Here is a 68988-nt window from a genome sequence, read left to right as displayed (position 1 = left end):
TGATCTTTATCCGTATTAAAATTTAAAAAGCAATAAAAATCAATACGGGGATCTTAATTGCAAAATAAGCGAAGCTTTCGAAGGCTTACAATATTGGGATATTTTAAAAGCGATCAATGAACTTTTGGAGAATTTGAGATATTTAAAAATTAATCAAATTAACTTAGAAATTAATTATAAACTTTTTTTTTTGATCACAGTATTGTCAAAATGTCTCTTTTGTCGATTTTTTTTTTGCTTGGGGAAAAAAAGTAACTTACCTGATTTTAAGACGTAGATTAAAGAAGTAAAGATTCTGATGTCTTCAAGTTATGATTTTAAAGTTTAATATAGATTATATAACTTTGATAGCTTAAGTCAATGCTGAGTGTAGTAATTTAAAAATAAGTAATATTTAGCAATATTACTAAATTCCTCATCTTCACAGTACATCTTACTTCTTACTAATATAAATGCGAACGTTTGGATGGACGGATGGATGTTGAAGGTATCCCCAGAACGGCTGCATGGATCTCGTTGAAAGGATAGAACATAGTCTGGAAGAACACATATGTAGGTTACTAATTAAGTTTTTCTTTTAATTCCGCTCGGACTGAGCCGCAGGCAACAGCCAGTAATCAAATAATTAAAAGAGTTTACATTATTCCATTCGGACAAATGTATACTTTTTAATATTGTTATCCCCAATAAAAGTTCAAGAACGTAAATTTGTTCGGTAGTCTTAAGTGCAATAACATTAAATAAGGCTCAGAAATTCACTACAAGAGACGCGCACAATAACCTCAAAATGAAAACCATCAAATTTTACCGCTGTTAAAGCCCGTAAATATTATTTGATGTTTTATTTACTTTAGCAAAAAAAAATATTGTTTACAAATAAAAACAAAATACGAGTATATAGGATGTTTATACATGGCATTTGCTCCAACAATCTAGATCTGACAATTGACCTATAGACAGAGAAAAAAACAACTTTTGTATGGAAGTGCTACCATTTTTGCTGTGCTGTGCTGGAATTTGCTACCATACTTAGTTACTATATTTATTTTGGTGTAATTCCAAAAAATATACATAAACATGTACCATACTATTATATATAACTAAATCTCTTCTAAATCTTTAAAAAAATGTAATCAAGTACTCGATTTTGTCTTTGTGGACTTTAAACTTAAGTTAACCTAAACTAATTACCATTCATGCCAAAACGTTAAATGAAATAATACAGAAAAATCAAATGAAATCATCTTTCTTTTCAACAAAGAATCTTGTGTTCTTAAGACAGAAAACTATATCTATTTGTTTTCAATCTATCATTGTTAAAACGTCTCGATAGATTAAAAATGCATTCGTTTCTTTGAATAAACAATAAACAATCCAGGTCATAGCATGATCTAGTTTGGGACAATAGCTATGGACAATTTATCGTCTAATCTCTCGCAAATGAATCACAATCAGGGATTTGGCCCGGGGGCGTATATGCGATTGTCACGGACTAACGGAAGGAATATCGTCCCACTAATCTGCATACGTACGTGGCGTTTCGCGACCTGAATCCCAATCATCATCTCGTCACAATGAATTAAGGCACACAAAGCGATTCGGCAATGTTATTTTCCACGAGGACAGAACAGTGCACTGTTGCTTGAACGCACTCTTATTGTCACACTCTACTGTCTCAGTTATGTGTACTAATAATAGCATCACTGTTGTGTCTGTTTTGTCTGCCCTCGTGTGAAACTAAAACAACACACGATTCGCATACACTCGTATGTTCCGTGTTTATGTTATCCTGGTACCTTGCACAGGCGATGATATTTTTGTTTTAGTATTGTAATATTGATATTTATTTTTGTTTTAAAAGTCGACTTCTTTATCAGTAATCTGTAAGTCTAACCTATTTTTCCTGTGTTTATTATGTATATTAAACAAAGGGAAAAACAATTCTGAATTTCGCAGATGCGCACAATCAATCAAAGCCCGAAATTCGATACAAGTTGTGAACTTCGCGCCAATTTTGCGGCCATTACCTCTTTGCCTCGACCAACAGATTATTTCTAGCGTTCGAAATTTAAATTGACCACTTAATGAGGTTAATGTTTAGGAGAAACTTTTTCGTTTTTAAAATAAAGATAATAAATATATCTTTCAAAAATATAAAATACTTAGCTTGGACCCGTTTTCCTATGACACCAACAACGCCAGTGAAAATGGAACATAGTTATAGAAATAGTTAGTGGAAAAGGCTCTTTCTCTTTATTATAATACACAATGTAACTTTCTTATAAAATAGTACGACTAGTAGATATTAACTTTTTATATGTGTATAAGACCTTATACTATTAGATTTTTGACTTATATTATCTTTGAATAATCTTATATGTTTATTCGTTCTAGAAAAATCTAATGTAAAAGTAATTAAAGCACTATCGTCTTGTAATAATATAATATATATAAAAAATCAATTGCTGTCCGTTAGTCTCGCTAAAACTCGAGAACGTCTGAACGGATTTATTTTATCTTGGTCTTGAAATGTTCGTAGAGGTCTAGGGAAGGTTTAAAAAGTGATAAAAATGATTGCCGGGAACTAATTAAGTTTTTTTTTTCATCCCATACGGACGGAGTCGGGAGCGACAGCTTGCGACGTATAAAAATTCAGGGAGCATCCGAGGTTGTGGTGCTTTGTAACCGATCAACGATTTATACGAGACGTTTGTTTGAGGAAAATACGTGAATAATTTAATACTACAAGACGCATCTGACCACAACACACTGATAATCTGCAATTCCGCATTCGATATAGTGAATAAATATATTCATTGTCTCACAGAAAAAAAAATCAACTAATACTGTCTCGCTTTCTTCTTTTTTAGGGTTCCGTTCCTCATAAGAAAAAAACAGAACGCTTATAGGATCTCTTTGTTGTCCGGCCGTCGAAAACACGTGAAGGTATCAAGCTGGAATTTATTTTATTATAAGGTGTAAGAAACTTGTAAGTGGCTACCTAAATTCGCCAAAATGGCGAAGCGATGGCAACCCAACAATTACAGATGCGTTTATAAACAGTAAAGCTAAACAAAAATCGTACAATCTTTTTTTTACATTTTATATTATAGTATCTAGTAGCAATTTTTTTAATCTTTTTTTAATACGGTGTGGATCATTTCTGAGCGGTCTTTGTGTCGTTTGTTTTCTATACATTTTTTAAACTTGTGTGGAGACGGTCGCGTTGTAAGATTTATTAAACATCGTTGCTGTCTCGACGACTTAAGATATTTTCCTATATATATATTTTCTTACTAACAACAATTCGTTTAATCGACACGAACATGTGTCGAGCGGTCTCAGAACTTTTTCAATATACCGATGCGAAAAGTTATACGAAACAAAACAAGCTAACGTACTATGAGTACAAAGTTATAAGAATAACAAAAATTTGTATTTCGAATAGAGATTTTATACGTTGCCAGTTTTCCTATATTATAAAACTAAAATAGGTCGTTTAATTTTAATTATTTGATCCTTAAAAGGCGAAATATAATAACAGAAAAACTATTCGAACACAAGCTTGCCACCGCGATTTTGTCCGTGCTTAATTTAATAAAAAAATTTCCAATGATTCCTATACCCAATTTCAGTGGAATCCGTTGAGCCGTTTTTAAGGTATGTACGTAATAACAAACATCCATCAAACATCTAAACATTCGCATTTATAATATAAGTAAGATTTAAAAACCTAAAAAAGAAAATTAAAATAAAAGTATTTACAAGTAGCAGACTCTGTCTATAAATAGACTACTTTAAGTTCTAAGTAACCGTCTAGATATCTAACTAGTATGCTTAAAACGACCCCTGAACTTTCCCCTGCTCGTAAATGCATATCCATACGGCCGGCAGGGTAAACATTAGCTTTGTCTTAATTACATGCAGCGAGAACGCTCTCCACTTTACTTGAACGTAGGCGAGAAACTCAGAGAATAAATTCTAACCTATATCTTCTGTCTTCTATGTAAGTATATAGATTAAATAAATAATTAAGTAAATAAAACTTCTTTATTGCCATTACACAGTAATTACAAAAATATATATATGACGACAATGGGCTTCAGGCTCACAGTGTACCGCATGACATGGCCATGAGCAGCTGGTTTTCAGCCTGTTCCGGTGGGCCACGTTATGCTCGTTCAGAGGTGGCCATCAGCTCGTTTACAACCACTAGAAATTGAGTAAAAGAAATAAAACAACAGCAAACAACTAAACAAACAAAAAAAAGTAATCACAACTCGTAGCAACTAACTAGAGATAGTGGAGAAATAAAAAGAAAATATAGTTAATTTTAAATAAGAAAAGAGCACATTAGCTGTATATTAAACAGGTTATAAGTTCGATTGCCTAAGCAATAACTTCTCCTTAAGATATTTTTTAAAGAATTGAGCATATAATTTATTTTATTTATTATAGATTAAGTTATAGAAATTAACATTTTTAGTATAACTTTATAACTGCATGAGAAGACGAATGCATGTGAGATGTCTTTTGTTTTATATTTTAATTTAACTCAATGTCAAATGCATTTAACACATAAAAAAAAACAAGTGAAATCTTGCCTTAAGAATAGTTTATTGGACAAACAAAAGAATACAATACTAAATAGTATTCAATAAAAATTAAATTTGGAAGACCAAAGTAAACAAGACCAATGTGTCTTGAAACAAAACAAAACTGTTATTTAGACGAAAATACATTTTACCGGAATTATGGGTATATTTTTTTGTTCAAAAACCTTTTATGTTACAAATACCTTGACAGTGAAGGGCGGATGTGTTGGACCTTGTCACCAGAGAAACGTTTTTATTTGTAATGTAAGGAAACTATCGTTATTTATCTATGTACCGCAACAATACATAAATATATACTAGTAGCTGCTCGTCACTTCGTCCGCACGGAATAAAAAAATAGCTTAAGTTACCCGAGGATAGTGCAGCTTCCCAACAGTGAAAGAATTTTTCAAATCGGTTCACTTGTTCGTAGTGCATGCAAACAAACAATACAATCTTAACTCTTTTTTTTAATAACTAGAGGAATTAAAAAAAAAAAACTTAATTAGTAGCCTCAGTGTTCTTTTACAAAATGTTCTATATGTATGCCAAACTTCTAGATCCGTTGAGCCGTTCTGCAGATACCTTCCAACACACATCCATACATCTAAACAATCGCGTTTGTAATATTAGTAAGAAGTAAAATTGACACACTTTAAGTAAACATGTCTTGAACCCGTAATACCCGTTCCCAATGCGATAATTAACAAAGCTACCGTCCGCTGAGGTTCTCTAGGGAGACCTCAACCTTAATTACCCTTAAAGTGTTTAAGACTCAAACCCTCTATGTTGGTCAATCAATAAAAAACTTTGTAATTCAGAAATCTTTTCTTAATCCTCTATTGTATTTTCTTTAATCTTAATTTATAGTACGGCAAAAAGTGGTTGATCGTTAAGAGCAAATGATTATCGTCTAATCTATGAACTAAGTTGTTACAGATTATTTTATAATAGTCTCAAGAAGATATAAACAAGCTATAGTACCTGATTTATATAATAGTGGTACAGTTTTTGTATACTTCAAGTCGTTTTTAAACAAACATCTCAAGTATTTTCTTCAGAAATTGTTCAAAAAGCAATAATCCCTGTTGTTTTATCAATAAATTGAACTTATCTCTTTTATAAGTTTCCTTTGCCGAGATTAATGATGTTTTTTCGTCTGGATTGTTATCAAATATTCGGCTGTAGATAATCTTTTCATTTAAATTTAAATATTTTACACAAAATAAAAAATGTTTTGTAATTATTTGTGAATTTTCGATGCCAAATTAAATTATTCAAACTTTCGTGAGACATTATACTAAACTGATATATAAACACGGCTAAACACTCACGTATATACGGTCGGTGCCGCCACCGGACGTATATACGTGAGTGTTTAGCCGGGTTCATATATCAGCCAAATTAAATGTACGAGATATCAAATATATAACTTTCTCTGTTAAGCTAACTCGACATTTTTAGGTTAGGTATAACCTAAAAGTATGCAACTGTTCAAGCAAATTGTTAGATTCTTTAATATCGTATTTAATAGCGGTTTTATTTATGTGAAAATACTAAGATTGACTATATCTCATACTATGTCGCATATGCTCTTCAATATTAATCCTGATAGAAGCAATTTTCCTTATCAATACCCTATTATTACCCAATCTCAAATTGAGGATCACATTCAATGGCTTCGTTAACAAACGTGCCTTACTTGCCTTCCAATTAATTTGAAAAAGAATAATAACATACAATGAAAAACCTTTCTGATCGTGACTATATTTCTTAAGAAATCTACTTATTATTAACTTAGATTGTTTACGCTGTAATTTCAGATATAAGCATTTGGATTTAAAAAAATCTTTTAGTATTTGACATGTCAATTATTAAGAAAGGTACACAGATTATGTAATATCACGCAATGATATTTAGGACCAAACAGAAAACATCGGATGTTTCTCGTGCTGCTCATTTTCTATATAAATAGCATTGAGTTTTTTTTTTTTTTTAAAGTGGGTGTAGTCAAGTGGAATTGCGACGTAGTCGTAGTTGCTTTGTAGTAACTTTTGTGGAGAGTGTACTGTTAGTAAGCAAATCCGGAAATGAGTCAGTGTCACTCAACACTAGCCTTACTAAAATGTCGACGTTTGTGTCCCCTCACTATTTTTTTTAATAACAGAAGGGGGCAAACGTGCAGCGGGAACACCGAGGTGTTCAACGACGCCTATGGACATCAGCAATACCAGAGGAACCGCAGATGCGTTGCCGGCCTTTGAGGTGGTGATAAGCTCGCTTCTTGAAGGACCCTAAGTCGTAGCGTTTTGGAAATACCGCCGAGGACAGACCAAAACTCATTCAATTCATTCTGACAACTAGACTTTTTAACGAAAGCACGTCATTCGCGCCAAAGGATTGTAATTAATAATGTCTAAAAGTACCTACAACGTTGGTGCTTAAACTGCGAAGTACAATGACGAAACCGTTGTACTCAAGAAAAACTGTCACTCCTTTAGTTCTCCGTGAGAAAACTGTGATTACGTTAAGGTAATATTAACCATATTTATAATTAACATGTAGTTTCAAAGATTAGTAAAATAATGCATAAACATGCAAGTACCTTACCCTAGGTATGGCTTATTTCTTTTGTGGTTATTTGTTTGTCAGTAAAATCTTGTAAAGGTATGTTATATGCGCCATAAATTTTAAAACATCGTATGTCGTAAAATCGGAGTTTATCCCGCCTTTAGGAATATTTTTCTCGCATCTACTTTTGTCGTAAGGAAGCTGACATATTCACATTTTATTACAAGCTATTCCGTACTTATTACTTGTGTGTAATGCTCCTATACCTATGTACGTGAGAGTCAAAATGGCGGGTGTACAATAATTAATAAAATTGTACCTAGTACCAAAAAAATGTACCAAAAGTATACTATTTAGTACCTCTCTTTAAAAATTCGTACCTTCTTCAATACGATATTGTAACAAAGGTACAGTTTTATTCGCTAGGGTACACCCGCCATTTTGATTCTCACCTATGTACATGAAATAACGAACTGTGTCATTTTTCCTAATGTGATCTGACCTTAATATTTCTAACTTGATCCGGTTTTCAAATATGTGATTGTTTTTGTAGGTGGCGCTTTTGCCCGCATACAGGGGCTTGTCACATTACATGCATATGTCACATTCTCTGTTTGATTTCTGGGTCTTGTTTGACACGGAATGTCCTATGCGGGTTGTTAACATTCTTTATATCTTCGGTTCTAGAAAGTATATTTTTGTTGTATAGTCCGACAAATATATCTGCCCGTTAAGTTATCGTATTAAATTTAATCAGCAAATATAAAATATTAATTAAGAATAGAAAATTGCATAACAGAAAAAAAACATTAAATCAACAGTACAAGGGTCTTGTGACAGTTTTTTGTCATTTACATGGGGACGCTAGTGAGCTGTCGTAATTTAGTTTAGACTTATTCCCAGCGGACCAGATACTTTTTTCGTTCTATTGCTATATATACTGATGATGATGATGATAGCTATTTACTAACAATATAGATACTAATTTGCTAACATTTAAAATTCTAGACTTGTAATTTGATAGCCACAATGGTAAACAAGCGGCCAGCCATTTATGTTTTCTTGAAACCATTTCAACTAAGCTTTAGGTTTGTTGGTTTACAATGGTCGGTTGGCGGGAGTTGAACCCATAACCGGGGAATCGGTGGTCGTTGAGAATCGGAGTTTAGCGTTTCTTAAATTGTAATATTGGTATTTAGGATCAAATAAAACACATATTTTATTCAACATGTCTAATCAGCCATGATAAATACACGCTGTTATGTTCGTAGTATATAAAGAATTGTTATAGAGGTTAAATAATATGCAAAATTCCCTGTACGTTACTCAACAACATATAAGTCAACATAGTATAGTATAGTAGTTATTACTTATATTATGAACATTGACATTTGAAAAAAAAATTAACTATTTGCTGTAGCTTCGCTTTGAAAAACACGCAAAATGGTTTAAAAAAAATCCTGTAACTGGAAAAAACACACATTTCCTGAGGCGTGTTGCACGAAATTAGTCTCAAATTTCTAACTTACAATTAACACGGGATAGAGAATCCTATAATAAAATAAGTTATATTTGAATTGAGTTGTTATTCATAAGCTGTCAAAGCTCATAATATAAATGATATGCTTATATACTTGGAGTATTAGTATATAGTATACACGTACAAATGAGATAAGGTAAATAAAGCTCATATACAACTAAATTCGTTTCTAATAGATTATATTGTTATTTAAACAGTGCAGAATATTAGAGTAAGAATAATACTAAGCTTTGTCATATTATAATTATTACATAGTTTTCGAATATTATTTTTCTTTATAAAATACTCAAAACAATTAAAAATTAATTTTGATTATAATGGAAGAAAATACAATTAAACGAATAAAAAAAAACGAAAGCATTATATTTAATATAATTAATATTATTAGAAATAAATTTCAGGTAAACTTGTATTATTTTAATTACGAAATCAATTTAAATTATTTATGTGAAAATATACAAATTACAAATCCCAAATTGGCGGGGATTTTAACAAATTCTAATTACGAAGTAACAAAAAACCATACAGAATAGAGAACCTCCTTTTTGAAGTCTGTTAAAAAAAGAAATCATTTTAAAAATAGAACACTTTATAAACAAGATAGATTTAGAAGAGTATATATATTTAAAAGTTTCACTATTAGGATAGGATATATATAATTGACTACCTATCTAAATACAGGTTTATACAAATTCAGGATTAAGTCGAGGGAGTTAAGGCAAAAATCAATTCAGTCTATACATTCTAATAGATGTTTTCTAAAAGAAAGGTATATCAGATTAAATACAAGATATAAATATAATTAGTATGGGGCAATGACCCATCCTATCGATGCGATGTTTTTTTTTTCAATTTTCAAACACTGGCAGACAAGAATCATGTGTATTAAAAAAACTGTAGATTAGGCAAGACTAGGCCGATTAGATGGAAATTAAAAATATATTGTAGAATTATTCAATCTTTTTCCAAGGAAATGTTGCCAGGAATTAGGCTAATGATTCATAACAAAGGAATTATTCATGTAAGCTACTGACAATGGATTTAAAACGTCGATATATGGCCATTAAGTTTTTAGAAAAAAAAAAGGTAATTTGCCGATTCACAAAACCATAGAAACTGTTTTAACTTATTCACGAATTTTGCTTGCATTTTATTTGTAAATAGTTTTAAACGACTATTTATAACTTCAGTTAGCCACAATCGTGTAATACCTATGTTTTAGGTGTCATGCAACGTACATCGTATTCATATGTCTGCATCGATAGGTTGGTCTCCTCTTATATCTATAAAATTCAACCTACTAAAAAGCGAAATATTTCATGTTAGTAAATTTTATATTTGTAATCATAGTTACAATTTATTGATTATATTAAAGCTTTTATAGGCATATTGATAATAACTACTATTACCACGACAAATGAATCATTTCAAACTGTCACACTAAAGTCTATGACAAATCCATCCCTTAGTGCAGATTTCTTATTATAATTACTAAATCAACGTATATTTAACCTAAAGAAAAAGGGCTTTTAGAGACGTTTTGTTGTAATTTACAATACAAATTGACATTTCGAAAATCTACTCTCGATTAGACGACAAACTTGTATGAAACTTTAAATTTATAGGTTAAATATCTGCGTTAGTTACACTAAGGGACTTCCTTATGTAACGCTGAGTATGACAATTTTACTTAGGTAAACAAAGAGGAAGTAATGTATCTTTCCATTACCAATTGCTTTCTACATTAAATTTATGAGAATTAATTGTTTACTAAAATTGACAATCTATGTGAATCTATATTTAAAAAAAAAACTAGCTTACTTTACAAAAGTATATAAAACATTATAATACAATCAAATATAAAACCTTTAACGAAATACTAGAACGCATTTTTTTATTATACATTAAATAAAAAACTAAAATCAACATGGCATCGTCAAAAACACAATCTATTATCTATATGCTACATTACTTATTAATATTTAAAGGCCTTTATATAGACATTATATAAATATATGTACTTCACATACAAACTGGCCTAAATATTGAATAGTACTAAAATTAAAAAGAAATAAATATTTTTTTAAGTTTATATGACTGTCAAAGGAATGTTCGACTTTTGAGCAAACACTGGGAAATAACTCAATTCCAATTCAGTCGGATTAACTATGGTTTTCTGAGCCCATAATTCCCTTTTAAAATATATTGTCTTTTGTCAAAGATGAAAAACTGGGATGACTATATATTTTATAAAGAGAATTTGTTGTCAGAAACCCACTGTAAGATACTTTTCTTTTATACTATGCGTTTCAAATAAAAACATGCTCGTCAAAGACCTCAATCTGTAAATCTAGAAAATAACACATTTTAATTCTGATATTTCTGCCTATTTATTAAGATTTGACAGATGTGACGTCACAATATGGCGTAGGTACACTTTTTTGCAACTTAATGCAACAGTTAATTCAATTAACGTTAATAACTGAAGATCTACGTCACCTTGAATCTATCTAATATAATCTTTTTCTTCAAAAAAATCAAGTTTGTCTATAAAAGGTTATAGACAAAAAAATACCCTTCAATATAGGTAACCTCATTATTTTGATATGTCAAATGTACTACAGAGAAAATCTACAAATTTGTTGGTTATCTATTTTATTAATTGCATATTAATTAATTGTTACAACCCTAAATATGTGAATTGACTTTGTATTTAATAGGTTATATAAAGTTCGTCTTAATAAACATCAAAAAAACTATTCCAAATGTCTATGGTTTTATTGTTTATGTATCAGTTCTAAAACTTATTAACGACTTACATTGTAATTTACCGTGGGTTTCTGAAAACAAAATCTCAGTTTAAAATATATTGTTATTTATTTTTTGTCAAAGATGACATGGAATTACAAATCAAGTTAAAACAGCAACGGCCGTGTAAGTTGACACAAACGCGGTCAGTAGGTCACTATTTGAGAATAAATTTAAGGGATGCAGTAAAATAAAATATTTCACTCATGACATGGATTTTTTATTTTATACAGAGATTTCGGTCTCAGAAACTCACGAGATAAATAGAACATTTTTATAGGATACATAGTTTTAGTTGTATATAGTTTTAAAGATATTTCTAATTGAGTAACCATAGATATAAAACCTATAGATTTAATCCAAAGAACAAAAGACGATAAAGAAGGCCTCTGAAGGCCATTTATTAGGTAATTTTTCTCAGTGTTACCAATTATAAAAAGACAATTCAAAAATCGAATCTAGAATAGTTAAAGTTAAAACATCTATGTTAACCCTTAATTCGATGGTGTCCAATGTGACGAACAACTAATTAAAAAAATCTACTGAACTAGTTTAGAGAAAATTACGTAAATATGACTTTACTAAAATAAAAACAGTTTTTTGCTATAAAAATTTTCGTCGAATTAAAGGTTAATATTTAACTTTATTTATCGAGATATCGCGAAAATTTAAAAGCTTTTACTATTAGATTTATGACACAGTGTTAACGTCGATTCAATTACAAATATGATATTTGTAACAATGAACAATTGTAACCGGGATAATTCCCCAGTCGAAACTTTTTTTAAATACATCGTTGCATCTAATTTTATAACAGAATAAGGAGGCTATATATTTTTATACATTCAACAGTGAAAACAGAGATAAACATGTTTACGAAACACAGAGATATGTAAATTTCGATGTTCAGATTACAAGTTCACAACATTATTTTAAATTCCATACTCAGTTTTTTTTAATCTTATTGTACGAATCGTGTTTTGACAGAAAATTTTGTCGATTTTTTTTTAAAGTTATGTTAAGATAGTTTGAGTGCATTCAAGTGAAGAAATTATCTCTTTGTTGGTAAATTGGCAACTCCACATCTGGGGATAGTTCATCCGAATCCTCGCCATTTTCTCGTAACGGTAGTTCTTCTAAAGCCCTCACTAACAATAAAAAAGAACTTTATTAAGTGATATAAAAGATTTTATGAGAATTTATAAAAAAAATGCATTTAAAAACGATAAAAAAAACAAACTACTCACAACAAAATGCATAAATGGAAACCATGCGTCGTCACGAACAGTCTTCAAAGGACCGCCCATTGGAGATAATTTGCTTATAAGTAATAGCGTAAATTAAGGGATAATGGATATTTGGTAAATTAGCTTTTTTTTTCTTAAATTAATGAAGCTGTAGGTTTGTGGGTGTTTGGCCAATCAGTTGTGGGCGTTGGACGGTCCTTGGTCAGTGTTGGTTCCTGCAGAGAACGGGACAAACAACATCAAGCGAATTATAGGTTACATGCGTGGACACACGTGATTGTTAGTCACATGCCCATGTCCTTGGATAGTTTTTTCTAACCTCTAATGGTTAGTTTATTTTTTTTTTAACTTTTTACGGCTGTAGTCACACGTTCTTACTTGCGTGTACGTATAAAAACACAACTGTCAAATGATTTTTATACGCACAAAGGTTAACTGTGTAACTGGCCAATAAGAATGATTTTGTTTTAATCTATCCAAAGACACGTGTTGCAAAATGTAAAAAAAACACGCAAAAATTTAATAAAACCATTGAAAATGCAGTGATTTTAATTAACACTAACAAAGCTAGAATATGTCTTTAAAAATATCGAGCGACAAAATACACAATCACGTTCTTATTAAGAGCAAAGATTAATTAATTAAAAAAAAAAACAGGAGCAAGCATTATACGTAATCCATATTCTAACATAAACACAATTAGCCTGATGTATTAACGAGAAACATGCAACACATTTAAAAGAATAAAAGATTGAAATACAGCTCGAAATTGCATCGAATGAATTTAAAAAGTAAAAAAATATATGAAGACTGATTACCGAAAGTTTCTGAGACCAAAATCTTAATATAAAACATATCGTCATCCTTGTCATTGTCTTTGTCAAAAACAGAGATGACGACATATTTGAAACGGTGATTTTGGTATAAAAATTCACGGAAAATCATTTTTTTTTATTGAACTATTATGAATCTTAAAATATAATAATGAAATAAACATGAGAAGTGATTTTATTTACTCGAATTAAATAAAAAACATGCGAATAATTCTCATAAATGTGTGCATAGTAAATTATCGTGGATAATTGCCGCAAATTTTTTTTCGGAGGAAATTCGCGTAATGCCAATTAATCTTGATTTGGTATAAAATGACACACTTTTAAGTAAATGGAACATGTATAAACTAAGTGCGACATGATATGATATTTAAACTACGAGTTACTAAGTTTACTACGAATTTTAATACATCAGACGTAAAGTTAAATATGTATTAATTATGTTTGATGTCTCACCGGCAATAATTTTGCTCATTTCTGTAACCTGCTTCGCCAGGATCTGATTCATCTGTAGCAAATGTTCGCGTTGCCTCTTCTCCTCGCCGTCAGGACTCTAACAGCGTTGTAAAGCACACATATGTATCACTGCTGATATTTACAGCCAACATTCCAAGCGACTATTGTCCGATGAACAATTTGTAGATACAATATTATAGTCTTAAAATCTTTGGATTTTTAATTTTATTCATATTTAAGACTTTCTTTCTTAGTAACATAAACATAACTAACCTAATTCTGTTTTTAGTAAATTCAAAAGAACTTTTTTAATGAAATTATTCAAACTTTCGTGAGACATTATACTAAACTGATATATAAAAACGGCTAAACATTCACATATATTCGTCATTCACTCATCCTGCTGAAGGGCCCCTGATGGGCTCGAAACTAGTCGGTGCCGCCACCGGACGAATATACGTGAGTTTTAGCCGTTTTTATATATCAGTTTAACGTTTGTAATTTTTTTTTAATTATATAGTAAATTTTGTTTTAAAAGAAATGCAGATTACGATCACTATTTTTGACTTAAAAATACTTCTAATTCAAAGTGGATTCTTATTTTTTGTTATTTACAAAAATGTACTTGAAGTACAAGGAACTTTAACGAAGTTCAGTTTGAGATAAAAGCTATAAAATTGTATCAACAAACAGCAGTACACTAAGTAAATATGTACTTTATTAAATATATTTTATTCTATAACAAGGAGATGGTAAAAGTGATGAACATGCGTTGAAACAAGAAAAGCGATTTCTAACTAATACAAAATGCGATGACACTACTAGAAATTTAAGTGTGAGCAAAGACATTGGAAAATGTCTAATGATTAATTGTTTATTACATATTACAACAATGAGTTACATAAAACGAATAGAAAATCACAATATGATTGAAAAAAACATCGAATTAGAATCGTGTATAAATATTTTGTAACATCAACTTTGCAGTCTATCAACCACAAGTAAAATGAGAGAGAATTTTGGCTGTGGTAAAATATTTTAATTATAATAAATTAAGAAGAAAATAACAAAAGAAAATGTTTGTTAAATTAAGTGTAAGTATGAAGTAAAATGGTAAAGTTATTTTCGAAGGGTTATTTTAGCAAAAGAATAGAAAAAACAAGACTATTATTGTTAATAAAATTTAGATTTTATTAAAGTTCAAATTAGAATACATATGAATAGTTTATTTAATTGTTAAATAAGATTTTTATAGGACAGATGACACATATTTGATACTAACCTTTGCAGTTTCCGCTGAAGAATCGGTTAGCATCTTCTTGATTGACTCAACTTTCTCTAGACGTTTTTGTTGTTCCTCCGGAGAAAGTTCTGGAGGCTAGAAGTAGAAATGTTAAATTTAATATTTTAGGAATAAAATTTTACTAATTTATTATTTCTTTTACTTTTTATAGAAAAATAGATAAATGCGTACTTAATACTCAGAATGCAAAATGAATAACCTAAAAATTAATTAAGCACTTTAGGCTACATACAAACAAACAAATCACATTACATAGTCATGAGTAATCAGTATTATTTTCATACAATTTATTTTAATTTTAAATTTATATTACTTATGTTTTGACGTACCTTTTCTGGTATATACCGCTCCGGTATAAGTATCTTCTGTGGCGCTGCGAGCAGCTGGTCTATGGATTGCTCGGCGCGGCGAGGTAACGCGGACCTTACCACGTCTGGTGCAGCACCGCGCAGTGCACGCTCCATGTCCGCGTCATCCAGTGAGCGGCTGCCCTAAGGTTAAAATATCTCTTCAGTTTCATGCTCGCCTGGTACTTCAGTTTTCATAGCCGTGAAGATAACGAATCGGACACTTTTTAAGCCACGTTAAAAGAAAGAAATAAAAACTCGCATCTGAGTGATGAACGCTATAAAAATTACTCTTGTTTTTTTTAAATCTAGTGCTCAAAAATTAAGTTTTTTAAAAAATGCCATATGAATAAACACTTGGATATGCGTTTGATTTATTTAAACGCGTTTTAACGCCTCGTAAAAAACGTCCTAATACTCTTCACATTTATGTTATCCTAGTAGCCTGGTACTTCACACTGCTTGTCGATGGAAACTAGCAGATAAGCTCTTAATGGGTTCTGCTTCCCTGGTACTTTAATCGTCATGCTTGAGAACATTACTAAAGTTAAATTCAATAGAACTGAGAAATTATAACAAAAATAACTTTTTTTTAATACTTACATCTTGATTATACACGTCTTTAGGCATTTCATTCAAGGTCTTCGCACTGAGATGATGAGGGGCGGTGTAATGACGCCTCTTCTCCTTTGGCACTTGTCTTCTATGCAAAGATCCGTTCTTATGTCCATCGGAAACCTCAGTTATGATCTGCTTGGCAGCTTCGCTTTTAAATATGGGTGATAATTCTATATTAGATCGAGTTAGACTCATAATACTGCTCGTCTTTGATAATGGATCGTTTGTCAAAGTCCTGGAACTATCAGTCGGGCTGTTTAAGTATTGTGTTGATAATGAAATGGTCCTATCGTAGGCGGATCTTTCGTAACTCTTGTTGTAACTGCTGCTCATAGAAGAAACGTCCCGAGAATAATCGTAGTTTGAAAGGGAAGGACTTGAAGGGAATTTGGGACTGAGTTCCATATTTTTCTCAGTATATCGTAAGTAATTTGGTGGGTCGGTGTTTTGTGGTTTGTTATAATATTCATCGTATTTGTAATCTGTGCGCGGTACAGAGGAAGCCCGGGTGTAGTTTGTTGGCTGTATAAGTTCCTCTTCTAAGAACTGGTCGATGTTGGCCGTTATGTTGGCACTCGGCCATTCGGACATCGGCTGCAGCGATCTCTCTCTGTCCCTCTGACGCCTCTCGCTCTCGCGTTTCACGATACGAACCGTTTTTATTTCTTGCTTTTCTACATTCGATAAGTTACCTGGAAATAAAAAAGTTTTTATTTATTATTTAATTGTTTATTTTTTAAAATGTAAAAATGCCGGTTACTACAAAACCTTTCATTTCCAGATCTGGTCTATACATCATTGACTAATTTTCGTCCTCTTATTTTACTAGATCTTACTAATATTATAATTGCGAATGATTGGATGGATGGACGTTTATTAGAAGGTATCTTCAGAACAGCAGCATGGATCTCGATGTCATTTTGCATAGATGTAGAACATAGTATTAAAGAATACATAGGCTACTAATTAGTTTTGTTTTTAAATCCTGTGCGGACTAAGTTGCGGGCAACTGCTAGTAATGTTATAAAGTACTCACTGAAAGCATTATGCTGCATATCATCACTGTTGAGAGGCAAAGTGAGTGGCAGGTCTGCGCCGAGCGGCCGCGTGTCCACGTACAACGGCGCACGCTCTTGTTCCACTCTATGCTCGTACTGATGTTCAGGTCTGTGTTCGTACTGATGTTCGGGTCTGTGTTCGTACTGACGTTCGGGTCTGTGTTCGTACTGACGTTCGGGTCTGTGTTCGTACTGACGTTCGAGTCTGTGTTCTAGTTCGCGCTCGAATTCGTGATTATGTTCGCGCTGTCCGGGCGCGCGCAGTGTCCTCGCCCAGTCGTACTCTGACTGTCCGTGGTCTATCGTATGACCAGTATCTAAATTCGTTTCCTGCCAGCATGTTATTGGTCGACGTTTACCTGAAATATTATATTTATCTTCTTTTAAAAAAAACTAAAGAACGATATTCTGGAATACTTTAACAGTTACGAGTTAATAATGGCAGATTAACAAACTAAATCTCGTCAAATTGAGATCTAAAGAGCTTACAACCAAAAATTTCTACCTTTCATTATTTATTGGCGAAATCTTTCTACAAGAATAAAACATTGAATATTCTAGAAACTTGCATAAGTAAATCATTATCAATAGATAAGGTGAACAGTTTTCCTCTTGTCTACCTTATTCGATGGCAATAAAGTGTATATTGACCTGGCATGGAGTCGTGCGTGGTCTGCAAGACGCGCGACTGCTGCGTCAGATGACGCACTGCTCGGGACAGCTCCTGTCTCTGACGCTGCAGAGCTGACACTAGTTGCTGCACGCGAGACACCTCTGAAAATAATATATTCAAAGTTTCATTAATGGTCGTGCTAATTGGGTTTCTGAGGCCAAATTACCCGTTTAAAACTTATTTTCATCTCTGTTTCATCCTAGGAAGCTAGAAACATACCGTCTTCGAGTAGCGCGGTGGGATGTGCGGCATGCGCGGGCGCGTGCTGCGGCGCGTTCGCACGTCGAGCTTGTAGCGCACGTCGCAGCTGCTGCAGTTCTCGCTCCAACCGCGCGTTGTCCGCTACCGTCTGCTCCAATTTCTAACACAAACACAATTTTATACTATAATATATAAAAAAAACCATTGGTTACTTCTATTTCGTGCGATTTGACACGTCTCCATCGCTTTTTTGTTTTTTAAAGAAGGTAAGCGACGGGAACATCGGAGACATCCGCAATATTAGAGGAACTGCAGTAAACAAGCAAGATATTCACTTATTTCAAAAGGAAGTTCCCAATGAGCAGTCCACTTGATAGAACTAATGGTCTTTTAGACACACATAGACAGCAAATGAGTGAAAAAAATTTGCCCATCTCGATCATGGACAATGGATAAAAACATTTATATTTTTCCATAGTTTTGCAATAAAATATTGTGCGTTACCTTTGATGACACAATAGGCTCAAAGAATAAATAGAACACTATTGTTCTTTTATAAACAAATGACTAAAAAAAATATTTTCTATGAATCACAGTTATATAAATAATAAATATAAATAAGTGCATGGTATAGATGAAAACCTTATAAACCTTAGAATTGTGCGCGAGCAGAGCGTGCACTCGCGTCAGCTCCGCCTCCAGCCCGCCCCCCGCACCCGCACCCGCACCCGCGCTCGCCCCGCGTGGCGCGCTGGCCAGCTTGCTGCGTACACCTGGATACAAGTACGAATATTTTTTTATATCAATTTCTTCTGAAATTTACCAATATTAGTTTAACTTTTCCTTTTACTGCTATCGTACACTTAACTATAGCCTTGTCACCCCTAACTTAGTGTAGGCTCTGAGCCCCTCAGTGGAGACGTATAGTGAGCTGATGATGATGACCCAACTTTTAATTAGTAGGGGCATTCTGCAGCACATTTTATCATTTAAATAATTACAAAATTCATGCAAAGATTAGCATTTTAAGTAATAAGATACATTTTACAATCGTTTGTGATTTTTTTTATCAAATCAAAAACTCAATTAAAATAAAAATTTACCGGTGAGTAAAGTATCAATGGTGTCTTTATCGGTCTTCAAGCCCTGCAGTATTGCCGCCTCGTCTGCCAACTCCTGCTCCAAAGCCCACAGCTCAGCGACCCTTGAACGAGCTGCGTCCGTCTCCAGGGACTTCCCAGCGGCCGCACTTTCCAACCATCTTAAAAATATACTTGTATTATAGATATTGTATAGATTACTTTTTAATTTACATCAATCATAATTCTTACCTCTGTTGCTCCAGCGCGTGTTCAGCAAGCACCTTCTGGCGTAACCGTTGGTTCCTCTCCAGTCGTTCGATAGTGGAGCCAGGTCTATTGTAGAGAGAGCCAAGCTTCACCATGTTGTCGACCAGCTGCACCAGAGGCTTGCTCTTCTCATACTGATGCTCTAAGTCCATTAGCTGCTTCTTCAGCTGCTCCAGACGTTGCAGACTCTCCTCACGCTCTAATGCTTTGAGAGAGCTAAGACAATCCTGTAAAATGTCATATATTAAGCAAATTAAAACAAAGTAAGTGAGGTTATTGGCCTAGCATACAAATGGTTGTAGCCAAGATAAAGACAGCGAAATAATCACCGTTATAAGATATTAAAAAGGAAAAGAAATATAACAACCACAAAAATAAAGAAAAAAAAACTTCACGTGTAAAAGCAAAATAAAACAAAAAATGCACCTCTATGCTACTTATTTGTGCACAGCATTGTTCTATAGAACGATGAGTAGCCGTGTGCCGTCGTCTCAATTGTATGAGAAGCAATACCAATTCTTCATGAGTCCGTCCCAACAATTCTCCAGCTGTGGGCGTTTCAGGTAACTCTTGCCCACTCGACGTATATTGCTAATTGAATGAACACAAAAAGCATAATGACAAACAGAACATAATAAACATTGCAAAATCAAAACAAAAACAAGCAACAGATATTTTTTTCTATGAATTAAATAGATTTACATACCAAATCATCATTATCGTTTCTTCGAATGCGTGGGCTGACTGCGCTTATCGGTTGTTGTAATGTCCGTGAAGGTGATCGTGTTAAAGCCCATGTGTCTTGTCCAGTATTTAAAGTATTCAACTGAAAAAAGTAACATTAATATAAACTTGAAGAAGTTTCAAAAGACGTGGGTTTCTGAGACCAAAACTCCCGTAAATTAAAACATATTTATCTTTTGGTCTCAGAAACTCCACTGTAAGCCCACTCAGATATTTTTTTTTGTAAACTTACATTTTGTTGCGAGGCTGAAAGCTGTTGTGTAGTATAATTATCATTTGATTGCTTTTCCTCGACCCACCGCACACGAGGGCTGACCGCGCGGACAGGTATGTTAGCATCTCTATTGCTTCGTCCGATCGAAGTGTTGCTTCCGAGGAAAGCTTTCTTTGACAATGTTTGTTGAGGTGTATTATTATTTATAGTCGATTCCAAATTCGTGCCGGGCATTGTCGTTGAAGCTAAAATAATGCAGATCTTATAGGAATTTGATATTACGCGTAATAAAATGTGTAATTTGTCTTGAGAGACCTGGTATAAACATGATAAAGTGTACAAAGGTTGCGTATTAGTACATTATTTCCACTTTTGTATCTATTTACAGTTGGACATCATGTTAATACTGCATGCTAAATAATCTCACTTTACACCTTATCTTGTTTTAAACCCTTATAAACAAATATTAAACTTTAAAAATGTAATCACATAAAAATGCCAAAATATTTACAATTCGTTTAAATGACTTGCTTTGCTAATAATTGTAATAGGAATGTAACTTACATAGTGTACCTTATGGGACCTTATAATGTTATAGGATATCGTCTTTGCTTGACATGTCTGTCCCGGTGTCCGTGTGAACTGTGCCCACAACCACATTTGCCCCGACACAATGCGCCCCTCCCGCCCGACCTTTCATTAAACCACTAGACATTAAATCCCATTGTCTTAAGTTTTCTCTATCAATCTCAAACTTTTTTCTTGTATTTTTATTATCTGTAATACATTTTTGACTTTCCTTTTCTGGCTGTAAACTTGAATCAGAGGAACCGATCGCTAATTGTTCATACACTCCTTCATCAGATTGTTCGTTGCATTGCTCAGAATCTTCGGCTAAACTTACGTAAACATCATTGTCATCAACTTTTTCCTCTTCTTCTGAATACATACATTTTGTACCTAAATTTACATCTTTACGTCGTTGCAACTGTTCTTGTATATTGCAATTTACGTATGTTACGTTTCGATTTAGTTTGCTTGGTGAAAATTTCTTAATACGTTTAATACTATGCATACAACATGCATCTGATCCTAAACGATTAGGTTCCGTTTCCACTTGCACCGTATCCAAGTCGTCCATAGATCGAGCGTGTCTGTGTGAGACTCGTCTTAAATTATCTCTCCACAGAGAATCTTCATCCCAATGTTTCTCTCCTTGGCATAAAACATTTTCGTATGCACCAGTATCCGCTTCCGCATCATAATAAACAGTATTAGATGAATTTCCACTGCAGTGTGACGACATACTAGCTGACGATAATTGTATTGAACTTGCATTCATAGAGGCATTATTTAGGATACTGAGATCTGTTGATTGACTATCATCAATCCTTTTCTGACTAGAGCTCTTACAACCTAGACTTGATATTAAATTCATTGACTCAGGAATCTTAGAACTTTTACCACCGGTAGATTCGTATATATTTTTCATATCAATATCAGAGTCTTTGTCAGCTGCACTCAAAAATTCTACCGAAACGCTTCTCGCCGTCGATGCTAATTCAAAAGAATGGTCAGACATCAGAACATGATTATTACGAATTGGATTATGTATATGTGATATTTCATTTTTCTTATGTAAAGGACCTCTTCGTCTTTGATTATTAAGTTTACGGTGAAGGTTAGTATTTTTCAAGAAATGAGAAGTAGGTAATACATTAATATGCTCTTGCGAAGAAAGATCAGAATAATAGTAAGGTGCACTGTGTTCTGTAGAACTTTCCCTACTGTGAAAGCCTGTGGTTGTTGAAGAAGCATTTGTGTCAATTTCAGGTTTAGGTGCCAATTTTTCATTTTCGAATTCCTTTATTTTATTTGCTGTAGAATTTTTATTTAAGTTTTTTCTTATTAAAGTCCCTTCATCAGTGTCCTTGCAATAAAATGATATTGGAGATTTAGTGATGCCAACAGAACTACAAGAACTTTGTGATCCGACGTAACCAGATACATGTTGTTCAAGAATTCTGTATTGAATACCAATATTTTCTTTATCATCTGCAGTATTACCGTTCTTCACAGGCGTACTGGAACTACGTTGGTGTGCTATTGTGAATGACTGCGTTGGTAGGGCATCATCACTATGAACTAGATCATCGCGTGTTGGATCTCTGACAAAGCTTGTATTCTCATAACTATTCTCACTAACATTGTTAGAATAGGGTTGTAAATTTTCTAAATATTTATCAAGGTCAGCATTTAAAATTACATCATGGTTTTGGTAGAGTTGTGATGAAGTTAACTCAAACAGTGAATCGTCGGAAAGTGGTCGTCTTTTAATCATATTTTCTATGTGTCTATGCCCACTTGTATTATTTAAATCCATCATCGAATCACTTCCAAGACTTGTTACTTCAGAGGAGATATTTGAAGGTGCTATATCGAATTTGCTGCTTATATCAGATTCCAAGGACAATCTTGACGACCCCCTATCAGCAAAGATATATGCAGAGTCATTTTCTAATCCACAACAAGGATTTTGTTCGAAGATTAAATTATTATGTAAAGTGGAAGGTCCTTCTTTAAAATTTTGTTTTTCATTTACTAAACTTGCTCTACTGTTACGTATCTTTTCTCCTCTTGTAAGAGTATCGTGTATTGAAGTACGGCTACCGTAAATCATTAATGAAGTTGTTTTTCTTTTAGCATTAATTTTCTTCTGGTTTTCACTAGTCAACATTTTCAAAATGGAACTGTCCTGTGGTATATCCGATTTATCCAATTTATCTAAAATGTATTTGGATAACGCTTCACCGGAAAGTTCTTCGCAAGGCGGTGATGAACTTGGGATTGGTGGTGGATATACTTCACTGTCAGAGCTATCTTGTCTATGTAGTGTAGTTTTACTATCACTAAGATAGTATGATGCCGGTCTGAAAGTGTCTGAAATGCTCATTCTATTAAACGGCGTATCGAGGGAAAAGTCTCTTGACGATTCATCATCTGCATCAGAACAATCAGATCTTTCTTTCGTTTTGTCGCCTTTGGAAACTCTTTTTAGTGTTTGTTGCTTTGTATCAGCAAAGTTTGATGCCGTGTCTGAAATCGATTTATCTCTAAGAGTAACACTTTCTAATTCATTTTCTTCAATTGTACCATTTTTTACTTCCATATAAACAGGCTCCACTTTACCGTTGTTCACACAAACAATTTCATATGTTTGCATATCATCTTCCTCGTTGCCTAAAGTCATTTCAACGTACGGATTATCTTCGTAATGTTGAGGCATAGTGTCATCAAACACGCTTAGATTCTGAAGTATTGTTTTATGAGGAGGCTCTAATGTCGAAGTCTTACGTGGACTCATAGGAAGATAATGTTCCTCACCTATAGGACGGATGGGAGGTGTATCAGATTTTTCAGTTGCCTGTTCTTCAATATTAGTTCCTTCGTCTTTTCTTAACACCACATCCTCATTTTGATTATCGTTATCGGACGCTAATAAAACTTCATCTAAATCGTTATCTGTGTATTCAATATGTGTTTCTGATTCTGATTCACTGTCATGTGTTTCATAGCCACTATTGTTATCAACTTCAGTTGTGTTTTCAGTGCACTCTGTCTCACAATTCTGAACATCGTTTTCGTCCTTAGCTATGATGCAGTCAACATTATTTGTGAGAGGACAATTAATGTTTTCGTAAGTGTTTTCCTCATTTTTATCTATGTTAACTTCAGTAAGAACTTTTGAAGTTGGCTGAGCGACGAAGGGCGCATGTGTATCTGGTCGCATTACAATGGGGCTTATGTTCATTTTATGGGACCTTCCTGCCTGCGTATCTCTCGGTATTTGCAGATCAGTGCCCGTTGTTTCCTCTGAGGTACAAAATTTTTAATTTTACTTAATCGATTCAAACTAACATTTTTGTATTTGATTCAATATTCCACGTTAGTAGTATACTGTCCTAAATATTGTGAGGTTAGAAATAGATAGACTACTTAATTAGAAACCACCGCTAATATAATGTTTATAACCCATCACCGATAATATACCAATATTAAATCTTGTTAGTGACATAGTCCCAGCAGGCAGGAAGGTACCTTTCCGCAAAGCAAAGTCATTATAAACTACTTCTAAATTTTTATACTATGAGGATTAAAAATAAATTTATGTTACTTTCTATGGCATTTTTACATTTTATAAACACTTTTTTAAATTATTCCTCGAACTGATGATCGCTTGATTACAATTTTTGATATAGAAACATGTATAATTAATATTATTATAACTTGTTACGTTACGAAATTACTTCACCACTATATTTAACTACATAAAAAGGAGTTTTATAATTCAAAAATAAATATCAAAGATAACCCTGAAAAAAATAGTTACCTTTGTTCATGCATGAATTAATTTGTTTGAAATATAACAAACCATGCTTTTATGGCATAATTTCAAATTGAAAAAGAACATTTTTGAAATAAACTATAGTAATCTGTTACTCATGCTACGAAAAATCTACTATAAACTCTTGAAAGATTAACTTCATACCTTCGTCATCTGAAGAATAACTGTTGTATGAAGCATTTGTGTATGTTTTGGGCTTAAACTGGTCGGATCTCAATGACTGCCTGCTATGATTGAGAGATCGAGCAAGAGAAATTGTTGCTGGTGTACTTTTTCTTGTCAAAGGACTTTGCAACATCCTTTGCTTCCATTCGAGAAGTCGTTTCATAGATTCCTCGCGCTGTAAAGGAAAAAATATAGATATGAATTGTCGTATCGACAATATCCGATACAAAGATTGGAACACCGTGCATTCATTTATACCAATTTATAGGTCAATTAGCTAGAAATACATAAGGCCACTTTATAATACGTGGTATACAAAATACCTGTTGTATTTTCTTTTCGCCTTCTTTCTCTGTTGTCGAAGGTAAACGCGCACTTGCGGACCTCATGAACCCATCCGCGGTGGGATCAAATCTATTAACGTCCTTTACATAACCACTTACATTGGAACTGTCACTCATAACGCTGCCACTTCTGTTCAGATAATCCTTTTGACTTTCTTTTTCTTTCAACGTCCAATTAGAATTCAAACCTTCGATATCACTATACTTTGAATTATAACTTACATTATCACGACTGCTTCTATTGATTCCAGTGTCAGGTTCATAATTATTATTGGTAATCTGTGAATAGGCCGAACTCAGCTGTTTCTCAGCTAATCCACTAGCATATTTGGCTAATGGAATTTGAATGTTGCGCGACCCCATAGCCTGTTGCTGCAAATATTGAGCGGACTGTCGCATTTTTTCCGCGTAGCTTTCCTCTGAATAATACCTGTCGGAACTTGGGTCGTAGTATGAATTGATATCAAGGCTAGACTTAGGTCGCTGTGGCTGACGAGGAGGATCAGTAACTGTCCTAGCCGGGACCGTTTTATTTAAGACCTCATTTTTAGATTCGTATTCAAGAAAATCTGCGCTGTGAGGTCTCGGCATTGGAGGCTGGATTCCGCTTGCCTGCATCTTCTTTCTTCTTAGAACTGCCGGTCCGCTAAAAGTCTTCTCTTGTGTCTAAAACATGTTTATTCTAAATAAACTTGTTTAAAAATAAAACTTTAAAGTAGAAGTATAATACTTACATAATTGGAAACTTGATCTTGTGATTGCTTGTGACTAGATATGCTGACATTATCTCGCCCTTGATGTTGCTTAGGTGATTTTGCGTAAGTTTTTCCGTATTCATTTTCATTTGCATAAATATCTTCGTAATCTTCAACTCTTTCCTTGTTGTATGCTGCCGAGGCTGCTCGTCCATAAGCGTCAGGCGTTCTTCTTTCTATTAATCTTTCATTTACACTGCTACCAGATCTACTAGGTCTGTTAAGTTCCCCATATACATCTTTATTATAAGTATTACATGTGTTAGGTGTAGATTCAGTGCGCGATTCTGGATAGTTTTCATTATATCCAGCGATTTGTCGATTTTCTTCTGTCATTGATTGACTATTCTTCATTTGGGATTCTCTATCCCTAGGTGTTTCAATTTGTTCAGCATCTTGCAAGAACGGATTCCTTTGCATTCGTTGTTCATATATGTTAGGGTCATTAACTCTTGGATCTTGGATAGGTTGCTGTTGGGGTTGTTGATTTCTATTCCTATTATCAAAATAAGGAGATTGTGGATTAGATCGATACATGGACGATGAACCGTATTGGTTACTTTCGAGTCTTTCCGTTATTGTATTTGTCAATGGCAAAGAAAGGTTATGAGTATCGTATGATCGTTTTGTTTGGTACTGAGTTTGCTGCTGAACCGGTGGTGATTGTGGGGAGCGTGTGTATGCAGCATCTTGATTTGGGCTGCTTGGGTAATTAGTATGATCCTGATAGCGAGTGTTGTTAGTGCCTTGGCTGTAATGTGATGCTGGCTTTTTAAGTAAATCATAGTTAGGGTCGTACCTGTAATTTATTAATCGTTAATACATTTTATTTATGCATTATAAATTAAATGAATCACAGTTAATTTGATATTATAAAGAGGGCTTACATATCCGGACTGGGTGAATTGTAGCCGTCGTTAGATCTTCTTGGTTTAGGCGGGGCATTTGCATACGTAGGACCTGCATCTTCATCGTCCTGAGAAAGTAGATAAAGGTTTAATATACGAGAAAAAAACAACTAAAAAATTTACCTTTATAACGTGTACGTAATGGCATAAAAATTAGTTGTCTGGCCATAGTTACTATGGCTGCCGTTACGTCCAGTAATAACAAAACTGTCCTTGGACACGCTCTGACGAACTAATTGTCTACCACCCGTACCGTTGTAAATTCACATCGAATACCAATACTTACTTCATTTTTAGCAGCCATACGATCGCTTTGCTTCTGTGGTTGATCACTGGAACAAAGTTTTATTTATTATTGCAAAACAAAAAACTCAAATCAGTAATAAGAGATTTTAAGTGTGCAAATTTGGTAAATAACCAGTAAAATTTCTTCTAGACTAAAAGATTAAACTTACATGTAATTTTGCATAAGAGCAGCCATTGTCAATGCCTTTACCCATTTCGTCATAGCCTCCTGATCCAAAGCAGCCAATATATACGTCCTCATATTTGCGTGTTCCAATTTAAATGCAAATTTTCTCATAACTTTGTCCTCGGCAGTGCAAGCAGACACTTTATACGAAGGAAGCAGAACAGAACCTAATAATTTTTCTTCGTCGTGACCTGAAACAATTTATACAATTGCAATAAATCATATTTCACCAGTATTTTAGTCATTAATTTTGTTTTAACGTATTTTTAAATTAATATGGTTCTTCCGTGTACATTCTATTTCTAGTCAGATACGTGATAAAGTATTTTGTGTGTAATAAATGAAAAAAATACTCACTTTTATAATAGAATAAGCAGTACTCAGACAAGACGAACCATCGTTTTCTCCAAACTTTAAGGCCATCCGAACCTTGCTTGTACAAAATTCCTGCCATCGCAACAGGGGCGGAAGGAATCCTTTGCGCGATCGGAGATCGTAGCGCTTGGTTACCACTGCTGCTTCTTCGACTATCAGAAGACGGTGATTTTACACTAGGAGTACTCGATTCACTGGATTTCATTGGTGAAACTACGCCAACATTATTTCTTTGCGTTTGGTTATTATAATCGGAAGGCGGAGATTGACTCTTGGCTTTGTCATCTTCTGGTTTTCTATATCTTTCCGCTTCACGAAAATCAGACGGCTGATTAGTCTGCCATTGTGCATCGTGGTATTGTCTCATTTGTTTGTCAGATTCGCGCATTTCATTGTTCTTGGAATATCCCTCCATATCTTTTTGTAGTTCATAATCTTTAAAGTCATTTTTACTGCTGTATCGATCTAAATCTCTGTAAGAACTATCTGAATATATACTATTCTGTAAATTAGGTGGCGGTTGTATTCCATGTATCTGTTGCAGAAGCAGTTGCCGTTCGGCGAATTTTTGTTGCTGATGCATCTGAGCTTGATTTTGATAATGTAGCTGTTGTTGCATTTTCATTTGTTGTATTTCATTGTACTGTTTTCTCAACAGTTCTGTGTTACTCTGTGGTCCTATTCTACTCGAATAAGGTAGATACGGTTTTGAACCGTACTGGTTTGCGTTAGGTCTGTAAGTTGGTTGATGGTTTTGGTATATTTGATTGGTATCTTTCGGTGGGTTACGTTTCAAATAATCTTGATAGACTTCAGCGTTGTATCCTTTAGGTATGTTGTGAAGTATATCATGATTGACATTTTGGTCTGTGTGAATTTCAATCCTCTCTTGTCCTGGTGGAGACTGAGGATAATTATAGTTATCATTTGCGCCGTAATGCCTCGCGTATTCACGATTATGTCCAGTGCCGTATAATTCGTGTCGATTTTCTAAAAGAGGTGATCTTGCGTTCATGTTCGATTGATATTGACTCTGTAAGAGTTGGTGCATGACACCATTTGGTTGTATTTGATTGGTTTGAGTGGCAACATGTGTTGGAATCTGAGTGTGTTGCGACGAATATATCTGATCAGGATGGACATGGTGTGCCATGAGATGTTGTTGTGTGAGTGGTTGTTGCGTCGCCGGCACTGTCTTCTTGTTCTCCATCGGGAACTGGGACTGGGATATAGGTGGATCAAGCCTGAAACAAAAAATGTTACATTGTTACTAAGGACTGTTAGAAAGAAAATCCGCACTGTGCCGGTGTGGCGCAACACTAGTCTTACTAAAACGTCGACGTTCATGTCCCTTCACTAATCATTCTGACACTTGACTTTGTAACAAAAGCGCACCATTCGCGCCAAAGGATTCTAACTAATCATGTCTAAAACAACATCATAGAAATTGCAGATGCATTGCTATAAAGTATTGAAACGATAGTTTATTCACCAGTAGATTGTGACATAATTTACTTATAGCGAGGTATTGCGTGTCGAAGTGCACACGCAAGCGAAGCGGTTCGAATTGCTCAATCTGAGTCGCGTTATCGTCACCCCCGTGATAAGGTGCGTGATCTGAGAACTTTAACGCAGTTACTATGAGTTAACACGTAATGTGCGTATTAGATTCCCATCACAAAACTCATTTCATGTTGATAATCTGATGCTAACTATAACTAAATTATGTTAAATGGAGTGTTTATAATAATTAATTTTTTATTAGGATCGTGTATTAATGCTTCCAGTTTATTGACCATATTTTTCTTATACCTTTATAATTTTTATTATCGGTTAACTTACCGAGTCAATTGTTATTTATAAAAATATACAGCAAAAAAATCTTGAAAGTATGGCGACAAGCAATCGCTGTCTACCCCAGTTAAGATAAAAAATATAATACTTTTAGATATCTTATTCCAATAATTGAGCATTATTTGCGTTAAATTACTTTAACACCTTACTAGCTCAATTGGGGTCTGATTAAACCCTTCAGTTGCCTTAACAATAACAACGACATAAAAAACGGTCTAACCGTGGTTAATTGTTCCCACGCATATCAATTGTAAGGCTTAGGACCCCGTGAGAACTACTTAACGTACAAACATAGGGAAAGGTGACAGGGTGACCACAAATTGTTGATGAATGATATCAACTTTAAACTTCTATCCTTACTTATGTCTTTTTTATGATTGGGATTTCTTTCTTTTTCTTTGGAATATTCTGGTAAATATTTTTATTTGCCTGATCTGATCTATTTGGAGAAAACTGAACAACATTTTAAGTCACTTATAAACATACTAGCTGTCGCCCGCGACTCCGTTCGGGCAGTATTAAAAAAATCTTTATAAGTAGCCTATGTATTCTTCCGGACTATGCTCTACATACGTGCCAAATTTTAGCGAGATTCATTCAGTCGTTCCGGAGATACCTTTAAACAAACATACATCCATCTAAACATTCGCTTTTATAATATTAGTAAGATATAATCGTCGTCAAATAACCGATTATTTACCATCTCTGTCCACGACAATTAGTATAATGTTACAGTTTATATTATCATAGTTTACCAGTGTTTTTAAAATACTTGTGATCCGAAAAGAGGTACGAACGTTTTGCATGTCATTGACCTCGAACCATAAGCTATTCTGTAGGCTGGTTGAAACCGTAAAAAATGTTCGAAACTTGACTTCAAGGTCAATTTTTTAAACCGTAGGTTGAAGTTAATAATCTCATTAACCTGAAATGTGACTAACTGTTTGTTAAGACGATTAAATATATTTCAGTTAAGGTTTAGATTTCTATAAATATTAGATTAACAACAAGCTATAATCTATTATAGATTATGCCTTAGATGGTTAATATGTATTTATTCCATAGACAATTAAAAAAGAAACATTTTAAATATTACAAGGAAGTAAAAATCGACAAAATCATTTATAAATGTTGTCGACACCTGCACTGAAAATATAAGAAAGTTAAATTTTTAAAAATGTTGTCTACCCCTGTTCAATTGTCAGTCAATACGTAGCTAAAGCTCCCTGCTGTGCCTAATGAGTGGCATCAATCAACGACTCTGCGACAACTACGGATGCATTCTAATTATCTCTATTTCTGAGACCTTTAGACTAGTAAATTTTAGTAAAATGAACGCGTCCGAAGAATACGTGTTAAAACTATTAGTTGCAGTTTTAACATCACGCTAATGCTGTGTTTGTAAGTATCATAGCTCTTTCTAGGACTTATGTAGACTGAAACTAGGCTTAGAATGAATCTAGATTGTTCCGTGCTATTTATTTTTATTTGGATATGTACAGGGTTTAGGACGGGTTTTACCAAAACAAAGAAATAATTAATTAAGAGCTGTCGCCCACGACTCCGTCCGCGCGTAATTAAAAAAAAATAAGTAGTAGCCTAGGTGTTCTTCCAGACTATGTTCTACATGTATGCTAAATTTCATCGAAATTCGGCCAGACGTTCTGGAGATACCTTCAAACAAACATCCAGCTATCCATCCATCTAAACATTCGCATTTATAACATTAACATGGTACAAAAATATTGTTGAAAAGAAAGCAAAAAGCAACAGTTAATACAATAAAAGTAACAAGTTCAATGTGTCATTGTATACTTCTGGTATTAGAATATCGTAAGGCTTCATTGCGACCTACATATATAAAGTCAACACTATTACGCTGATTGTAACATTCTGCAATGGTATTTGTAACATATTAATTAATTAATCAATATCCTGTTCATACTAATATTATAACTGCGAATTAAAAAAAAAGAATATGAGTATAATAAGATTTGATGGCTGGCAATAAAAATTAATATTTCACTTTATTGATCAAAAATACAATACGATATCGTGTTATCCATGAAACGTGAAACTATTAAAATTTAAAGAATTAAATAAAAAAAAATATTCGCATTCTATTACTACTTATTACGGCCCTTTGCGATCTTTGACCTCTTATTATATTAACAATTCTTAATTATTTCCACTTAGAGTTTAAAGACCGCATTTAAAACTACAGCTATACAATCTATAGAACCATTTTCTGCCAATTGTCGTTCAACAGACGTGTTGCTGTCAACCGCAGAAACTTCAAGAGGGTGTTTACCCCTCGTTGATATCCCTCTTATATCCCCTTATAGAGGGGTAAAACATATAGTCGTAAATTCCAAAACGCGACCGTACGGTATATTATTGAGTGGAAATAAGACAGTAGTTATTAAGATTAAAAATTAATTTAAATATTAGGCAATGTGTACACTATAAAAAAATGAAAAAAAAAACGGTTAAAGAACGAGAAGACCTATAGATAAAATTCAAATCTCCTTGTATCAATCAACTAAGTAGCTTCACTTAAATTAACTTGATTTAATTGAACATTTATAAAATAATGAACTCAATATGTACACTATGAAGCTAATTCTAACATATTAGTTTTTAGAAAGTCAATAAATAAAACTTCATAAACATAAATACAAATTAAATAAAACAACCATAAATAACTTAACCTTGTTAAGTGAACATTCGTGACAGCTACTTAAAATAACTTATGTAAGCTTGGCAACAGGTGGCTACTTGAAGTGCACTACAAAACTTAACCCCTCTTTTACTATGGTCAAATTAAATAGTGTGGTACATTTTAATGCTGTACTAAACTTAACTTGACATGTAACTCTATACTCGTACGCTTGCACGAATTAACTTTACATTACTTTGCTTTAAATAGTCACAATTAATAACAATTTGGAACAAGAACATAATTATTTTAATTATTCATCTTCAGACCAACAAGTTTTCATTCCTTTATCAAATGTTTTATGGTAAACAGCCACATACTTAATAAATAATAGCGCCATTAATCTATATATTTTAAAAAATCAATTGCTGCTCGTTAGTTTCGCTAAAACTCGAGAACGGCTGAACGGATTTATCTTATCTTGGTCTTGAAATTTTCGTGGAGGTCTAGAAGGTTTAAAAGGTGAGACAAATTCGATTAATTGCCGAGAACTAATTAAGTATTTTTTTATTCCACGCGGAAGGAGTCGCGGCCATAAGCTAGTAATAACATAAAACCCACATTATTTTAGCTATTATCGTAAACCCTATATTAAGCGGGAAATGATGGCAATTAAGTCAACTTTACTGTTTAGTCTGGGGGCCGTTAAAAATATAATATCAGAGTGTTTGTTGGCGGTGCGCCAGACGATGTGCGAGCATTGAGGTGAACGCATATAGATTCGACGCCCGATTGACGCTCTATTCAATGTCAATCTTGTAATGACCTACGTACACGTAACACGACCATTCTAAAGAACAGCTGTTATCAGATCGCTATGGATTCAATGGATCCTATTCTCTAATGCTATCGTTTCGTCGTTTAACTGTTTTTGTTTTAAACATGTTAATATGTGAACGTGTATGTTTGCAGTCCCGGAGACCTAATTTAGTCCTCTTTCCCTTCCCACCTTTTTTTATAAGGAAAGAATGGGAAGTGGCTGTGGACTTTCCGGATGAGAGGATGTATGGAAAGGGAATATATTTTCTTTCTGTACATCCACTCCTCCGTCGATTGAAGGTAGGCAACGCATATGCAATTGCGTATGTCTATGGGCAACGGTCACTTCGCTATATCAGCGATTTCAGGTGGCCGCTCGCTCGTTTGCCACCTTATGATATAAAAAAAGTTTAAATTTAATATTCAGAATAAAAATCATATTTTAAAATGTCTTCCCAAACGAAGATTATTGCTTACATCATTAGCTGCCAATTTATTTTGCTTAATTGATTAATTTATCCCCATACAATTTAATCATCACTTAAATCTACTCTTCATATCTCAAGATAATCCGGACTTAAGTGCACTTATGTTAAATAACATCTTAAACACTTCCACGTCTAGGGAGTTGAGGGCGCTTTAATTCAGGCCCCTCTCAGGGACCTCCACTAGAGTCCTCTCCCTCCTTCACTCTTCCTTAAGGACGTACTTAACACGGAAAGCTAAGAACGTTACTAAAAATAGAATTAACACCGCATTCTGACAAAGGATTTTCCTGTAAACACTGAAAAATCTACCACAAATGTACGTATAAAAGTTTTCACAGATTCATTTTCAAGGAATTTCTATAATCTAAAATTGTTATTACAACTTTATAATTTATCCTTCTAAAATATAAAAAATCGCGCAAAATACTATAAAGAAAAACATTTTCACCACTACAAAAAATCACAACACTTTATGCTCAACAAATCGTGTCATACAAAAAAATCCTTTGCCAATAAGAACAATTTTAAAAATATATTTAGCTACTCAAGTTTACTCAAGTTGTGTCAAATAGTAGACTAGTCGAAGACAGGGACAGTCTAGATTACATAAATATATACTGACAATTCCCACACCATGACTAACCTATATTTCGTGCTATCGATTCTAGGACCGCATCTGTAATTTACTTTCATCAAAAACAGCATTGCAGTACAAAAGCGTTGCCAAAATATTTTGATGACCTTGTTTGTAGCTATTTCGTATTGTAACCGTTTGTGAGCAAAATTTTTATTTTACGTATTTGTCCAAACGAAAACTTACACTCAAGTGCCACTTAAAATATCACTTTTCAAACACTCCCACTTCTATCTTAATAATATTATAAATGCGAATGTTTAGATGGATGGTTGGATGTTTGTTTCATATCTCCAGAACGGCTTCACGGATCTTGTTGAAATTTGGATGTTGAACATAGTCTGGAAGAACACATAGCCTACTAATTATCTTTTATTTATTTATTAGCTAGTATAAACATAACTCAAAAAGAACGTTAGGTTTATGGAACGTAATATGATATATTACAAAACACAGTAGTGCTTTAAATAAGAAATATTTCGAGCTTCGATTGCATTCATCTATAATGTTGGTTCATAGCCTTGGTATTTAGATCTCATCTGTACATTACTATCGGCTCATCAACTTGTTAAGTAATTGCTTGTTGAACAATACAGATGAATTTAAGGTTTCTTAGAAATTAATATAATATGTCTTTAGAAGCTAAAAAACTAATCAGGAATCGTGACGTCATTGTCGTGACAGCTCCATTATCATTGTTGATATTTAATAGTTGAGTTTTTAGTGTCACAACAACATATAGAAAAACAAACTCTACAACACGGTGTGACGTCACTGAAGACGCCATGACAGGTTATCGAGGGACTTTGAAGACACTTTTAAGGGACATTTCATAGGTCTTTGAAAAGCACAGTTACTTACATGCAATTACCGAATATTTTTTTTAATTATTTATGCGTGCCAGTATTTCGTGTCTGAACATGATCAGAAGGTGATGTCAACAGTTTTTTATTAACATTGTTTGCCTTACCCGCATCCCACGCGTTAGATTGTTTATGCTACTTTAGTTTTTATTGTTTACGTCATTTTATTTTTAAACAACATCTTTCGATATATCCGTATAATAGCTATATAAGGACTATAATAGTACTATAATTATAATTATTAATGTTATAGTTACATTGGTTAGAATGGTTCACTGGACAACGTTTTTGTACGGGTGCTAACAAAATGATCGATCAGAACACAATCAAAAAACGATTTTAATAAGTAAACGGCTTTTAGTCATAATGTAATTAACTATATTACGTAGTACCACCTGTATAACTGTATAAATATATAGAACCGGTATTTATTTCGAAAATTCATAAACCGGTACGATCGAGCCTCAATCGTTTCGTAAAGTCGAATTCTCGTTTGCTATTTTATGATTCACTGAGATCGGATATTGATAGGCGGTGGTCGGGACCGCAAAAGACCGGGTTGAGTCTCGGCGCATTCCTACCGAGGTGAACAACCGGCACGAACCGAGCTCGTCCTTGGAGCCGCGTGCTCCTTTCTATAACTCCTTGCTCTTAATACTGGCTGACAAGATGCCTTATGTGCAGGCAGAAAAAAAAAGATTTGAAATTAATTATAATTAAGTGCAAAGCTGCTAGGTAAACGTAGTTTACCAAACAGGAGACTCACATAGTGAAATATTTTTAGTACCAAGAAAAAACGTAGTCAGTACAACTATGACATACAACGAAATTAAAAATTTATTTCAACTGTAATGGTTTTGTTGATCAAAATTATAATATTTACTAATTCACCTCCTCTATACTTTCGAATGAAATATCCATCCGTTTCTTGAACGACGTCATCAAACATGGCCGCCCTACTAATGCTACTAAGTATTACCTACTGATAATACCTTCATCAAGGTTAAGGCACAGCCCATTATTGAAAGTACTCAAGAATTAGTTCACAGTAACGTATATTTCCTTATTAATACAGTCTTGTCTTTACGGCAGACTAGGTATGTTTTGATCAGGGATTCCCTTAGTGTAGATTTCTCGTACTAAATAAAACGATATTTTACCCAGTTAAATATAAATATTTAAATATTACAGGATTTTCCTTGAAATTTAAGTTCAAATTAAAATAAAGAGACACATTTAAACGTAGAGTTTTTATTACTTTCATTCGTATTGATTGCTTTTAGCAAAATCATACAGAAACCTTCGTTTAACTGATTCTACTTATTTTACTATTTATGTACGTAGAAAGGGATCTAATGTGTACAAGTCTAGTTACCATAAGTTCAAAAGTAATACTGAGTAAACATAAACAGTTTTTCTAACTTGTAACTTTCAAGTACGTAACAAAATAACTCGGACGAAATTGAATTAGAAAAGACTCGTATAAATTCTCTCAGTTTACCTATAGAAGTATGTGTCATGACTTTTCAAGGCTTTGTTACCTTGAAATGCTATGACACATTCTTAAGTAGATTGATAAACAGTGTCAACAGACATGTGTCAATACTAAAGTGCATTTTATATAAAGACAGATTAAACTAATAAGTTTTCAATCTTTGTGTCAACTTCTTCACTATATTTTGTGCACTTAACATATATATAATGACGTTATTTTACATAGGTTCAAAGTGGTATTAATGTTCAATTGATATAAAAAGCAAAGCTTCATTTGTAATTGGCATAAATACCGTGTGAACAAATACCGGTTTGTACATCGCACATTTGTGAATTGAACCTTATAGGACTATTCAATTCTCGTTAACGCGGACAGTTATATTGACGCCCTGTATAGTTTCATCCAAATGTTATAGCGGCTCACAATTTCGCAGAAGAGTTGTAGTGTATTTCCTTCACCCGCAGTGAGCTTGGGGACATGCGCTTGAGTCGCCATGCCGCTTGAATCTTGTTATACAAGCCATCATATACCAGTTTCCTTGTCATTAAGTCGTGCAAGCCATGTTCCTACATTACGCTAGCCGGTAGATTATGTGGTGGTTTAATAAAAAGTGAAGATATGATAGTATCAATTACCAGTTCCTATGATGAACCTGTTGTGGCCTGTGGTTACCTTTTCCCTTCTCATCGTTACATCTCTAAATCACTTCATAAAATGATTATTCGTTTGAACCCAAATTAACTTGTTAAAAGACGTAACTAACTCTACATTGCTACCTACTAAAAATTGTAGTATTTTTATAAATTTGAATATGGAAAACAAAACACTAATCGAAACTCCGAAAAATGTAATGAAAACACACATTAAAAACAGGGACAGTTTGCACCTGGTGAAATTCATGCTGGAAATAACTCAAACCAATAAAATACGAGGACGTCTGAGCCGTAATAATAATTTCATAACACTGTCATTTTGCCAGGAAATGTCTTAAATGCTAATATACAAAAATACATTACACAAAAAGAAAATAAGTCTACTAAGAACAAAGATCAATTCTTAAAGTCATCATCATCAGCTCACTATACATCCCCACTGAGGGGATTGGTGCCTACCCTAAGTTAGGGGTTATTCTTAAAGTGTTTTCTTCTTATTACTGTTATAACTCTACAATTTACTACAAACTAGAAACTTGATATTACCTAACAATGTTCTGAATATAGTCGAACCTGGATAAGTAAGAATTGGGCAAGCGTTAATCCTCTATGTCTCAACAGTCGATCGCCATAACAGAAACTCGGGTCGGAGACAAATATCGCAGTCCCTTGGATTTTCGCTTATTCAGGTTCGACTACATACCGTACATTGTTAATGCGTATCAAGTTTCTAGTTTGTACATATTACAAACAAACTTCAGCCAAAACATAATTCAAAGGAGAAACTACCTCTTCGCCCAACTAAAACAGTTGAAACTCGAAATATTTACAAACACAATTCACAGACTTATGAATTACAGTTGTGGACATTTATTTCCTACCCATTTCAACAGTCATTTGACGGTCACAAAGCAATAAGGTCAAAATTGACACAATTTATCTCTCTTATGGTAACAGTTTGCTGTACGATATTAATAAGTGGGAAGCAAATTTAATTCCTTGCCTGCACAAGTTTCGACACGGGTCGGAGTTAAACAGGAAAACCTTTTTCATAGTTCACGAAACCAGAAACTCGGAGAGCGAAACGTTTAACGGTATTAACTTCTAAGGGAAACGCTATAAAAAGTCACGTTCCACTTCATTGAGAAATAAGTTTTTTTCACTAATTTTTACTCCAAATGGAACAACGGTGTTTAATGACACAATAAAAACAAAACACACTTTTATACTCTCATTGAAGTATCCATGATAAAGCGTGTTTTAAACTTTGATATCACAATTAAGTCAAAAGTGAAGTCTTTCTTAAGCAAGAAGACGAAAAAATATTTTTTCTAAAATAATTTTGCATATGTAGATTTACTCACGCGTCAATTTATAATCTGTGTAGACCCTCTATACTCTACATAATCTTTGATGTTAATCTATGAACTTGCAATGTAATCAACCAAGCAAAAACTTCTAGCAATAGTCGGCCGCGTTGATTATATGGCGATTTCTTGCGACACTTTCGACATCAGAGGTGGCCCTTTGCCGGGGAAATTAATAACTAATATAAAATATGACTTCCTATATACTCAAATGAAGAACAAGAATTACTCGTTTCTTTATGTATTTACAAACTTTTTATGGTAAAAAATCAATTGATCTATTACATAACGATTATGATCTTTGATGTTATATTTACGGCTGGTTTAGTTGCACAATACATTTCTTAGAATGTAATCTGTTTGATCAAGACCAACCTGACACCTTAAAAGTGTAGTTACGTCAATTCTCGGAATATTCTTATATTCGTATTACGATAAGAAATTCGGTAAAAAGGAAGAATAGATTAATAAACTACAATAGTAACACGTCAGCTCATAATTCTCCAAAGACGGCCTACTTTAGGATTCACTAGGCCTTACCGTGGGCTTCTGACACAAAAATCTCTGTTTAAAACTGTTATCTCTATGTTGTCAAAGATTGTAAAAGGACGTTGAAATGTTTTATACAGAGATTCTGGTCTTAGAAATCCACGGTAAGTCAACTGGCCGAGTCCGGATTGTTTGTAACACATATTTGAGTATACTTACAGATAACATAACATAAACGTTTGTACGATAACAACCGGAGTATTAACTATGATTTTTTTTTATATCATAAGGTAGCAAACGAGCTTGCGGCCACCTGAAATCGCTGAAATAGCGAAGTGACCGTTGCCCATAGATATACGCAATTGCATATGCGTTGCCTACCTATAATCGACGGAGGTGAGGATGCACAGAAATATATTTTCCTTTCCCATGCATCCTCCCATCCGGTAAGTCCACTTCCACTTCTCATCCTTTCCTTGTAAGAAAAAGGAAAGGGAAAGAGGACTAAATTAGGCCTCCGGGGCGCAATTACATAAGACAAGAAGTTAAACATTAAAACAAAAATATATAAGTGTCATCCTACACCACATTGTTGAAGGTTATCAGAGCGTAGACCGTTACGGTGCCGACTGGCAGTGGGTTCACGCACTTCACGCACTTTAACATTTTAATTTACATTTCTCCAGTTTGCAAATTACTCGTAAATTACATTGATAATTCTGTTAACGTTCCATTATTGCTTTTTAAGTACTGATTCAAATATGTATCGTAATTTTAATTTAGTATTGCTAAATTTTAAGTCTTACTAATATAATAGGATGGATGGATGTTTGTTTGAAGGTATCTCCAGAACGGCTCAAAGGATCTCGATTAAATTAGGTACAAATATAGAACATAGTCTGGAAGAACTTATAGACTACTTAATTTTTTTTAAAATTTTGCACAGGTTGAGTCGAGGAAGACAGCTAACTCTACATATTTTATGAATTCAAGATATTCTACAAAGTTGATAATACAACTCTTTAAAAAATAGTTATAAAAGTACTTGCGGAAAAACCACTACAAGGTTTTTATTCATAACAAAACGGCGATTTAACTCAAGCATTCTATGAAAGCGCATTTATTTTCCTGGAATACTTTTTACGTTGAATGTTTGTTTACGAATTTTCTTACAATAACATTAACAGCGTATTAATTCTTGCTTCTTTGTAATATTATACATGCGAATGGTTGAATGGATGGATGGATGTTTTTTTTATAAGAGAAGGGGGCAAACGAGCAGCGGTCACACGGAGGTGTACATCGATGACCATGGACATCTGTAATACCAGAGGAACCGCAGATGCGTCGCCAGCCTTTGAGATGAAGGTATATCCAGAACGGCTGAACGAATCTCGCTTAAATTTGGCATAGATGTAGAACATAGAACACATAGGTTACTTTTTTTTTAATACTGCGCGGACGGAGTCGCGGACGACAGCTAGTTTGTGAATACAATTCAATGTTTATTGTAATATATGAATAGTGTAATAGTAAAACATTGTCTATGATGTTGCAAGCGCAGCGCAAGAAGTTTCAATATCGGATTTTGTAACGAATTACATCTATATGGATAGTATTTCTTTGATGAAATCGATATTTCTGTATTATAGACAATATATTATGATAAGTTACTTGTCTATTTTATTTTTATACTAGCTGTCGCTTGCGACTCCGTCTGCGCGAAATTAATGAAAAATTAATTAATAGCTTATGTGTTCTTCCAGACTAAATTCTACATCTATGACAGATTACAGAGATCCGTGCAGCTGTCCTGTAGATATATTCAAACAAACATCCATCCATCTAGATATTTAACATGTAACTTAGCAAAAACTTTTTGTCAATAACGATATTAAAACAAATTAATATCTGAGTTTTGAAGATTAATTGCTTTGTATGAGTATTTTGGCTGTAAAAATACACGATTAGGTTAAATTCTATAATTAGTTTACATTTGATACCGGTGCTTTAAGAAACCTGTACGTATAAAGGCATCACGTTGTCAAATGTATACAATAAGTTGGTACGCACGTTTAACACGTGGATAATAGCATTGGCACGTGTCTTTACATATTAAAGACGACCGAATATGTAAGGATGGAAGAGCGTTAGGATTAAGATGAATTTTGGAATATTATGTTATATAATAAAAAGATAAAATGAAAATATTAAATAGAATTATTAGAAATAAGGAGAAAAGCACGCACTGTTACAAGAATATATTTACAACAACTAATGGTTTTAAAAATAAAGAAAAAGGAAGAAAAAACATATAAAGTTCTAGATTCAAAAATATAACAATTAAGAATAAAAAAGTGTAAAAAGTTCCGTATCTGTCGGCAACACATATCAATGTACTATTTTTAGATTAGAATTTTAGCTGTTAATCCTAGGTAAATACAGACATTTTTTTTGTTGGAATTTGTAAATGTTGCAATGCATTACAATAAGAATAAAGCCGAATTATTACGCTTAGACTAATTTTACTGTTCGCCATATTGCACTGTTAAATCGTGTTAAAAATTTTTAACCTACAATAGTTAATAAATTATTCAACCTTTTGTGAGACATTATAATAAACTGATATATAAACACGGCTTAACACTCACGTATATTCGTCCCGTGGCCTGATCTGATGAAGGGCCCCTGATGGGCTCGAAACTAGTCGGTGCCGCCACCGGACGAATATATAGTATATATAAACACGGCTAAACAGCCGTGTTTATATATCAGTTTACAATAGTTAACACTGATCTTGTGATACGGCGTAGGAAAACATCGTAATGCAACCTGCATATATCTGCGAAGAAATTCAAAGATATGTGTGAAGTCAACCCGCACTGGGCCAGCGTGGTTGACTATGGCCTACTCACCCCTAACATAGAGCCCGTGGCCCTCAGTGGGGACGTAAAGTGAGCTGGTGATGAGTTAATACTGATCTTAACTTACTAAAAAAATATGAAAGGAGTTTTTAACATCGTATCGTATTAAAAAACAGTTGAAAAGATTAATCAGTTTCAAGTTTCATTTAGACAAGCTTTTTAATCACGAGTACTATATGCTCCGCGACTTATAAACCGTGCATTTGATGTTATCTGTCAACCAGTTTTTTAACCTACTATTTACGTGTAAGCTTTCTTCGAACTCACGCGCCATTTTATCGCCTTCATCAGAGAACGTACCGCCTTCCATTCACAAAAACTACTTTCTTGTCCCACGATTATTGTGCGTGTGTGAATACTTGTTTGGTTGTCTAACAGAGGATCTCCACTGTTGAAATACTTGTACAAAAACATATTGTTACCTCACTATTTTACAAAAAATGAAAAGGAAAAACAAATTGTTTTCGTGTTAGTGTTTCGGCTATGAAAACCCATGGTAACAGAATTGTTTTATTAATATCACACTGTAACTTCGCTTCGCTTAGAACACTAAACATATTCAATTTACCGTGATAATTGTCAGTGCTACCAGTAAAGCACGTATTGGGACATTAATCTTACCTATTGTTAGTGAAAAGAATACAATTTTCGAGAATCTTAGAGATTTCTTGTCAGTCACTATACTCGCAGATGGTGTCGCGGTCGACAACTAGTAAATCATAAATCCTCAAATGAATTATCCGCGGAAATACTTAGAAGATTAGGTTATTTTTAAGTCTAAAGTAGTAAGTTTTAGAATCTGGGTCTTTAGTTGCCCCATATTCAATATAACGATTACGTATCTCTCCTTTTCTAGGCTATCGATAGATTAATCTAATTACTACGACGTAATTCTCGTAATTTACCAAACAATATAATTACAACCGAATGGATTGTTTGACCGAAATACCATCACATTGGGTAATCTTTATCGATATCGGATGTTACGTTTAATTATATTTATTTGAATTAAGAACAAAATAGGCAGTTGAAGACACATTTATGTCCCTAATAATTTAATGAAATAAAGTGTGCATGTCTACCATGGTCACTTCTAGACTTTTGCAAGTAATTTAATATTAATTTTAATCTTTTCTACCTCAATAACTTATCTAGGTATTGTCTATCGTGCTTTATTATTTTTATTATTATGTAATTTTTATATTTATGCAACAATTATCTTTTTTTAATGTCATATTTTGTCTAATATATGGACGTGGCATAGAAACAAAAGATAGTAGATTTGACACGTGGTTTAAATTTTATAGCAACTTTTACTTCGAAGACTTCCTATGTAAACAATCCTTTATAAAATTACGTTTTTAACTTCCTACGCACTTCACATTTACCACTTTGATAAACTGACCGCATTTCCACGATAATAATCTCAAGTGATTAAGATAATAATAACATTAAAGTTTGTTCTCACATAATAATAAATAGTATAATATTTGATGCGGTACTTGAGTTTTTAGTAAATATAAGGTATAAGAAAACTTCCTTAAATAAAATAAAAGGAATTCAATCATGTGTTTCCACTGCCGAAACACTCTTACATAATCATAATATCATTCAGTTAATTTTCCTTGAAAACATTAAGAAGACAATGTGTCCTGTGAAATATTTATCGAATTAATGACAAAAAAACATGATCATTCTCTAGCCCTTTTCCCTGCGAAGGGTAGATACAGTATGTCCTATTCGTCCATACATCTCTTATCATTCGTCTAATATGATTTAATTTTCTTCTTACTCATATTTACTTTCACACAATCCATCTATACTTTCGTCAACCTTCATCTACCTTTTTAGCCAATTACATTAAATAATAAACACTAAAAAGCCATGAGATTATTGGAACTAACTTTAATTCTTAGTACCTTAAGGCTTATAAAGAATTGTAGTACATTGTCCTAGTATATTGCTAATTAGCTTTCAAAGTCTTGCTCTTGTTAATAAAGCTTTAGTAATATTATATAACAGCTTAAAGCTTCTTCTGCGAAATCTTTTGTTGAAGTTACTGCATTTAACTGACCATAGTTTTTTTAAAGTTATCTTTTAAAGTCTGGCGTTTACTGTAAAATGGTAATGTTTCTGTAAATTTTAAACGTAATTTTAAGAACAAATACGAGCTAAAAACCAGTTAACTAATATAGTTCCTGTTATGTGTTTTAAATAAAATTTACGATTGTTTTACTATTACGTAGTTCTTTTTAAGTTGTTTGATCTGATATTTTAATATTAAAATAACATAATTGTGCATATGTGTTCTTCCAGGCTATGCTCTATATGTATGTCGAATTTCACCGAGAGTCGTTCAGTCATTTTGGAGATAACTTCAAACAAACATCCATCCATCTAAACATTCGCATCTCTAATATTAGTTAGAAGTAAGATTTCTATAAAAAATGTTTCCGGTATAACTTTGTTTACACACTCAAATATTTTCACCGACTTCAAAGTAATTAACACATAGTTGTGAAATGTTCCAAAATTCCTATGTGACTACCCTACAAGCGGGCGACCACGTGCAGTAATGCGGCCGTGGGGCCCGCTTCGGATATTTGTCAGTAAACAACCTTGTATCTGTGGGTGTGAAGGTAAACGAACTAACTGTAGTTTCTAGATAACGCTACGATGTCCACAAAACTTAGAAGTCCCTAAGTAAAAATGTATATTGCCGATTCTAAAATAAGGCGAAGTGACCGTTGCCCATAGACATTCGCAATTGCATATGCTTTGCCTACCTTTAATCGACGGAGGAGAGGATGCACAGAAAGAAAATATTTTCCCTTTCTATGCATCCTCTCATCCGGAAAGTCCACTTCCACTTCCCATCCTTTCCGTATAAGAAAAAGAGTGGGAAGGGAAAGAGGACTAAATATGGCCTCCGAGACGCACACTCATCAGACGAAACGCAGAATTGCTTCCACTTGACGCGTGTCTTCTGTGTGGTCGTCTTAAAGGCTACATATTTTGTGACACTTTTGGTCCTCTTTCGATAACCGTATTTTATATTTATTTTATACAACTAAAATTGTCTCATTATATATCACAAGTTTACTATTGAAAAGAGTGTAACTAATTATTATATATCTTACTACTACTAGCATGAGATTGTCCTATAATTAAGTAATCTTCTGGTCACCCTAGCAGACTTCAAAAGGCTTACTAGGTGCAGGCAGGTGTTACACAATCAACGCGAGCCGCAGCTATCGACCGCTCAACTAACTGCATAAACCACTGCTCTCAAAGAAGTTAACGCATCTTTACTTATACAGGTGTCCGGAATCGTTTGCAAGAGATCACTGCATCTACAGGATGTCCTAAAACTTACACAAGACAGAACAGACTCGTAAAACGAAAATTTAACTTAAATATCATTATTATTCGATTCAAATGATTAGTTTTTTATTTTGTAAAATTTTAGTTTCGTGATTGAGCAATAAAATATTTAAATAATTCCTAGTTACATACATCAGCAATGTAATAAATAATTTAATGTTCAGTAATATAAAGTTTTAATAGAATTGCTTGTAAATCTTACGAAGTTCATTAGATATTCTGTAACCTAGGCACCTTTATTCTGTTATAATTACTATGGTATGTTGGTATACGTATACATTATGGTAAGCAGTTTGTTCGAAGGCTGACACAGGGACATCCGCCGCATTCCAAAGCTCCTTTCACGCTACACAATCTGTTTTATGTTGCGGCTTAACGTCTACGGAATTACTCTCAGGCATTTTTAATCTATTGTACTATGTTAGAGAAGGTAAAGAAAATTTATTTTTATTTATTTATAAAATGAATAAACTAGCACTTGACCCCTTTGAAAAAGTTCCGTAACTAGTAAATAATGTTTAAAGATTGTTTACTGCCCAATCTTTTTATATACATTTCACAACAAACTAAAATTTTAGAAACAAAAGCAAAAGCATTGCAGATTTGTTATGAGAGAACCTTGACTTGTTAAGTTTTGTATCTAACTGGTTATGTATATTGTATACTGGTATAAAGGTAACGTGGTTTAAAGGTTATAGCATAGTTGTTAAGTTTTGCGACGCTTTCTTAATGCACACTTTTCCAATATGCGGGTTCATGTATCAAAAGTTTATAATTGAAAATATTAAACTTACTTCTTTCTATCTGATGTTTTATTTACATGATAATACTACTCCCTTATTAGAATATCGTTAAATATACGAGTGTAAATAATAAGAAGCGTAACATACAGTCAGTCTATTCTTTGCTTATTCATCTTCAGCATACTTTACGTCCCCACCGAAGAGCTCGGAGCCTACTCTAAGTTAGGGATGACTAGGACATAGTCAACCACGCTGGCCCAGTGCGGGTTGGTTGACTTCACACATATCTTTAAATTTCTTCGCAGATATGTGCAGGTTGCATCACGATGTTTTCCTTCACAGTAATGTAAATCGAATAACAATATTGTTAGATGGCGGGATTCGAACCCAGGACCTGCAGATTGTAAGTCAAGTGCTTAACCCCTGAGCCACCGACGCTCGCTTTGCTTATTACAAAGTGTAAACTGATCTTATTCATCATGGATAAATGTAAATAATATCGACTCTTGCAATGCAGTATCTTTTTATAATAACCCACATTTAATTATGACTTCACATCTTAATTCAAAACTCCGAAATGCATTATGACGTGAACATATAAACGAAAGAATGCGGTCGAACGAGATTGTTTTAAAAATTTATAATCTTCCTTGTTTTTTATAAAGCTGATCGTTCTTGAGTGACCGCCCGTGCGGGCACTAACCCTGTCCCCGGGCAAATATACCAAGAAATACACCGTAATATTAATTTTTACAATTCTTGTACAGGGCAAATAATCAAAGGAAAACCTTGAATAAGGTTTTATTTGTTTGTAACAAAAAATATTTGCACTACTCTCCTTACTACCCTTTTCATAGTTAGTGTTTACAAAAATCGTTTACTATAACAATTATAACATAATAACGAAAATTGTAATAAATACAATAATTTAAATTCTTGAACTATCCAATTTACTTTATTTTTAAAACATAAAACAAGACTTTAAATTTTTCGATAATGAATTTACAGTTGAAAAATTCTGTACAGTAAACAAAAAATATTAAGCTTTACGCTTGAAACAATACTGCATCTAATTCGAAGTAAGATCAAAAAAAAATACAAAGGATCGACCGACTACCTGCCACAGAGATTGCCTTACATCGGAGCTTTAACTAAACCCGATACCGATGACACAAGCCATGAGCATTTCTGATTTTACCTCATAAATAATGTATTCTTAACGGCTTTCTGTTGCAAATATGATTCATAATGAAATAACGCCGATTGTTTACAATTAATTCCAAAAAATTTCACGATAAATGACGTAAAGATAAATCATTTTTATCCTAAAATAACATGTCTTGAAATTAGTTTTCTCCAAGCAATCATTGTGTTTAACACAATAGGAAGGATCCTATACTATCACGGCTATAATAACATGTATTGTTTGTTGCCTATTGCTATTGGTCAAAAATTTAAAGTTTTAAATTGTTTGAAATGTATACATTTACAATTTCAAAATAAAGCTTAGCAATATTAACGTACGTTTTTCCACAGTGTTACCATGATAACTAAACAGCTATAATTAAAAACTAAACTATTAGGAAATAACCTAAAAAAAAACCCGCCTTCACCTGTTGATATGCCACCTAGGCCAGGTACGAGGGTGCATCCGTAAACCCTTGTTTGCCGTACAAGCACAAATATTTACGTGTTATGTGACCAAATGCAGAGTCATAGGAGTAAAACATTTGTAAAAGCTTTAACGGTTTAATCAGGGTAAGGTAAAACCTTCCACAAAAGGCTTCTCTTTATGCAATGACCACAATAATTATTAGCGTCTGAACTAGTCAAACAACTGTCTAGTACAATATCCGGTTTCTCGTACCTTATTCCTCCGTCGCATCAAATCCACTCGTAAAATGAATATATTTCGATTCATTTAAACTTCGACTCCATGTACCTACTTCATTGAATCACAAAACACTTCACACAACACAAAACTTAAATTGCTAAATAAATAAAAGCATTTACAACTTTTTTCAAACCAAATTCACAGAAATGCACGATTTAGTTTTTTTACTTTTGGCGTCTTATTATGTCAGTCTTATTCAAAAAATTTAAATAATTTATCGTTTTCTTTCATTACCGTAAATAATCGTTAATACGTTTATGTGTGAAATAACGCAACCGACAGTTCGACGGCGACTGGAAGTAGCGTAGCATAGTACCTACACGAACCTAGCACTCAGCGCATTCGTCGAGTGGGAGGTTGGAAAGTGACAGATATAGCCAAAACGCGTTTGCGCGACGGAGATGTCCAAAACGTCATTGCGAGTTTACAAGTTTACCACTATAAGGCTACTAAATTTAAATTAACATCTACCGTGAGATAAATATTCGAAGACTAGGACATTTATATTTTATAACATAATACTGGTTATACCTGTACTCAGTTGCATGCCGATAAGGTAATTTGGATTCCTACAGAGTGAAAAAGACGGAGGTTTCGGCGGACTGTCTACACATCTACATAATAATAAAATTGATAGAAGTCGTTTAATTTTAATTTGAATACTGGATTTTGTAACGGTTGTAAACGTGCCTCTATTTTGAATCAAAATGCGCACCTGAGAAACTTTTTTCTTGCAATCGAATGTAAGCTTTCTACTTACGTAAGTATATTTTAAATAAAAAAAAGTATTTATGCGTATCGGCGTAACGATTATTCATTGAAGAAATCGATTTGTAAAATGATTCAGAAAGTACACTGGTCGGTTGTAAATTTATTTGCCTTTCTTATTGGCCGTGTACAAAGAAAAGCTTCACTTTTACCAATTAGTTGGTTAACGCACGCCTCAATGCGGACAGACGTCGCTTTGTTTCCCAAAACAAGTGAAAATCTACTAGATATCGACACACTTCCGTACCACCTGTTGCGAGTTTCCATTGTTGACGAGTACTCGTGAACGGAAAATGTTGATACAATTTCTAATGATTTGACGGTCATAAAAGAAGAAACACACAGAATATCAAATGGAATACCTTAGTATACCGACTCTGCGTCATTTCTTTTATATCATAATATAGATACCAATATATCAATAAGCAACGTCAGGATTTTTCTGTATTATGTTGCCGTCCTCATTTCCGGTTTAGCAAAACTTACTAATTTGATAGATGGATGTTTGTTTCTATATATCTCCAGAACGGCTGCATGAATCTGTCTTAAATTTGGCATAGATGTAGAACAGTCTGGAAGAATACATAGTAATTAAATTTTTAAGCGGTCGGACACGCGGGCGACAGCTAGTAACGAATACGGTTGCCTTATTGACTTGTTTTAGCAAAAGTACAAGTGAAATGGGTCCTAAAGTATAGTGACAACTCTCTCATAGATTATTGAATATTGACATTAGTCAATTCAATACTAATTATAGTATGAATTACTGCTATTATAATAGTGGTACTACTGCAGGATTCATATTTATTGTATTATACTAGTGAGAGATTTTATGCCGTTTAATTGTGGTTCTTTATGAATTAATTTTATTTGATTTTGTTTTTATAAATGTAAAATGGATACTTATTCTTTGTCAAAGATGTCTTTGTTTAGTATTCGTACGCTTTGATTGTTCTGTGAATGTGCTCAAAGCTTTATTGTAGTTGTAACCGAACTTAACGCGTTGCGAGTTGTAAGTGAATACTCTTTCTGTTTAAGGCGAGACATTTAGGAAAATTATATGTAACAATTTTATTTCAATTGTCTAACAAATATTTTAGAATGTAATTTTTAAAATCTAAAGAAAAAGTTGAAAATGGAAAGTTGACAATAATTCAAATTTTTTTGATTTCACAACGAGAAATCGTAGGTTACCAATACTTAATTCCATTTATTAATTCAAAACTAGTATCTATTAATAGCGTGAAAATATTATAACAACCTGTTCTGCATCTAACATTCAAACTTGAAAAAAACTAATTAAAGATTTAATTCTATTAGGTAATTAATTCATATATTAGCCGGTAAATTCGTTGACCGTCATGACCTTTTGTTAAATGCACGAGACTATTTTATGTAGGTATATTCAAAAAGACTTTCTATATAGAAAACATCTTCAATTCGCTAGACAGACGAGATGAATAGAACAACTTACTATGATTCAAATTCACCATAGGTTAGTACTAGCTACTCAGTAGGTCTCAAGTGAAGGGATTGACACAGAAGACGCGAGCATTTTCGCTAGATGCCATTCGAATTCTCGAAATTGATTCGTCGAGTGACCTCTTTCGGCATCGAATAGTAATGACCGTACGCGGCTCGAATAGCTGTCGCATGTCGCATCACTAGAATCGAGCTGTCAGCCGGCAGCTTGGGTAACAGACATGTGAGAATGTGTCATCAGCAAGTATTACTCATAACTTACGGAACTTGATTTGTGGTCAATTCTGTTTATAGCATTGTAAATAAGCTCTTAGGTGTCATCTATAAGTTACGTGACATGTTAAAGTGGAGGGAGGAGTCGACGAAGTGTCACATTGTGTGACGAGGGCGTCCCAAATTTTCTGACATCACAGTATTAGGTTAGGTTGGGGGGGGGGAGGGTATTACATGTGAACAGCTTTGACAACCAAGGTACAGGGGTCAACAATCATGAACATCATTTATCGATGACTATATAGTGTGCTTTTAAGAAATTGCTAATAACGCATCAATTAATAAACAAATCTTAAATGATCCAAAATTGATATCAACCCTAAAGATTTTCAATGAATACTCAATGGTCTAAATTTGCCGTCATTTCAAAATTCATTTTTAACTACATTGCTACTCTAATTTATTGTTATATTACCTAACCAAAATAATAATATGACACAAGTTGAGATTCGTATGCTGTGCCTCATAATGTCTTCCATTCATCTCATAATGACTTCGCTTCGGTAAAGATGACTCACATGTTAAAATTTGTTTTTTCACGGATGTCTATGCACGTTTAAATCCATTTATATAAAGGTTGACTCATTGGTCCATTAACACTTTAGAAAATTGTTCATACCTTAATTTTAACTTTATTAAATACTGTCGCAAGCGACTGTGTCAGTGCGGAATTAAAAAAAAACTTAATTCATAGCCTATGTGTTCTTCCAGACTATGTTCTACATCTACACCAAATTTCAGCGATATCCTTGCAGCCGTTCTGGAGTTACTTTAAACAAACATACATCCATCCATCTATCCATATTTTCACATATTTAAAAACCACTATAACTTCAGTTAAATTAATTAATTATTGTGACCTATATATTTATATTAACGGAGAATTCTAAACGAAACTTTTACGATAACCCGCAACTTGAGACCTGCAGCGCCCACAAGGGGGCGTTATCGCCCACTTAGGGAAAGACTGATCTAATTCGCATTTTTAATATTCGTAAGATAACATCATTCTTATTTTACAATCATTATCAGTTCACTATATGTCCCCACTGAGTGGCTCCGAGTAAATCGGAAATCGAAAAACACATTGGTACATGGCGGGATTCGAACCCAGGACCTGCAGATTGCAAGTCAAGTGACATCTGAACCACCGACGCTCTTATTTTATAATAATATTCATATATTCGCATTTATAATAGTCGAAAGAAACTAATCGAGTATCATTGCAGACACAAACTGTAGCTATCATGAACGTTCAGTCTATTGTTCAACATCACTATAACATCTTGATCATCGCCTTTATTTAGCTTCCACCTTTTGCCAAAAAAGCACGACAATCTATTTAATTGTTTCAATTCAATAATGATTATAAAAAAACATACAGACAAATTGATAACCTCCTTCTTTTTGTAGACGGCTAATTAATTTTTGTTCATGGTACAATAGTCCTTTGTGACGTTTGCCTATAGTTTGCTAAGGAACTACGTATACAAGACAACGTAAATCTTCTGTCTGCGCTCCGCAACTCTAGTGTAAACGTGATCAATACTATTTCAGCTGACAATTTCCAGGCTTACGTTTATTATTAGCTACTCTATTGACGTCTGCAAACGTGCCCACAGCTAACTAATACTATCTCGTGTTTCTACACACATTCCTAGATATTATTTAGTGACTAGCCTTCCATTACAACTAACAAATTCATCGAAATACTCATTACAGTACAACCACGTTAGTACTAAACGTTAGATCTACGTTTACCTACGAAAATTCTGAGAAAAATAAAGAGTGAAAGATTTTAAAAAGTTAGATGTCTTTTAATCTGCAGGAGGTGACAATGGAACCTTCTATATCTACGTACATCGCGTAAATATATGAAGTAAAAAAAATATACATATCTTTATGATCGCTACCCATGTAATCTTTAGTGTGCGTTGACCTTAAAAGAAGCAAGCAAACAAAGCCCAATAGAAGCTCAACGTGTAATTTGCGTACCGTCAGCATAGTCACCTAAATTCCACGCAGTCTTGTACCCACTCCAACTGTCACCGTGCACTACTTACTTCGATATACTAACATGATACAAGAATAGACTATTTTCATTATTACTGAACGTATACAGCTGTAGATTTAAACAATCTTACTATTAATATTATAAATACGAAGGTTTAACATGGATGGATGTTTGTTACGAGATATCTTCGGAATAGCTCAATCTGATTTTGATGAAATTTTATAATCTGCATAATAATAGAATATAACTTGGAAGATCTCATAGGCTTCTTATTTAGTTCTTACTCTTAATTTCGCGCGGACAGTCTTTGTTAATTTCGGGCGTCAGCTAGTCAAGTTCAATTTCAGGTTATTAAGATTTTAGTCTAGAAAATATTGTCCCAAAGTTAGAAAACCGGGAAGATAAGGGTTCTGTGCAATGGATTTAATCTTACTAATGTTATAAATGTGAATGTTTGGATGGATATTTGTTTGAAGGTATCTCGTGAACTGCTGTATCCATCTCGATGAAATTTGGCATAGATAAAGAACATAGTCTAGAAGAACATATAGGCTACTATAATAAATAAGATTTTTTTTAATTCCGCGCGGACGGAATCGCGTGCGATAGCTGGTTATAAATAGTAGATCATCTATTTCAAAAGTATCGCCACATCAAACACCGCTATGTGACACTTTCGCTCAAGATTGACGCGAAACCGAAATTGCTTTCCACGTGAAAAACTTCTGATTCAAGATTAGATTAACGATAGTCAATTCGATTGACGTTTTGAAAAATATGACGCTATTTATTTGTTACATTTTCAGCATCATATGACTTTCTATTCAATATAAAATTATGATGTAAATCGTAAAGAAAGTTTTGATATCTTAATGGAATTAAAATTTCAACAAATAATTATTTGCTAGTATTATTATATAATAATTCAAACGTCATTGGAGTCAAATTATCAAAAAAAAATCATCTTACTAATATTATAAATGCGAATGTTTTGATGGATGTTTGTTTGAAAGTATCTCAAGAACGGCTGTATGGATCACTCTGATATTTGTAGACTATAGTCTGGAAGAAGGTATAGACAGACTAGTAAGTAAATAAATGAAAAACAACAGAGAAAGATGGTCAAGTCAGCTTATCAATTGCATTATTAACTAAACCAGTAACAAACACTAAATACTGGCTGACATTTATAAATTAAAAATAATTTTAAAACACTTTCATCTCTTTATAAAAATAACGAAATATCCCTAAGGGCATGTAACCTGTCGCTACTACGAGAAAGTCAAACAGGTGACCATGGAAAGTGTCTGCAGACATATAAAAAAACATTAATAATCTCATAAACTTGTATTACACGTCTTTCAACGATAAATATAAAAGCATCTGGTTGCAAGTAGTTCGAAAGTGAAAATATACTGGATTGTAAAATCACAAACATTGTCAGAATATTAAAATGCTCAACGATGCATTCTGAATGCTGCAGTCAATTTGACTAAAATAAATAATAATAGGTCACTTTAACTCGGTAAAATACTATATTAATTGGAAAAGAATCAAAGAAGGTTTTAATTAAGTAATGTTAGGAAGAAAATTCGACACCGTGTCGGTGTATCGGCGCAACACGATAATTATAAAAATATCAACGTTTATGTCCCCTCACTAATCAATCTGACGTTTGACTTGGTAACAAAAGCGCATCACTCGCGCCAAAAATCCTAACTATTAATGTCTAAAAGTAAAATAAATATCAGATCACTAACATTTGGTAAAATTGTACAAACTCACAATCTCGTAAAATGAGTTTGCCAAGAAAAATAAATAGTCTAAAGAAATATATGTGATAAGATTTGCGACAATGTGTCTAGACTTTTAATTACGCTGGGTTTTACTTAGTACTTCATTTGAAGAAAGCTTGTCGTGAAGAATACATTGCGTATGGCTCAGGATCTAAAAACATGACTACAAAACCAGACATTGTATGCTTCACACAAAGCAGCACTAGGAGACCAGAAACGTCCGGAGTGTATACAATTTACTTTTATTTTGCACGATTACAAAATATTTCTTACTTACACACATTTCCTTGAAAGTTTTGTTTTATTAGAAGTGGACAGATAAAATATTGTAGTTGCAAAAATTTTCTTCGATGAGTTAATCCATAACAAATTTACCTACTTTTAGTACCAATTAAATTTCAATCTGGTTAACTGTACATATATCGTAAACTCACACGTAGTAAAATAACTAGTTAACTTTAGTCTGTATTATTAAATCTCTACAGTGACGCATTTAATATTCATGAACAAAGCCTTTGCCGAGTTTACCGGCTTGCGGGCTGTGCCGGCGGTGACAAACGCCACGCGGACAAAGCCGGGAACGCAAGCCGAGTGTAAGCCAGACGGAACCTTTGTACTGTACGGTACCTTTTGTATGTACATGACGTAAAGCATCGTTGTGTTTTAATACTTTTAATATTATGACGTCACAGGAGCGATAGATATGGATAATCGACAATTAAAAGCAGGGTTATCTTAAACATATCGGGCACCCAGATGCGAAAATTTGTCGGCCCTAATAGACTTCCGTAAGTAAAACATCTACTGGACTTCCGTAAGCAAAACTCACTGTTGCTGTTTAAGTCGGCTTTGAATCCAGTTGGCCGTAATTATCATAAACAAGCAAAAAATAAGGATTCTTTTAATGAGCCTACGTTCCTTGACCAAATTCCGCCTATACAGTTAAAACTCCAGAACGAAGCTGAAGCGAATATGGAGAGTTGACTGTACTTACATGAAGTCTAGCAAATCATCTGCAATTCACGTGGACATCGTGCTTTTCAATAGTTTTGTATGTGTATATGTGTATCATTTATACAGAATGCTTGTGTGTGCTTAGTCATAAAAAAGTGGCCATCAAAATTTAGTAACCAGTACATTGACCAAGCCAATGTTCGTTTTATGATCTCAGTCTCATAATACAGCAAACGCAGCGGATCGTCGCGTAATATCCGAAAGATTTCGCGATCGTTTCGAAAAAGTAGGTTACCACCTTTTATCGCTAAACTATTTCCGATTGAAATAATGAGTCCATTGCGAAAAATCTGCCTATGGTGTTCGATTGGTGTCCATGACAGAACTATTAAGAACGTTGACAGATGACAGAAGGCTGCTGCTGCTAGCGCCACCTACCTAGAGTTTTTCTTCTAATTTATTTAAGTACTTTGAAAAAAACATCGATATTTGTTGGAAATACTTGAAAAAACCTTAGTAAATCTATGCAAAACTTTAAAAAAATTTAACTAATTGTTTCCTGTCCTTAGTTTCCAAGTGTATAATGTTACGTTATTACAAGCTATAATTAAACAAAAATGTTCAAATCTGCTTCATAAAAGGAATTTAATTTTGAATTTTCCTTTATACCGCTGTGAAAATGTGCATGAATTATAAGTTTTCTGCTTAAATACAATAACTAGGTCAGTAGCACAAAAGAAGAAAAGGAAAACTTAATGCGCCAAATGAACTAGCGATTTTTACATGAATAATATCATTTACATTCTTTAATTGATGTAAGGTTATATAACAAAAGTCTATAGCTCGCGTAGTCTGCAACCATAAACTTACTACTCTGTCATACCCATCTGCAATCTTCTAACTTATTATTATCTATGGCAGTGGTCACTTCACTACATTTCCTGTGGCTGTTTGCTCATTTGCCATTGTCTACTATAAAAAAAAACTTACCATTCCCATAGATGTGAGAGGCAGTCGAACATGACACAGCCGTGCTCTGCAATACAAGAGGCGGGCGGCGCTGACGCCATGTTGTCCTGCCCATCCTTGTCATCCCACGGACCCATTGTAGCCTCACTTAGCGCAAAATATCTCGATCACATCCCGTCTATCAAAAAAATTCTCGAAAGTCAAATCTGAAAATAACAAAATAGTCAATTAGCAATTTGAAATAAATACTGATTAAATTATACTGATACTTTGCAGATAAATCATATTTTAATAAAAAAACGTTTGCTAAAAATTTAGGTGGCCGCAAACGCAAGAGAACCTCAGCCTGCTCTCAGATTATAAAAAAAATAAACTCTATGAACTCCACTTGCCAGATATTTTTGATGGATCGCTATCTCTATATTTCGTAGGAACAAACAATAAATAACTATTGTGAAATATGAAAAAGAGAAAGAATGAACCTATTAACAATAGACTTTTGTTATTTGTTTTATTTAAAAAAGAAACAACTTTTATTAAAAGGCCAGCTGTAAATAACAATAGATAAATTCCCGAATGCAACGATAATGCTAACAAAAACCACAGATTCTTATTGAATTTTATTCCTGTTATGTCATTGCAGAAATACTCTATTACATTTTTATTATCTTTGAAAATTTGTGTAAAAAAAAGTTAACAGGCAGGGTAACATTTGATTTTTGTGAATCTGGAATATGTCGTAGAAAGTGAACTGCTGTCAGATGAAAAGGTCATTGGCCTTTGTCTTATCGGTCATACAACTCGGTTACGAATTTCACTGTTATAGTCGCATCATTTTAATAGATTTACTTTGTATGCATTAAAAAAATACGATTAAAGATTGAATCACACACTGATATAAATATATCTTTTTCCGTTAAAACAGTGACAAAGGATTTAAAAATTAAAAAAGTGTTAAATCATATTTGTCATACGTCATACATGCTTGAGTGTTACATAATCGGTTTTATTGAAAATCAATAAATCTCAACTCGCTGGATGAATCGATGAAATAATTCGCAATCGTTTGAAATTAGAATTAAATAGACGGAAGTAAACCAGACAATCTGGATATTAGTGTACACTACATACACTATTTATTATTTTTAAAGTTTGTGGAAGAACGTTAACCAGGAAGAGCATCTCTTAATGTAGTTTTCTGATCATAAATGTACCCTAAGGGAAAGCAAAGTCTTTCAGTGTGACTTTATCTGGATCTCTCCATGCTTACCACTTTGGTTACTGGCACGAAATAAAGAAAATTTTAAACGCATTTCTCCTTTTTAAATTTCGTTCGAAATTTGAATATCACGCAATGAGTAGGCAATTTATTTCACATTTGTATCGTACACAATACGTACTGCATCGACCATCATTAACTGCATACTAACATTTCTTACTGCCATACACTAGAAATGCTAACGACTAAGAAATTGTGACCTACGTAATAACTATATGTTAGTTGTTAATGAAGTGAAAATAAGACACAGTAATCAAATGAGGGCTAATAATACATACGGAATAACAATTTTATGTGGAATGTTTTCAAATTATATATATTTTATAACTAGCGCTTAGCCCTGACTTTGCCCACATAGATTAGTCAGCAGTATTTTTTTGTATAAAACCCTAGTTTATACTCTTCCATCCATTTTATCATTCTTAGTTCCGGCGCTTTAGATTTCCTATTCAAGTATATTTAAATAATTTTCGAACAAGCTTAATAAAAATAAATTTGTATTTTATAGTGGATAGTAATATCCGCAAAAGTTTCCTAAAATGGCCGATCACGAGTTATAGTATAATCATAATACAAGAAAAAAGTAAATTTAATAACCGCTTCCGTTTTTTTTTAAATCTATAAAATCGTTATTACAAAACTCTTTACGCGCCTTACAACGATTACTAGCAATATTATGAACGTATCTGACACATAACCTCAAAATTAACTTCTCATTTCGTTTTATTCGGTTGTTATTTGAAATCGTTACAAGAGTTAAGGTGGTACGCAGTAAGATTCCTTATACCAAGGTTAATGTCGATAATTTACACTTTGACTCGCGCCTAACGATAACGATTCACCCTTTCTGTCGTGGGGAGGGCGTCTTTACTCACCCCTCTTTACCTTCGTAGTGAGATATCGCGTAATAAAATCTGAGGTCAACCGTTATATACATTTACAGTGTACCTAGGTACTATTTAGATATAACTAGGTTATATAAATTGTCTGTCCGCACCCGGCATCGCCTGCTTGAATTACTAATAATACATATTTTAACCTACGCTTATTCCGAATAATGTGGCGTTTTAAATATACCAATGAGTTATTAAACTATATTCGTTAATATAAAAATAAGCAGACATCTTTTTAGTCATTGTAGACATAAAGAAAATCATTAGAATATTTACTTATATTAACGATTGTAACATGAAATCGTGACACGGACCTAAATGTAGGCCACTAGGCCATCAAAACATACTTTGAACAATATTATTCTTATTAGATAGTTAAACTAATTATTACAGAATTTCAATAAGGTGGACTCACTCATAATAACCCTTTAACACTTCAAGAAAGAAAACAATTAAAGAAGTTGACTAAAAAAAGAAAAATTTTCCGAATTCATCATAATGCCTAAATTACAGAAAAGCGCAACACATGACCCCTTAAAAACAAAAAACATTACTCTATTGTCAAAAGATCTTATCTGTGTAATAGTAATAACGAATATAGATAAGAAATTAATACTGTAATTCATACCTATTCACCGCTTTGTTGCACCGCAAGTTCGATTCAATTACAAAACAACCAAGCAATAAAAATAAATTAAATGTAAAATTATAACGGCCCATAGGTAACAACTACGAAAAAATAAAATAATTTAAAACCGGCCAGTCACAGCAATAGAATAACGTAAAATTGTAATAACCATAGACAATAAAAAAGTAAGTGAATTTCCAACCGGCCAGTTATGGAAATAATTTGGTACGCACGTACGCAGTGCCAGATGATCTGGGCGTGCCACGTGCCAGTGAAAGTGACCTAACTATGAGATAGCGGTACTATAGGTACCTGCCGCTATCATTTCTACAAAACAAACACAATGAGAAAGTCATTAGAACTTAAGTCATTTATACACTAAAGATATTTATCGGAATTAAATCGCCATTTTGTCGAATACATTATATTATAATTATAGCTTGAAGACTTTACAAAAAATCTTAAAATTCTTACTAATATTATAAATGCGAATGTTTGATTGTATGGATGGATGGATGTTTGATAAAAGGTACATATACAGAAGGGCGGGATCCGCTCAGCCGTTCTGGAGCAACATCCATCCTTCCATCCAATTTTTTTTTATATCATAAGGTGGCAAACGAGCGAGCAGCCACCTGAAATCGCTGAAATAGCGAAGTGACCGTTGTCCATAGACATACGCAATTGCATATGCGTTGACTACCTTTAAATCGACGCAGGAAAGGATGCACAGAAAGAAAACATTTCCATGCATCCTCTCTTCCGGAAAGTCCACTTCCACTTCCCATCCTTTCCTTATAAGAAAAAGGGTTGGAAGGGAAAGAGGACTAAATTAGGCCTCCTGGACGCACACTCATCAGACTGTACGTGGAATTGCTTCCACTTGACGCGTGTCTTCTGTGTGGTCGTGGTATTTCACCGGGGGAGCCGGGCCAATTCGTGCGAAGATGTTAAAGCGGGCTCTACCACTGTTAAAATGTAGACAACATTTAAAATTTTCAGTAGTAAGACATTCTCAATGTCACGTATTAGTATGCATGGTCACTTCAAAAGATCTTTTCTCTAACAGAGCTCTTGACTCACCAGCAGTTCGCGTTTGTAAACAGCTTTCCAAGTTTTAAAGGCCCTTTCAGCTATGCAAGAATTATAGTGATGGCCACTTTAAAAAAAAATTCAAAAGTTATGAACGGAATAAAAAGTAAATCAATTTCGTAATTATAATTCAGTGTTGTTCTTAGTTTACTGTATAAGGAATAATTTTCTTTTACATTTTAAGATTATTATATTGCATTGCTTTGTTGTTTTTTTCTTTATCATTAAGAATTTTATTACATCTTAAGCTTTAAGGAAAATTATAAGGAAGAAGTTACTAATGACCGATAGGGCGGAAAGGTATAGAAGGGTGTTGAAATATACCAAGAAGGTTTGGTTTGTATCATATGGTTGTTTTTGGTTTGTATGTTTATTGATGTTATAGTTTATGCGGAAAGGTTATAGAGCCAATAAAAATATATATCATAGTTAAAGTTGTTAATACGTATCAGCAACGACTAGCAAACCGTTTAAAAATATTGAACAAATATTTCTTATAAGAATATTTACTCTTGACTTTATGCGTCGCTTATTTATGTAATCGATTTAAAATATTGCCAAGCTTTTCATAACTTGAAAATGTTCGCTAAATTACTCACGAAAAAATAATGCGTAGTTGAAAAAGGAAGTACACTAGCAACTGTATTTTTTCTCCATTTGCGACGAGATATGTATTTAACCTACCAAATATAGCAATAGTAATTTCCAATCAATCGGTAACATGAAAACTTGTCCAAGAATCAAAGCCGAGTATGTAGGTCATACCAACGTGCTAATAATTATGTATCACTCACCCGGTCCGTTCTTAAACGATTTTGTTGCGCACTTTTTATTGGAAAATATTTTCTTTATAACTGGCAACACTCATTACATTTATTATTTAATTATTTGTAATACAGTAAGTAATTTGATAGTTATTTGTGAGTTAAAAAATAATGTTTTATTTTAACATATTCGCCGTATCGATCATGCGGCGCCCGACGGCGCCGTCTCTCACGGAATGAACGCCACCCCGTCGCCCGGTGCGCGCGTTTTCCTCATTTTCCTAGGGAGGGGGATGTTCGCAAACTTATTTCGTAGTACGACGAATACTTCATTTACTACGACAAGCGCTACGTTGTTTTCAGCCAATATTTATCTCACTTTACACTATGAGAAGAAGCTCGCGTGAAATAATAACTTTCGCGTATAAATATTGATAAATAACATTACCTTCTTGACTATAAGGTAAAGAGCAGGTATTGGATTTGCACACCGATAAGTTCACGGCGGCGTATAAATAATTCATACAGGCGTTGAGAACTTCCTCCTTTTGGATGTCGGATTAAAATATCTAACTATCTGGAGCCTGCCTATATCTATCTATCTATCTATCTATAACTACCAAAAGTTGTTACGAAAAATTTGTTTTCCGGATAAATTAGTTCAGCTTTGTAGTAGAAATATTTTAAGATCGCTAATTATTATACTTAGTTTGTTCTTTGTTACTCACAAGATCCTTAAAATATTCAAACAACTTTGATATCAAATATTTAATATATATGTAACAAATACAATGTATAGACAATAGGGATGCTTCGAGAATATCGTTAGGGTCGAGCCCCTGAGCATTGGGGTTGGTTAGGGAGCTGTTTCCGACCCCCACGACCCCTGTAAATGTCACGTAGTAAAATTAATAAAGAATTTCAAACCCCCCTAACGGAAGGAAACCCTCTGAAAAGTGTTTTTCTAAAAGAAAATATAATATCAACTGATAAACTAGGTATATATATATATTTAAATAAGATATAGGCAAAACCATGACATTATGAGCTATCGAAAAAGAAATTTTCCATTTAAATCGATTTCTGTTTTGAAGTTACGATGGTATACAATCATACATAATATAAACCTTAACCCTTTTTATACATCGGGGTTTAAACATATTTTTCAAACAGATTACGTTGTAGTACCTGAAGTGAGCACTTGTATTCAACGAGGTAATATTACAATGGACTTACCCTCCTATGTGATTGTCACTATACAAGTAAACTGCACTAAGTGTTTTTTGAAGTTCTTACTAGTAGAAAAAGGACTTTTAAAAATTATAAAAATTATTTTTTACTGTCAGATTTCTTAAAAAAAATTAATGTTCATTTATGTTGGCGCCTGCAATGACTTCACAGCAAATTTTTAATTAAGGCATATGGACGTCTATAGCCTTAATACTGTTTGGTAGGAATTCAAAGCTACATTTCAAATGATTTTCTCTACCTACATTCATGATTTTTTTGTACCTACATTTTCCTCTAAAGCGATTTTCCTATTGTCACAATAAAATATAAAATGTTTGTCTATTAAATTTTACTCTACGTTGTCTATGCGCAAATTTAAACTTACGTCAAATCAAATCAAACTGAAGTTTGTTAACGGTCATCTGTGAAAATAAACTTACTGAATTTTGATAATATTGTGCTATTGTGAAGTAAACATAATTCATTTCTATAAGCAGTGATTTAATTTACTTTTTTAAAGCTATGACCATGAGGATCGACAAAGCCGCTGAAGTGGCAGAACTTCGGAATAAAATACGAAATCACGAAGCTTATGGAAAGCCGTAAATAAAACTAATTTGTTTCCTTAAAATCAAACTTAAAATATGTGCTAAATGAAATATGTGAAATATAATTTGTTTTTAGATATAAATGGTCAGCCAGAGACTTCGAACTCGGTAGTGGGCTGGGAAGAGGAAAGTTTGGTCACGTACATGTAGCTAGAGAGAAGAAAACTGGATATTTAGTTGCTATCAAAACGTTGTTTAAGTCGCAATTAGTTAATTCACGATGTGAACGCCAAGTGCTCCGAGAAATTGAAATACAAACACATCTAAAGTAAGTTTCTAAAGTATTAAAGCTATTGTCACATAAATTATTTTGGAATGCCCTGGAATGTGTGTATTTAAAAATATAATGACAGTTAACACACCTCTTGACAGACACCGAAACATTCTCCGAATGCTGACTTGGTTCCATGATGAAAGAAGAATATACCTTGTTATGGAGTTTGCAGCTGGTGGGGAACTTTACAAGCACCTTACCAATTCGCCACATGGACGCTTTCCTGAACCTAGAGCTGCTAAAAGCATATATCAGGTAAAAATAAGTTTAGTTATTACTTAGAGAATCATCAAAATATCAATATCATCCACATACTATATGTCCATACTGAGGGTCTCGGTGCCAACCCTAAGTTAGGGGTGACTACGCTATAGTCAACCATGCTGGCCCAGTGTGGGTTGGATGACTCATATATCTGAATTTCTTCACAGATATGTGCAGGTTGTATAACAATGTTTTCCTTCACCATAAGAACATTAGATAAATGTACATACGAAATCGAAAAACAGTGGTACATGGCCAGATTTGAACCTGTAGATTACAAATCAAATGCAAGCCTACCACCGATGACATTAATTCCATACATTTTTGATTTTTTGATTGAGCGATATGGCTAATAAAATGACACTACCATGTGTTGATTTTTACTTTGTATTCTACAATAATAAAATATGTAATACTTTAGACTTTTAGTAGTTATATTGTGATATATATTTCAGGTAGCAGATGCAGTGGAGTACTGTCACCAAAGACATGTCATACACAGAGATATAAAACCTGAAAACATTCTTGTCTCCTACAACGGTGATCTCAAACTGGGTGACTTTGGTTGGTCTGTGCATGCTCCATCAGAGAGGTATGTATTTGAATAAACTTTGTGATGAAACTAGAAAAATTTAACCATGAAACCAAATCATTATTGCATCAGTATTCTATGGATATCATAATATTGATATTATTGAATACTGATGGAACAATTTTTTTATCTGGATGTGAATTTGTGTATACAAGCTTTAAATGTTATAATTTAAAATCATACATTTTGTTACAGACGTAAAACAATGTGCGGAACCTTAGATTATCTGCCTCCGGAAATGATAACCAGACAAGTTTACAATTTATCAGTCGATTTGTGGTGCATCGGAGTTTTACTGTATGAGTTTTTGGTTGGAAAGCCACCATTTGAAAGTAAAGATCAGGACAATACATATGCCAGGATTATTGCTATAGACTTAAGATTTCCCTCTTATGTCCCAGAAGATGCTAGAGATCTAATTTCTAAGGTATAATTATTTACTATTAATAATACTTTAGTTGCCCTCTTATGTATTTTATCCCCACTATGAAGACTTGGCCTTACCTTATGTCAGTGGTGACTAGGTCAAAGTCAATCACACTAGCTCAGTGCAGGTTAGCAGAATTTACACAAATTTTTAATTTTCTTCCCAATTTTTGTACATCACGATGTCTGATTGACTTACTAGGTTTTATCATAATATTACAAACCTAGATTTGTATTTAGGAATTTAAGTAATAAATATTACTAAAAATTAATTGAGATAGAACGAAAATAAACTTTATTCCTAACAATCATATTGTTTCAAACATTTGTTATTTCTTGTGCATAAATATTTCAACAACAAATTATTACATTTTTTTTCAGCTTTTAAAATATCAAGCCACAGATAGAATATCACTTGGTGAAGTGAAGACTCACCCTTGGGTTAAACAGTATTACAGTGGCCCGAGCACACAGAAACATTAGTATATGCCTCTAGATTTTTATGATTTCTTAACTTTTTTAAAATATTATGACATCCTTGATGTGAAAAATAAAATATTTTTCATGAATTTATTGTAAATATAATGGTAGTTTACATTTTAAAGACATACTACAATATACAACTACTCTAAAAAACTTTAGTTAAGAATTGTTTTATTAAAATGTGAAATGACATCTTTTTTAAGGATTGATTATGAATTATATTTGAATTTTGACCCATGAGCGATTTTAATGACTAAAAAACTGTTAAATGTTCACATTTTATAATAAATAATTAAACTTTTCTGGTCTTTTAATTGTTTGGTCTTGCACAGGTTCGCATCACTTCAATACTATAAACTGTAACCATAACTTGCAATCCATTTTAATCCATCTTTACTACCCTTGGCCGGTTTGTATTCCAACCCAATCCAATCATTGTATCCATTGGCCTCTAAATGTTGCAATATGTATGGATAGTTTATTTCTCCAGGAACATCTGGTTCATTCCGGTTTGGTACCTGAGCTATCTGTAGGTAAAAAAAATCATCATATATGTTGTCAAACTGCCATAAATTTGCTATAGATAAACAGAATATTTATAGAGATAATTGGAAGTTTGCATATGGCAATTTTGATTAAAGTCATTATACCTCCAGAACAGCTGCATGGATCTTGCTGGAATTTGGAATAGATGTGGAACATAGAGTGGAAGACCACACAGACTTCTAATTAATGTTTTTTTAATGGACAGAGTCGCAGGCAACTGCTAGTTTTGTTTGATAAGTAATTAAAAATATTTACCTGAACATGACCCACATAAGGCATTAGATTTTTAATATTGTGAGACAAATCTCCACAAATATGCTGAAGGTGAAATATATCTAGTTGAAGTTTCAAATGTTCGCTACCAATGCGTTTTATTATATCCACAGCTGAAAAAAGAGGGTATATTAGTCCCCAATTTAAGAAACTTAGAAAAATTAAGAATCAATACAAGAATTAAAAATAGGTAGCATTCATGCAAAATACAAATCAAAGTAATTAACAAAAAAATTGGTTGTACCTTTTCCATAATCACTCAAGAAATATTTTGGGACAGAATGCTGATTAATGGGTTCAATGACACCTAACAAGTTGACATTTTTAAGAACATCAGCTGCATATTTTAAATTGTTCTCATATGTTTCCCAATTACTGGAGGTCACATTTTCCATTTTTCCCGCCATTATGTGTATTTTTTTTGCGCCAACCGCTTTTGCATAGTCTATGGTGACTTGTAAATTCTCTTTAAATTCATTCTCTTTTCCAGGAATTGCTGTGACACCCAATTCTCCTTTGCTTACATCACCTGTAAAGTTTTTGTGATATATTTTATATTATTAGAATTATATGTACTAATAGGCTTCTCGGTTATTAAATTCTTTATTAATTATTTTTATATGAGTATATTTTGTAATTAATTTTTTGATTTTATTTTATTCAAAAAGTTATTAAATATATCATAATATATGAACTAAGAAATATCTTCTGCATAGCAATTTGTTTATTGAAATTTTAAATTAGTACGGATTTACCGGTCTTGAGATTTATTAGTACCTGCTCGATCCCGGCAGATTCCTTTGCTTTTTTCACTTGTTCCAACGTATGACCAAAGGGAAAGCCGGTTTCGACGGCTTTGAAACCTGCTTCTTTTGCTAGAGCATATCTTTCTAGTATACTTGCCCCTTCATTGAACATAAACGAAAGATTCGCACAAAACTTCATAATTATTAACTCGAAAAGTTAACAAATAAACAGAACTTTTAGGTTATATTGCTCTGTCACAAATGACATTAGCAAAAGTTAAAAAATAGCGTTATCAAAAACTTGTTTATTATCAGTAGCAGTTCACCGCAAAAACCACAATCAATGCGAACTCAGTGATAAGATAAGCAATGTCAACCATCTTTATAATACACGCCGGAATAAAAAACAATTGGCAAGTTAAATTTAAATTTCGTCCATTTATTACTGCGTTATGTTAAATATTTTAAGAATAAGAATACGTCCTCAATTAAGACGAATGTTAAAATTTTACGAATATGAATCATAAAATTTGCAGAATATCAGTAATCGCAACCGCTGGATTTTCTTTAGCCCCAAATTGGGAACAGCACCCCGATTTAAAGTTATCGCTGACCGCCAATACCTTCAACCTGTTATGTGTATTCACCTACACACTAGGTGGCGCTTAAATAGTCTTTTTGTTGTCCACACTTCACTTATTATGGTATATAGGAGGAGGTAGTAACAATAAATAAAACGAGAGTACTGACAAGCGGTATGATTTTTATCTATGAATAATAAATTCGTTTTTTATCATTATAAACATAATACCGTTATACGCCTACTTACATTTTATTTTAATGAATACATAAACACAGTTAAAAGTTCAATTAATATTACGTAAAGTCCAACAAAGACGGAATGGTCAACATAATTATTTAATAGGTAAAAATTAACAAAACCCAGAAGTTATTTAAATAATAAAAAACAAAAGGAATAATAATTAGGAAATGGCCGCCGCTTTAGGATTACCTCAAAAATATAGGTTTTAAACGGAATACAGATTAAAAATTAACTCAAAAATCTTACCTAATATTGTGTTTTACATACTTCAAACCAACACTGTATAGATTTCTAGATTTTATTCGCAAGTATGGCATTAAATACTTGCTGTACAATATAACCAGATCCATTTTAAAATAAGTGACATTTATTTATAAATGAATCGAATCTTGTTTTGAAGATTTTCCGACCTGGTTACAAGATAAAAATACAATTGATTTTACATGAAGATATTGTGCTAGCTTTAACACGTTAGCTGCCATGTCGGACTGTATGTCCGAAAAGCTAATGTTTCAATCAGGCCGTGTCGGACTATGTGTCCGACAAGCCATACTTCCATTCAACACCTCGTTGTGGCTTGTCGGACGGTTTTTAATCTAATTTTTGTATACAATGTGACCCGCAAGGCCCCATAAAGCTTAAAAGCGGGTCAATTTTTTTCGTTTTTCGAAAAATCATTCTGAAAGCTAACGTGTTATATAATTATATTACTATCATAATAATAAAGGGCACAAAAACAAACATTAAAAACAAAAAAAACAAAACACTTAGTAACTGTACCGCAGGGCATATGATTTTCCATTTTAATTTTCAATCACTTAACCAAGTTCGGTTTAGTTACTTTTTTGCGTAAACAAAACGAAAAACCATTTATCTTACTTTAAAATTAATAATTATAAATCAAATTAAGATTGGTGGATAAATCTTACAACTAAAATAAATGCATGTGCTTTTAGTATACAGTCTTCGTATAAAGAGGTATTCATGGTCGATATAATATTAATATAAATATGCTTTTTGATATTAACACAGCCATGTTTTACAACGTTGTATAGTTATCAACTTACTCTAGAGTAGGACTATGTAAACAATCATTTATAATATACTAACTATGAATTATGTCAACAGTACTTACGGTATTTAGCAGAAAGAAATTTAATTTTGAGCAGACTGTGCCAATACCCTGTGAAGCGTTATTACTTTGAGCTTTAATGGCAACCATTTTGATTTTCGCGCGCCCCTCTGTCAATGGCATAGACAATTTTTTTTTAAATTTCTTTATACGTAGTTAACCTTTTAAGTTTTTTAGACAAGTTTGAATATTTCCCGCTAGTTTTGTTGCCAAATTCGGAGTGAAAAAATGTTATAAATATAAGTACGAGAAAATCTAATCTGTATTTAATTAACTAAATTTTTTGTATTTGTTCAAACGACATAAATTAAAAGGTTTGCCACGTAATTTTTTGACAGTATTATCCAGAGTTAAAGTCAAACAAGGATTTGTCGGTGAGAGGCGCTGCTGTCGCGATTAGTTATTTCAGAAAAGAAAAAAAAATAATCCTTA

At 33.4% G+C, this 68988-nt stretch overlaps 4 protein-coding genes across 8 annotated transcripts in view; 1 reads left to right on the top strand and 3 right to left on the bottom strand.

Annotated features, from left to right (window-relative positions):
* Window positions 1–12127: 12127 nt before the first annotated feature.
* kmr (pleckstrin homology domain-containing family A member kramer) lies at window positions 12128–48527 on the bottom strand. 5 transcript variants are annotated; one of them, XR_001227840.1, is made up of 23 exons: window positions 48221–48527; window positions 27964–29225; window positions 27590–27797; window positions 27421–27466; window positions 27114–27202; window positions 26206–27025; window positions 25451–26137; window positions 25107–25302; window positions 20576–20802; window positions 20306–20425; window positions 20026–20190; window positions 19582–19826; window positions 19354–19511; window positions 18902–19023; window positions 18269–18410; window positions 18028–18150; window positions 17355–17735; window positions 16304–17010; window positions 15683–15844; window positions 15333–15428; window positions 14051–14147; window positions 12762–12976; window positions 12572–12662 (listed from the first exon to the last, which is right to left on the bottom strand). XR_001227840.1 is itself a non-coding variant. In XM_013310686.1 (22 exons), the coding sequence occupies exons 2-22, from the start codon at window positions 29189–29191 to the stop codon at window positions 12553–12555; spliced, it is 6129 nt and encodes a 2042-aa protein (XP_013166140.1). In that variant the 5' UTR covers window positions 29192–29225; window positions 48221–48527; the 3' UTR covers window positions 12128–12552. The 5 variants fall into 5 exon arrangements, 4 of the variants coding, with proteins under 4 accessions (XP_013166140.1, XP_013166137.1, XP_013166138.1 ...); XM_013310686.1 differs by lacking the exon at window positions 12762–12976 and having other exon boundaries at window positions 12128–12662; XM_013310683.1 differs by lacking the exons at window positions 12572–12662; window positions 12762–12976; window positions 14051–14147; ... (9 more) ...; window positions 20026–20190; window positions 20306–20425 and adding an exon at window positions 21122–24430 and having other exon boundaries at window positions 20712–20802.
* A 14263-nt stretch (window positions 48528–62790) lies between these two features.
* On the top strand, window positions 62791–65059 carry aurB (aurora kinase B). The gene is made up of 6 exons (XM_013310712.1): window positions 62791–62991; window positions 63074–63265; window positions 63370–63526; window positions 63991–64127; window positions 64323–64554; window positions 64935–65059. The coding sequence occupies exons 1-6, from the start codon at window positions 62912–62914 to the stop codon at window positions 65034–65036; spliced, it is 900 nt and encodes a 299-aa protein (XP_013166166.1). The 5' UTR covers window positions 62791–62911; the 3' UTR covers window positions 65037–65059.
* Window positions 65060–65300: 241 nt separating this feature from the next.
* On the bottom strand, window positions 65301–66887 carry Gip (hydroxypyruvate isomerase-like protein Gip). Its single transcript, XM_013310713.1, has 4 exons — window positions 66611–66887; window positions 66100–66384; window positions 65838–65968; window positions 65301–65563 (listed from the first exon to the last, which is right to left on the bottom strand). Exons 1-4 carry the CDS (start codon window positions 66798–66800, stop codon window positions 65387–65389), a joined length of 783 nt encoding a protein of 260 aa, XP_013166167.1. The 5' UTR covers window positions 66801–66887; the 3' UTR covers window positions 65301–65386.
* Window positions 66888–68835: 1948 nt separating this feature from the next.
* Window positions 68836–68988, bottom strand: part of shd (cytochrome P450 family 24 subfamily A member shade) — a 36483-nt gene continuing 36330 nt past the window's right edge. The window contains exon 9 of the mRNA XM_013310711.1: window positions 68836–68988. This exon is cut by the window's right edge and continues 860 nt beyond it. The gene's annotated coding sequence lies outside the window, so the exon portion shown is untranslated.

Source organism: Papilio xuthus, unplaced genomic scaffold, assembly GCF_000836235.2.
Source record: "Papilio xuthus unplaced genomic scaffold, Pxut_1.1 DF827714.1, whole genome shotgun sequence".
Taxonomy (NCBI): Eukaryota; Metazoa; Arthropoda; class Insecta; order Lepidoptera; family Papilionidae; genus Papilio; species Papilio xuthus.
The sequence above is the reverse complement of the archived record's forward strand: the minus strand, read 5'-3'. Positions and strand labels throughout refer to the sequence as shown.

Coding starts and splice junctions, on each gene's coding strand:
- kmr (XM_013310683.1), bottom strand. CDS start 29,191: ATGGAGAACAAGAAGACAGTGCCGGCGACGCAACAACCACTCACACAA. Junction 27,467..27,589: donor GCTCTTATGCAAAATTACAT/GTAAGTTTAATC, acceptor ACTTTGTTCCAG/TGATCAACCACAGAAGCAAA. Junction 25,303..25,450: donor GCGAAAAGAAAATACAACAG/GTATTTTGTATA, acceptor TTTCCTTTACAG/CGCGAGGAATCTATGAAACG.
- aurB (XM_013310712.1), top strand. CDS start 62,912: ATGACCATGAGGATCGACAAAGCCGCTGAAGTGGCAGAACTTCGGAAT. Junction 62,992..63,073: donor CACGAAGCTTATGGAAAGCC/GTAAATAAAACT, acceptor ATTTGTTTTTAG/ATATAAATGGTCAGCCAGAG. Junction 64,128..64,322: donor GTGCATGCTCCATCAGAGAG/GTATGTATTTGA, acceptor ATTTTGTTACAG/ACGTAAAACAATGTGCGGAA.
- Gip (XM_013310713.1), bottom strand. CDS start 66,800: ATGAAGTTTTGTGCGAATCTTTCGTTTATGTTCAATGAAGGGGCAAGT. Junction 66,385..66,610: donor ACTAATAAATCTCAAGACCG/GTAAATCCGTAC, acceptor AAAACTTTACAG/GTGATGTAAGCAAAGGAGAA. Junction 65,564..65,837: donor CTTATGTGGGTCATGTTCAG/GTAAATATTTTT, acceptor TTTTACCTACAG/ATAGCTCAGGTACCAAACCG.